The following is a 60948-nucleotide window of genomic DNA, read 5'->3' on the forward strand; positions in this document are numbered from 1 at the left end:
CTGTGGTTTAATGTAGGCCATGAAGTTCCCTCAACTGGGAAGATGTCCAAAAGTTCGTTCTGATTTTTGCATAACATCTTATGAAAAAACCCGAATGAACTTCTGGCCAACCCAATACCTTGGCTGATGAGCAAAGTACAGAGGTTGCAGGTGGAAAAAAAAAAAAGGCTATGAATATTGAGAGGAAAGGGAAGAAGAGGAAGGAAAGTCCTTCCTTGAAGACAGAAACCTCACAGGAATTCCTGAAGGAGGCAGTTCTAGACCCCATCCGTGCATCCTGGGCCCCCACCAAGTGACCGAGGAACTGTAACTGATGGAAGGGAACCTCCCCCTCCATCCTGGCTTTTCCCCTTCCTTCCTGAGCTTTTGCTAAAGTGTCTGCTCCAGCTCAATGCTCAGAAGAAGCCAGGCCAGGTCCCATGCTCAAAGGGCTTGGAGTCCAGCATGGAAGACAAAGCAAGAGGAAGAGGGGCCCTGCAGGCAGTTCACGTGTTATCATCAGACCTCAAGTGGCTGGATGGGCGTTCCCTCCCTGGGATGGCCTGGTGGTTTTCTGGAATGGGGAGCTTTGGGTTTAGCAATTACCTTTACTTGGCTCGGTCGGGAGGAGCTGAGAGAAGGCAGAGCAGCGAGTACCCAGTGGCTGTGCAGGGTAGGCTGAGGAGTGGGGTGTCTGTGGGCAGAGAGAGGAAGTCCCGGGGAGGGAGGGAGTGGGAGGGGAGGGAAGGAGGAAAGGGGAGGAAGGTGAGCAGGAAGGGAGCCGAGGGGAGGCAGTGCTGAGGGAACGGGGGACAGGAACAGATACGGTCTGGCAAGATGAAAATACAAGCTGTCACCAGACTGGGGCATGTCTGTCATTAGGTGAAGGCACATGGCGCAGATTGCTGCTGGCTCTTCCTCCCCTACCAGGATCCTGGGGACGCTGTGTCAGCCCCGCCCGAGGGCGGCTTCTGATTGGTCCAGGTCACCACTCGATCTCCACCTCCAGGATGGCGATTGGCTGAGAAATGAGACTTGAAGCTTCAAACAAGGAGGGTTACTTTTCAGGGTTCATGTGAGAGGTGCTGACGGGAGTGGCCCCTGTTGTTGTTCAGTTGATCAGTTGTGTCTCTTTGTGACCCCATGGACTGCAGCACACCAGGCTTTCCTGATCTTCACTGCCTCCCAGAGTTTGCTCAAACTCAAGTCCATTGTGTCAGTGATGCCATCGAACCATCTCAACCTCTGTCGTCCCCTTCTCCCAATCTGTCTTTCCCAGCATCAGGGTCTTTTCCAATGAGTTGGGTCTTTTCCAATGAGTCGGCTCTTTGCATCAGGTGGCCAAAGTATTGGAGCTTTAGCTTCAGCATCAGTCCTTCCAATGAATAATCAGGGTTGATTTCCTTTAGGATTGGTTTAATTTCCTTGCTGTCCAAGGGACTGTCAAGAGTCTTCTCCAGCATCAGTCTGAAAACATCAATTCTTTGGCACTCAGCCTTCTTTTTGGCCCCTGAGAGATTAGCTAAGAAAGCAAGGGTGGGTTTGTGGCCAACAGGTCAGGGTCTTAGAGTATGCCCAGCCCCATGGTCTACAAGTATAATCAGGCCTGACGCCCTCCTAAGGTCATACTCTGACCACAGGATGGTGGTGTCTGCTGGCTTATGGGGCGCCTTGTATCCAACTACAGTGAAACCTTCAGTGACTCAGAGGATGTCTCTGGAGCAGCCTTGTGTACGTGTGTGCCGCGTGCTCAGTCATGTCTGATTCTTTGCGACCCCAAGCACTGTAGCCCACCAGGCTTCTCTGTCCATGGGATTTCACAAGCAAGAATACTCGAGTGGGTTGCCATTTCCTTCCCCAGGGGATCCTCCTGACCCAGGGATCCAACCCACCTCTCCTGCTTTGGCAGGTGGATTCTTTACCACTGCGCCACCTGAATATTGCTGTCATCATTCAGTCGCTAAGTTGCATCCAACTTTTTGCAACCCCATAGACTGCAGCACACCAGGCTTCCCTGTCCTTCACTGTCTCCCAGAGTTTGCTCAGATTCATGTCCATTGAGTTGGTGATGCTATCCAAAGATGATCTGATTCTTGCTGCCCTTTTCTCCTGTGCCTTCAATCTTTCCCAGCATCAGGGTCTTTTTCTGAACATTACGGTACACAAACTCACAGTACAAGATCTAGAGGGAAAATCCATCATTTTCAAAAATAGATCCATTCTCCGAGTATGTAGGAGGCACCCTTAGGGAGTTAAACGTGCACAGGAGCCAGGGTCCCCTGCTGGACCCTGAGAGCTACCTGTCCACCTACCTGTCCATGTACAGGTAAAAGGGAACTTGGAAAATGGCCATGGAGATTCCCTCAGGGCCCAGTGATCCCCTGGACTTTAGGGCCTGGGGTCCCCAAAGGGCCAAGGGCCAGGCTGCCAGGAGGGGTTGGGGAGAGATCCTGGGGTTCTAGGGTCTCCCATGATGTCTAAGTTCTCACAATAAGCCCATGTGTGAATATTCCATCACTCAGGCATGTCTACCTCTTTGTGAGCCCATGGACTGTAGCCCACTAGGCTCCTCTATCCATGGAATCCTCCAGGTAAGAATACTGGTGTGGGTTGCCATTTCCTTCTCCAGGGGATCTTCCTGACCAGCCACGGATTGAACCAGCATCTCCTATATCTCCTGCACTGGCAGGAAAATTCTTTACCACTGTGCCACCTGGGAAGCCCCACAGTAAGCCAGTAGATAGTGTCAAAGAAACAGAGGTTTGCATGTGGTCTATAGAGCTGTTGCTGTGAAGAGAAGGGTGAGTAATCATTAATCAGCAGTGCCGTCCCCTTTTGTCACAGTCAGGATCCCCCTTGTCATAGTCACAGCTATGTAAGAATCAGTCTCTGCTCCTGGAATCAACCCACCAGCAAAGCATTGCTCACGGAGAGAGGACCGAGTACAGATGTTGTCACTTGGACATCATTGTAAAGCAGAGGATGGACAGAAGGGAACTTAGAAAGACAAGGGATGCCACTGAAACTCAGTGCAACAAGGTAAATAAAAATAAAAACATATCCACACCGACACAGAAGAATCTCAGCTCTCTAGGAGGGAGAGAAGGGGGCAGAGGATTGTGGGAGGACGCCCCCCCCCCCAAAAACAGCATCAGTTCTGAGATCTCTAGACACAGTCAGAATGACCTTGGTTAGAAAATAGGCCTGCTTCCCTCCAAAGTCGCAGCCCCTCCGAGGCAGCAAGCAATGAGTACCCATGACCCTAGCCTCTCTACAGACATTGGTTTCTTTCATGCAAAACACCATTTTGGAATCAGTCAGCAAATCTCTGCCCAGAAAAGCCAAGGTATTGCCCAACTTCAGCTCCAAGTCACGGCCAGAGGAACATGGAAGGAACTTAACAGGCAGCACTAAGTGCCCTACTCAAGGTAAGAATGCCTGACCTGGCTTCCGAGGTGCCCTTCCCAGCCATCCTTCACTCCCTGCAGTGACCCAGGGGCTCAGGAGGAAGCCAAGGAGGGGTGCCCAGTGCTGTCTGTCCCACACAGGCTCTTCCTTTCCTGGGCCACATCACCCGACTCTGTCTTTAGCAGGCTCCCACTCCCACCCCCACCCACGTGGTTCTGCTGGGTGACCCAGCCCAGTGGCATGTCAAGAAAAGGCAACAGCAGTGGCCAGATGGGCCAGTGAGGGTGGCCTGGACCAGGCCAGAAGCCAAGAAGAGCCCCTCTCTTCCAGCCTGGCTGCTGAGCAGTGGGACATGCACCCAAAGCTCCGAAGGCCACAAGGCGGCCAGAGTTCATTTGGACATGGGGCAAGCAGAGCCACGGACTCCTGCCAGCATCACCCCGGCCCCTGCCTTTCAGCCTCCGCACCCGAAACCAAGGTAAGCTGTGTTTTCCTGTCTCTGCAACTGAAACTAAAGTGAAATAAAAGCAAACTAATTGAGGTGCTCTTGGGTAAGAACCACAAGTTGGGTTGAAACCCAAGTCACAGTGGCCTGGACCATAAAGGGGACTTCCTGCTTCATGGAGCTGGGGATGAGGACACAGTGCAGGATTCAGCGCACATGGACTCTGCGGCTTATCATGTTATCAGAATGTGGAGTCTCCACTTTGCCTCTCTGAGTCATTTCCTCCTAGGGCTGGCTTCCCTGTTGGTGACAAAATGGCTGCACGCCTGTCAGCCTCACATTCAGACTCCACTCTATCTAAAATGAGAAGGTCTGCCCATCCAACAGAGCTCCCAAATAAGCAAGGAAGCATCTTTTCCTGGACCCCTCAGAAACCTCCCTTCCTATTTCACTGGCTGAAATCATATCATGTGACTCTTCCTGAACCAACTTGAGGAGTAACACTGTGGCAAATAAGGAAGGGCTTCCCTGGTGGCTCAGACCGTAAAGAATCTGCCTGCAACGCGGGAGACCCCGATCCCTGGGTTGGGAAGATCCCCTGGAGGAGGGCATGGCAACTGACTCCAGTAGTCTTGCCTGGAGAATTCCATGGACAGAGGAGCCCAGTGGGCTACAGTCCTCGGGGTCTCAAAGAGTCTGACACAGCTGGGCAAGTAATACAAATGAAGAAGCAAAAAACGACTTCTGCACAATCTTCTCTAAGGAAATTTCTCTCGTTAAATTAGTATATGGAATTTATTGACTGTAATTCAAATCCTGCAGATCCCACCTCTACACTATCTCTCTTCTCTCCTCTCCTCTCTAAAGAAAAGGAAGCTAGGACTATGCCCTTTTTGTTTAAGGATTTTTTTTTTAATATGATCCATTTTAAAGTCTTTATTGAATTTGTCACAATATTGCTTCTGTTTTATGTTTTGGTTTTTTGGCCACAAGACATGTGGGATCTTGGCTCCCTGACCAGGGATCAAACCTGCACCCCCTGCATTGGGAGGCAAGGTCCTAACCCCTGGACCACCGGGGAGTCCCCATCTCTGCCCTTTATAGGGTTCCCTGCTGGCTCAGACAGTAAAGAATCCGCCTGCAATGCAGGAGACCTGGGTTCAGTCTCTGGGGCGGGGAGATCCCCTGGGGGAGGGCACAGCAACGCACTCCACAGAGGAGCCTGGCGGGCTACAGTCCATGGGGTCACAAAGAGTCGGGCACGACTGAGTGACCAAGCACACTAGCATGCCCTTTCTAAACTTCATTATTGTCACCTTCGAGAGTCAGATGCGCAATCAAATACGAAAAGCATGTCACCAACTGCCCACTCCTTGAGGAGAGCCTGGTGAGGGGAAGCGGACCCACTGAGCCGCCTGGCCTCTTCCGGTGCGAGCTGTAGTACCTTTCTCTAGATCTCTCTCTCAGTCTCTCCCGGTCACTGCCTGTCTTTCTTTCTGCCAGGATCCTGAGGACGCACTCTTGGTTATTAATAGTTCATGTTTTTCCCTTCCAACTGTTGGTCCAACCAGAAAACAATTCTGCCTTTTACAACCATAATTGGGAGGCAACACAGTCTGAATCATTATCTTACAACTGCGATAAACACCTTCATCCAGTCAGAGAAGCAGCCAGTAACCCAAAACCACGCCCATGTGCCCCCCTCCCTGCCCCCACCCTCACCGCTCATCTCTCAGCCCTCCCTGCCAACCCTTTTAAACCTTGGCTTAGCAGTCCTTTACTTTCATTCTATAGAGTTTCTCACATATCCAGGTATGTCTAAAGAGTGTGTGCTCAGTTGCTAAGCTGTGTCTGACTCTTTGTGACCCCGTGGACTGCAGCCCGCCAGGGCCCCGGGCCCATGGGATTTTCCGGGCAAGAACACTGGAGTAGGTTTTTGTTTCCTCCTCCAGGGGTCTAAAGAGTATACTGTTAGCACAATTTATGCTAACTTTATAAAAAAAAAGGGGGGGTGGGAATCAGCACCCCAACGTTCATAGTAGCACTATTCACAGTAGTCTGGACACCAAAGCAACCAAAGTGTCCATCAGCAGATGAATGGACAGAGAAGATACGGTCCATATACACACATGGATATATATGGATGGCCTCAGAAATTATCACACTAAGGGAAGCAAGTCAGAAAGAGAAAGGCAAATATCATGTGATATCACCTACTAAACAAAGACAGGCTCACAGATACAGAAAAGAAATTTATGGTTGCCAAAGAAGAAAAGGGATAGGAAAAGGATAAATTAGAAGTTTGGGATTGGCAGATACAAACTACTATATATAAAATGCATAAACAACAAGGCCCGACGATATAGCACAGAGAACTATATTCAATCTCTTGTAATAAACCATTATGAAAAAGAGTATATATTAACTTTGCTGCACACCAGTAACTAACACAACACGGTAAATCAACTCTACTTCAATAAGAAAAAAAACCCTAGTCTTTAGCAAGTTTGACATTCATAACACAGTATCACTGTCCCTACTCGCTATACTGTGCCATCTGTCGGCCACAAATGTGTTCCTTTAAACAACATCCCTCTTATTCCTCCTACAACCGGTCCCTGCTAACCACAATTCTATTCTGTTTTTACGAGTTCACAGCTTTTTAAAATTTCATACAGAAGAGGAGCTCAGTTTTCTAATCAGCCTAAAGTCACATATGGAGGAGACCAGTTCACCAACCATCCTTTCAGGCACCTGGGCTTATCACCTGTCCTTCATCCTCTATACACCCATCCTCAGGGACTAACCCTGACCAAAACAAAACACTAATGCTAACCTGCCCTGGAAAGGAAGGTTCTCTCTGATCAAGAAAGTCTTGATCAGGGGCCAAGAACCCTGCTTGTTTATAAGCCAGTATTTATTCATATTACTCACTTCACTCCTATTTCGAACAAACACCCAAGGTTGACCAGACATTTAACAAGAGCCTCAAACACGAAAAACAGAGGTCAAAAGTACAAAGGGGGAAGAACACGAAAAACAGAGGTCAAAATTACAAAGGGGGAAGAAAGGAACTCAAGAAACAGAGACAAGGCAGAAAATAGAAAGAAACATCTCAGAACTTACCATCAAGTATTCCCAAGAAATAAGACGTTTGGCAACCAGAAAGCAAGAACAGATGCTCCAGAAAAGGAAGAAGGGACTTAGAGGAACTTTGAAAATTATGACAGTAGTTATTTTAAATGACTCAAGAGAAGTTGGAAGATAAAGTTGAGAAAATCTGCCAGGAAAAAAAAATGAAAAGGTAAAGAGATGAAAAACAAGAAAGAAAAGATTAGGAAACTAGAAGACAAGCCCCAGAGGTTTGACATCTGAATCAGAGTTCAGACAAGATAGCAGTGCAAATAGTTGAAGAACAGTAGTTTCCAGATTAAAAGAGCCCCTGGCATGCCCCCAACGATGAAAGAGAAAGAGACCATCATCAAGTCACAACACAGTAAAATGCCACAAAGCCAGTGCTAAAAACAAAGTCTCAGAAACTTCCAGGCAGGAGGAAGAAAAACAAGTCATATCTTTACATACTAAAATGCCAAGGTGCAGGAGGCGTCAAGTTCCTTAATAACAATGTTGGATATCTAAAGGCATGATGCCTTTAAAATTCTGGGGGAGATTTTATTCCCAGTCTAGAATTCTACACTGACACAAATATTCAGCCAATTTTGAGAGTAAATATTTTCAGACATGAAGAGATCTCAAAAAGTTAATTCTCTGGTATCCTTTCTCAAGAACCTATTGCATGAGAGACTGTCCTGGTTCTCGATGGCTATGGTAATAATGTACCCCAAAACTTAGTGGCTTCAAACAACAACCCACCGTCACTCCACCTCCTACTCTGTCAGGAACTTGGGCACACAGGACCAAGTATTAATAGAGATGGCCTGTGTGCTCCTCACAGGTCTGGGGTCCCAGCTGAGATGGCGTGAACAGCTGGGGGCCGGAGCAGTCAGGAATGGCCAGCATCTCTCTATGGGGTGTCTCTTCAAGGACCAGCTTGGGCTTCCTCACAGCATGGCAGCCACAGGCTGGTGCAGAACTTTCCACACAGAAGCCAGGGCCTCAGGAGACAGAGCAGAAGGTGCCGGTCACAGTCACTCAGACCTGAGCCTAGACACTGGCGCCCTGTCACTCCAACCACACCCATGGGCCAGAGCAGTCCCCAAGCCACCCAGACTCAGGGGAGGGGACACAGAAGCACCCCTCTCAACGAGAATGACACTAAAGAGCCTGTGGCCGCCTCTAATCCTCCACAAAGAGCGACCAGGAAAGAGAAGGCCTGGGAAAACAGAGGCTTGACTTGAAAGGAGATGCACAGGAAACTCCCCAGGTGACCGGGAAGACGATGGTAAAGCCAGTCCAGGCCGACGCCCCAGAGGGAGAGCTCCTGGATGGATCTGTCCACGGGGAGCGAAGGGAATGGCAGATACATGACAGGGGTGACCAAACCACTGTTTTGTTGTTGTTTAGCTGCTAAGTCCTGTCCAACTCTTTGCAACCCCACAGACTGTAGCTCACCAGGCTCCTTTGTCAATGGGACTCTCCAGGCAAGAATACTGGAGTGGGTTGCCATTTCTTTCTCCAAGGGGATCTTCCTGACCCAGGGATCGAACCTGCATCTCCTGCAAGTCTCCTGCCCTGCAGGCAGGCTCTTTACCACTCAGCCACCAGGGAAGCCCTTGACCAAACTGAGAGGACTGGAACTCTTCTGTCTAGGAGTGCACAGGCCAGTGAGCGACAATTTTATGTAAAACTAAGCACATGAATTAAGGCAGAAATTGTTACCCCAAGAGAACACCAAAAGTTGTCAAAGAGGAGAAATGAAATACGTTATACTATGGGGCATGGCAGGGAATAACACATGTAGTCACAGCAGCGTGAACGCTGGATACCAATTTCAGTAAAAATGGGGATGCACTGATTTGCGGGAATAAGGAAAGAAAGTGGGCAGTCATGGGAGTCTTCATTTTCTATACTGCTAAGTCACTATACGGGCTTCCCCAAGGCTCAGACAGTAAAGAATCTGCCTGCAGCACAGGAGACCGGGTTTAATGTCAGGTAGATCCCCTGGAGAAGAGACTGGCTCCCCACTCCAGTATTTTTGCCTGGGAGATCCCATAGACAGAGGAGTCTGATGGGCTACAGTCCATGGGCTTCCGAGAGTCAGACACGACTGAGTGACTAACACACACACACAAATCACTACATAATCAAGAAGGAGCTCTGTTCATGAATGTTTTAAAGGAAAATAGAGGTAAATGACATAAGAATCCCCTGAAAGACGTGAAAGTGTTTGCCAGTGAGAAAAGGGAATGAAGGGTGAAGGGGGTGGAATAGGGGCAGATTTTTCACTCCAAATCTCATAGTGCCTCTTTTGTATTAAGTGGGTTCATACATTGTATTATGAAAATAAAAATACATTTTAAAAGAGAAAGCTGTAGAACACACAGTATGATTCTGTTTATCCAAGAAAATGTTCACATGTATATGTGAACTCATAGAAAAATAGGAAAAGTAGGGAAAAAAACAAACTACAACACTAAAGTATTCAAAGTGGCTGGAGGACCAAACGCCCATCAACATATGAATGGACAAACAAAATGTGATATATCCATCTAATAAAGTATTGCTGTTGTTCAGTTGCTCAGTCGTGTCCAGCTCTGTGACCCCACGGACTGCAGCACGCCAGGCTTCCCTGTCCCTCACTATATCCCTGAGTTTGCTCAAATGCATGTCCATCCAGTCAGTAATGCCGTCTAACCATCTCACCTCTGTAGTCCCCTTCTCTTGTTGCCCTCAGTCTTTCCCAGTGTAAAGAAATAGAGGACAACAACAGAATGGGAATGACTAGAGAGCTCCTCAAAAAAAAAAACTGGAGACGCCAAGGGAACATTTCATGCAAAGATGGGCACAGTAAAGGATGATGGAGTATTATCCAACCTTAAGAAGGAGATTCTGTCACCTGTTGCAACGTGAAGGACATTCTGCTAAGTGAAAAAAGCCAGACACAAAAGGAAAATGATTGTATGATTCCACTTATATAACTAGAGTAGTTCAAATTAATAGAGACAGAAAGTAGAGCTGTGGTGGCCCGTGGCTGTGGGGAGGAAGGAAGAGGGAAGTAATGTTTAACGGGTACAGAGTTTCAGACTGCGAGGATGCCAGAGTGCTGAGATGGATGCCGGCGATGGTTGCACAGTACCGTGGATGTACTTCGCGCCACTGTGTACTCAGTTCTAGTGAGCTGGGCGAGCCTGGAGCCTGTGACACAAAGGGAAGTCAGAAAGAGAAGAACAAATGTTGTCTATTAACACAGACATGTGGAATCTAGAAAAATGGTACTGATGAACCTATTTGCAGGCAGGGCAGGAATAGAGACACAGATACAGAGAAGAAACGCTGGACACAGTAGGGGGAAGGAGAGGGTGGAACAAATTCAGAGAGTAGCAGATATATACACTACCATGTGTAAACAGATAGCTAGTGGGAAGCTGCTGTACAGCACGGGGAGCTCGGCTGGGTGCCCCGTGATTACCGTGGGGGTGGGGGTGGGGTTCAGGAGTAGGGGGACATATGTGTACTTATGGCTGATTCGCATTGTTGTATGGCAGGAGCCAGAGGAATACTGTAGAGCAATCATCTTCCGATTAAAAATAAATTTTTAAAATTTAAAAGTTCATGGCAATTAGAGAAAGCCCACATGCAGCAAGGAAGACCCAGCACAGCCAAAAATCAATTCAGTTCAGTCTCTCAGTCGTCTCTGACTCTTTGTGACCACCACGGACTGCAGCACGCCAGGCCTCCCTGTCCATCACCAACTCCCAGAGTCCACCCAAACCCATGTCCATTGAGTCAGTGATGCTATCCAGCCAACTCATCCTCTGAAGTCCCCTTCTCCTCCTGCTCTTAATATTTCCCAGCATCAGGGTCTTTTCAAATGAGGCAGCTCTTCAAATCAGGTGGCCAAAGTATTGGCGTTTCAGCTTTAGCATCAGCCCTTCCAATGAACACCCAGGACTGATCTCCTTTAGGATGGACTGGTTGGATCTCCTTGCAGTCCAAGGGACTCTCAAGAGTCTTCTCCAACACCACAGTTCAAAAGCATCAATTCTTCAGTGCTCAGCTTTCTTTATAGTCCAACTCTTACATCCATACATGACCACTGGAAAAACCATAGCCTTGACTAGATGGAACTTTGTTGACAAAGTAACGTCTCTGCTTTTTAATATGTTGTCTAGTTTGTCATAACTTTCCTTCCAAGGAGTAAGCGTCTTTTAATTTCATGGCTGCAATCACCATCTGCAGTGATTTTGGAGCTCAGAAAAATAAATAAAATAATAATCAATAAATAATAATTTAAAAAAATAAGCAGTTGGGGGAGGGGACAGTTTGGGAAACTTTCAGGTTTTCAATATTATCTGACTCTTTGCAATGAGAAGGTCTTCACCATATGCTTGAGTGCATAAATAAGGCTGTGGGGGAAAACCAAATCTCTGCAAAGGTTAGGAAGAGAAATGTGCGTTGCTCCAGGGAAGGAAAGAAAAGGCAGTGAAGAGAAAGAAGGGGGGCAGGGAAGCACTCGGCTCAGCACAGCCAGGCCAGGGAGGGGAGCCCTGAGGACGGATAGTGCGGAGGTCCCGTCAGTCTAGAAACTTCTAGTGAGGCTTGTGAGCCTTACAGGGCTTCCCAGGTGGCGCTAGTGGTAAAGAACTCACCTGTCAGTGCAGGAGGCAGAAGAGAGGAGGGTTCGACAGCTGGGTTGGGAAGATCTGGAGGAGGGCATGGCCACCCACTCCAGTACTCTTGCCTCAAGAATCCCATGGACAGAGGAGCCTGGCGGGCTACAGTCTACGGTGTCGAAGAGTCGGACACGGCTGAAGCAACTGAGCACAGAAGCCTTACCTGTGCACACCCACTCACCAGCCTGGCGCCCAGGAGAGAGCCCCGCTTTGCCAAGAAACAAACTCAAAAATGTGTGAAAAGCTTATCACGTTTCAGATGTTGCGCTTTTTTTTTTTGATGGGGACCATTTTAAAAGTCTTTATGAAATGGCAAAGTCTTAACCACTGCACCACCAGGGAAGTCCCCAGAGGTTGTTTTTAAATATTCTCTGCAACCTCAGGAAGGAGCCTCAAGTGGCCCAGAATCCGCTGCTGCCCCAGCCAAGGGCATGCTGTCCTACAGACCTCGGGGCAGGTGGGACCCTTAGACATGGGGACATTCCCAGACCTGGGGGACCCACCATCAGAGTGAAGACAAGGAGGACTCAGCCTGGCAGGCTGGTCTTGGGGAGGGACGGGGGAAGCTGGGCTGCACCCGCACCACATCTGGTGCAGTATCCCGGAGGATGAATCCCTGAACAGAGGAGGGCAGTGGTGATGTGCTCAGAAAACTGCAAAACCAGGATTTGGGTTTTAGGGGGGAAGCAAACTGTTTCCTGGGTTCTATGTCCTGGGAGTGCCTGACACTGTACAAACTTCCCACTATACACACAGCACTCACACTCATGAACCTCGCCCCCTCCAACACCTACTTGAATTTCAAGGGCCTGGGGGTAGGGGACTGGCTACAAGGAGGCCTCATATTGTATCTGTGAATCCATGTCTGGTGTTAGTCAGTCACGTCTGACTCTTCATCACCCCATGGACTGTATTCCGCCAGGCTCCTCTGTCCATGGGATTCTCCAGGCAAGGATACTGGAGAGGGTTGCCATGCCCTCATCCAGGGGATCTTCCCAACCCAGGGATCGAACCTGGGTCTCCTGAATCGCAGGCAGATTCTTTACCATCTGAGCCACCAGAGAGTTTTATTTCTGGCCTCTCACGGAGCAGAAGGTTAAAAACATCAAGAAGTCAGGTCACTGTCTTCGAACACAGGATAAGATCAAATCTGATAGTACAAGGTGAACTTTCAAGCAGATACTAAGATCTTTAATCACTGGGGACAAAAAAAAAAAAAAAACCAGTATGACATTTAAGCTATTACAACTCTGAAATTATGAAGTCAATAAACAAAAACTGGAGAGAATGGAAAAGTGGTTGTTAGAGTAATGGGGCTTGTATCTCTTTCCTCCCACTTTTTTTTTTAGGTGTCATACCACAGCCAGCATTAATGAAAAGCCACTCAACAGTTTCTCATTTAAACCAGCAGCACAGATGTTATCTCTTCCTGCAGATGGAAGCTCAGGAAGGTAACATCTCACCTGATAACAGTCACACAGGTAATGTGCTGCTGGCTGCTGGTTGGCTCTCCAACTCCGGCCTGCCTTTCCCTCTGTCCCAAGGCAGACTGCACAGTTCACAGCAAAGAATCTTCTACTTGGCCCAAATCAGTGGTTTACATGTTATCATTCTTTTCCATCATTTAAACTGCAGTTATCTAAATAAGAAAAGACAAAGAGATGACAGGCCAGGAACTAAACTGAAAAGACACAGGAAGACAGGAAAAGGGGCGTGTATAAGGGCAGTGGTCCCCAAGCTTTTGGGCAGCAGGCACCGATTTCATGGAAGGTGATTTTTCCATACACCGAGGAGGGGGATGGTTTTCAGATGATTCAAGGGCATTACGTCTCTTGTGCACTTTACTACATCAGCTCCGCCTCAGATCATCAGGTATTAGATCCCGGAGGTTGGGCACCCCTGTATAAAGGGTTGTGACAGAACCTAGTATCACTTAAAGCAGCAGGACCTCCTTGCCCTCTTAAAAATTCTTGAGGCCTCCACACAAAAACCTGTACATGGATGTTTATAGTAGCTTTACACATAACTTCCAAAACGTGCAAGCATCCAAGATGGACTTCAGTAGGTGCCTGGACAAATCAACTGGTTCATCCAGACAATGCAGCAGCATTCAGCACGAAAAGAGAGATGAGCTCTCGGGCCGTGAAAAGACACGGAGAAAGCCTAAACACATATTACTAAGTGAAACAAGGCAATCTGAAAAGGCTACATACTGTATGATCGCAACTATAGGATTCTAAGAAGGCAAAACTATGGAAACAGTGAAAAGATCAGTGGTTGCCAGGGGTGGGTGGTGAGAGAAACACAGCTGACAATGTTTCGGGCGGTGAAAACACTCTGGGTGGCACCATGATGATGGGAGCGGCACCGCGCTCAGTCGCGCTGACTCTTTTGCAGCCCCGTGCACTGTAACCCGCCGGGCTCCTCTGTCCATGCAATTTTCCAGTCAAGAATTCTGGACTGGGTTGCCATTTCCTCCTGCAGGGGATCTTCCCAATCCAGGGACTGAACCCACATCTCCTGCCTTCGCAGTGGATTCTTTACTACTGAGCCACCTGGGAAGCCTCTATAATGATGGACACGTGTCATTAAACATCTGTCCAGACCCACAGAATGTACACCCCCAAGAGTGAACTCTAACGTAAACTGTGGTCTCTGAGTGACTATGATGTACCCACGTAGATTCATCTTTGGCTAAAAAAAAAAAAAAAAGAAAAGTCCATTCTGGTGAGTGATGATAATGGAAGAGGTTATGCCTGTGTGGAGACAGGAGGCATTAATATATGGGAAATTTCTGTACCTTCCTCTCAATTTTGTTCTAAACCTAACACTGATCTTTAAAATTGTCTTTTAAAAAATTGTTAGGGTCTGCAAATATCTATGGGTATTTATGGCATTTATCATATTAGAAATTATAAAAGAAAAAATGTTTAAATATTTATATCATTTGAATGTAACAATAATAAACTCATTAAATGTCTACAAAAAGAACTACATTTTTTAATTAGAAAAGTGGCATTGTTCTGCATCTTTACAAGTCTGGTTAACGTCTGCCTTGAAATAACTGGATGCTGCTCTCTGCTTCTGCAGATATGTTGTGAAATTATACATCCTATAGTTTCTGGGAACTACCACTGTACCTTCGTGAGAAAATGAGGATGAAAGAGTCAGTAACTGCTTCATGTTATCACTAAAATAATTTCTAACTTGTGAAGCTCCTGAAAAAGTCTTGGGTACCCCCCAGGAGTCCCTGGACCATGCTTTGAGAAAGATAAAGAAGATGGTGTGAGAGAGAAGGGGAAAGGACAAGTTGGGGAGACAAGGGCCCACCCACCATCTCACCTGCCACCTCCTCTAACCCCTGCTCCCCCCACCAGTTACCTCCAGTGCAGAAACCACAGCTTCCTCCCCAAGGATGACCTGCTTTTATTCCGAGCATCTCCTCCTTCAGCCCAGCTCATCCTTGAGACAGAAACATGTGCTAACTGGTTAATCTTCCTTCAGAACATACTGGTGTTTTTTAACTGGGGCTTTCTTAAATTAAAACTCTGAAGCCTGATTCTAAAAATGGGCTTATCAGACGACCTGAGATGGGGTGAGACACCCAGCAGAGCGCAGGAGAAAGTCCTCAACGAGACACAAGGGCTGGTCCTTGGGTTATTTTCTCCGTCTGCAAACTTAGGCTGCACCAAGCCCTCTGTCCACTTTTCTGGGCTGTGCTGCCAGCAAATGACTTCTGGGCCTGAATCCACCTTGCAACCCAAGCACCCCAGCCGCTGTTCACCCACCCCCGCGCACACCTGGACTCCGCGAGGCCCCTGGGAGTCCGCAGCATGGCAGCAACCAGATACGACCCCGGGCAGAGCCAGTCCATCCCTGTGCCAGGAAAATGCCCTCACTTCTCTGCAGGCACGACCCGGGATAACGCTGTTCTGCGCCGCTTTCCGCGCTTCTGTTCCGGACCAGGCGACACGGTGGCCCTGGGGGCGCTCCACGCCCGCTCCAACCAGATTTTCTGCCCCCTCTCCCGGCAAGGGGTGACACCCAAAGGCGGGGACTCAAGAAACAGGTTAGGAAACAGGTTTAGAAGCTACCGCTCTGGGCCGAGCATCCCGTCCGCCGCTGCGGGGCGCGCCCGCTCGTCCCTGCTCTCCGTGTAGGAGGGAGCGCGGTGGGCAGAGGACGCCTCCTGAGGGCCACGAAGTCGCCGGCTCTGCGGGCAGCCTATCTTCCGTCAGGTCGGGAGGGACCTGTTTTCCGGCGCAGCACACACACCCCAGCTCGCCCTGCCCGGGGTGCAACGCGGGGTGCCCTCGGGGACGCGTACCTGGGCCGGAAGAGGGGACAGCCGCCCAGGAGCCCGCGCAGCTCGTTTTTGAGGCTCCAGAACTCGCCGTCCAGGTAACGGTGCAAGGATGAGTCCCCGAGCCCCAGGTCCGCCGGCTCCATCGTGCTGTCGGGCCTCTGGCACGTCTCTGGGGCCGCTGCCCCGCGCGCCTCCTCCCGCAAGTGGCCCGGAGCGCACGCCCTCTCCTCTCCACGCCGCTGGCCCGTCTCCTCCCTCCTCCGCCGCTTGCCCCGCCCTCCCGCGCGCTGACCCTACCCCGACGCTGGTGCCTGGGCACCCAGTGAAGAAAGAAAGGTCCCAGGAGTCTGGGCTCTTACAATGGTCTCCCTCCCGGCCTTGCCCCGGGGCTTGAGTTCCTGCTGCCTGTGCCCTCGGCTCAGGTGTCCCTCCAGTTGGTGGCCCACAAGAACCCTGGTATTAGAACTCTAGAGAGGAGGTTGGTCTGTAGACACCGGGGCCTGGCTGCTCAGAGCTGAGGCATCTCACAGAGCAGACCTCTTGTATCAGCAGCCTCTCTGTGCCCAAGATCCAAGATGGCCTGGCCCATGCTCTGGCCCCAGGTCAGCTGCAGCTTGGCATTCCAGCGAACTTTAATATTACTGTAATCTGGGGAGAGTGGCCTGGGGCTACAGGGTAGCTGGGAGATGCAGACAGAACAGACAATGAACAAACATGAACTCATCTCCCAGAATCCTCCTTCTGTTGTTCTAACAAGTGACAAACATTCATTCCTTTCCTCTAAGTCCCATTTACTTTACTGATTCTCCATCTAAGTAGAAAGGGAATGTTCGTTGTTTCCTTTCAAAGACCACTGTGCTGGGGAGATGTCGGGGAGTGTGCTGTAGTTGGCCCTTGGGTCTCTGTCTGCTGTAGTTAGGTTAATGAATATCATCTATATTAGTTTCCTTCTTGTTGCTCAGTCCTAAGCCTTGTCCCACTCTTTCCAACCCCATTGACTGCAGCACGCCAGGCTTCCCTGTCCTTCACTATCTCCCAGAGTTTGCTCCAACTCATGTCCATTGAGTCAGTGATGCTATCCAACTGTCTCATCCTCTGTCACCCCCTTCTCCTCCTGCCCTTAATCTTTCCCAGCATCGGGGTCTTTTCCAAGGAGTCAGCTCTTCACATCAGGTGGCCAAAGTATTGGAGCTTCAGCTTCAGCATAAGTCCTTCCAGTGAATATTCAGGGTTGATTTCCTTTAGGATGGACTGGCTTGATCTCCTTGCTGTCCAGGAGGTTTTTAGCTCTGTATTTTCAGGGTGCTGTGTGAGCCAAGGACTGTTCTGAGGCATAGAGCCCCCGTGCCACTCTTCTCCTAAGGATTCTGGAGCCTGGGCAATCCCTGGGGCCTGCCTGGAGCCACAGCTCTGCTTTAGCTGATGGTCTCCCCTTTCTGGGGGACCGGAGCCTATGTTCGTTGTGAGGGTTGGTTTGTTGTGAGGGTGTTGTCAGGAGGGGCACCCCCAGTTGCACACGAGCCCTTGGTGTGAACCTGCTTCTGCCCAAAGGTCTGCCCTAGAGCCTGACCTGCCCCAAATTTGTCTGTGACTGATCTTGTGACTTTAGATAAGAATCTTCATCTCTCTTAGTTTCAATTTCTTCATCTGAAACTTGTGGCTAATATGATCTACATTTTTTTAAAGACTATAATTATGTATACATAATATTTGCCTCATATTAGGTGCTCTGTGATGGTCAGTGGGATGTTCTGTAGGATTATTTAAATTGTGGACATATGCCACAATGACTGCAGGAAATCTGAATAGAATATTCATTGTAGATTTCTCAAAAAGAAAAACAACCTCGCTCTCCTTATAAGGATACCAATCAATGGGTCGGGCCCCATCCTACTCCACTCTGACCTCATCTTAACCTGATTACATCTCCCAAAACCCAGTTTTCCAATAAGGTCACATGAACTTTCAATCCAGTATGTGCAAGTGTGCTAAGTCACTTCAACCATGTCCGACTCTTTGAGACCCTTTGGACTGTAGCCCACCAGGCTCCTCTGGCCATGGGATTCTCCAGGCAAGAATACAGGCGTGAGTAGCCATTCCCTTCTCTGGGGGAATCTTCCCAATCCAGGGATCAAACCCGGCTCTCCTGCTCACAGGACAGCTTCTTTACTGCCTGAGCCACCTGGAAAGCCACCTGGAGAAGTCAAAGACCACAGGCTAGATGTGCCAGCTACAGCATCAGAAAACCTTCCCCAACAAGATGCCTGCTAGAGGAGTTAGGTATGTCCCGGAGAAAAAAGCTGGGCTCAGAACCAGAGTGCCCACAGCAGGACCTCATAAGGGAAATGCAGGAATCCAGCAGCCCAGGCCTCTGAGAAGGGTGTCCAGTGGCCCACAGTGGACCAGGCATGGCATCTGGGTTTGTGCTCAAGGGCCATCCTGCAGCCCTGGGCTCTCCCTGGGCTGTGATGGCTGCTGGCTTCATTTCGCACTGCCCCAGCCCCTCGGTCCTTGTAGGAGAGGCAGGCCCTTGGCTTGGACCTTGAGAGAGCATTCTCCTGCGTGGATGGTGGCAGGCAAGAATCCTTTAAGCTCCTTCCATAGATGAGTGACCAGGAACGTTAATGACTTGCCCAAGGGCTCCTGGCTCTCCCAAGGCAGAGGACTCAGGCCCCAGAGGACCCACACCACATCACACTCCCCTACAGGACTGGCCTGGGGGCCTCGGTGAACTTTCTGGAGGCAGCTTTCATGAGGGCCTGGGGCACGAACACTATAGCCCAGGGCTTAGGGTTCCATGGTGAGGCACAGACTGTTCTCAGGGAACTTTGGTGTGTTTGTAGAAAGCAGAGAACCAGAAAATAGAGCAGGGAGAACCCTGGAGTATTTTCAGTCAGTCTTTTCTTTCCAGATGAGAGCTCTGCAGGGCACGGCCTCTAATGGCTCCATCTGACCACTGCACTGGGTTGCAGGAGGCAAATGGGGCAACTTAGGAAACTATAGTGTTCCTTGTGTATGGATGTGAGAGTTGAACCGTAAAGAAGGCTGAGTGCTGAAAAACTGTTACTTTCAAACTGGGGTGCTGGAGAAGACTCTTGAGAGTCCCTTGGACAGCAAGGAGATCAAACCAGTCAATCCTAAAGGATTATCAGCCCTGAACATTCATTGGAAGGACTGATGCTGAAGCTGAAGCTCCAATACTTTGGTCACCTCATGTGAAGAGTTGACTTATTGGAAAAGATCCTGATGCTGGGAAAGATTGATGGCAGGAGGCGAAGGGGGCAACTGAGGGAGAGATGGTTGGATGGCATCGCTGACTCAACAGACATGAGTTTGAGCAAATTCTGGGAGATGGTGAAGGACAGGGAAGCCTGGTGTGCTGCAGCTTATGGGGTTGCAGAGCTGGACACAACTGAGAGACTGAAAGCAGCAATGCTTCCCAGACCCCCCGGTACTTTGAGAATCCCAGCAATGATACTAGCTCAGGTTTACCTAGCCCTTGCCTTGTAACATTGTTATAAGGTAGAGAGGCTATAAATGCTAGAGAAATTTTGAACTAATACTCAGAGATGCAGGTATAATTTTGTAAAAAGAAATTTGTCTGGGTACCTCCCTCGTAGTCCAGTGGTTAAGACTCTACACACCCAGCGCAGGGTGCATGGATCGGATCTCTGGTTGGAGAACTAAGATCCTCCATGACAGTGGGCATGGCCAAAATAAATTTCAAAAAAAGAAAAGAAATTTAGTTGGTTTTTGACTGAGTTCCTGACACAGAGCCTTCAAAAACTCTGAGCATTTCTTAAGGGATCGGTGTCTTTGTTGTGCTATTGAATAATGCCTGCAGTGATTTTGGAGCCCAAGATAATAAAATCTGTCACTGCTTCCACTTTGTCCCCTTCTGTTTGCCATGATGTGATGGGACTGGATGCTATCTTAGTTTTGTATGTTTCACTGTCCTCTTTCACCTTCATCAAGAGGCTCTTTAGTTCCTCTTCACTTTCTGCCATTAGAGTAGGTACCATCTGCGTATCTGAGGTTGTTGATATTTCTCTTGACAATCTTGATTCCAGCCATTCGTACCAGTGCAGCCATTTATCAGGATGCAAAAATGAGCTCATAAGATTAGATGCCTCTAATAAGGGAAGAATAGAAAAGATAAAGGAATAGGGTCTCTGGTCTCTAGAAGCAGGCTAACATGTAAATAACATCTGGGCATCACTTGTGTCCATTATACAAATACCAGGATAGCACATAGGACTGAACATTCCATGAGAGATTCTTGGGGAGACTGATGGCGGCAGAGAGCTGGGGTTCCCATCCTTCCTTCCAGGCTGCAGTGATATGAAAGTCCATCCTGGGTTTTGACCACACAAGGGATCTTCAGAAGTAACAAGACACCCTCAGATGAAAAACATTTCTAGAATAGGGCTTTATATTTTTTTGTTTCTTCATATCAACTTTATTCTTAACGTTCTGTAGCCCCTGAAATCACTTGTCAGCTTTCTGTCACCACTTTAATTATAAATCTCTAATCTTATATGATGTTTCAGCAACATGGCTAATACTGCTACTATAAATTACTTTAAATTTCCCAGTGGAAGGAAGATATATGTGTGTTTGTGACAGTCTGCATGTGTCAACAACTGAGCGATTCACTTTCAATTTTCACTTTCCACTTTCATGCATTGGAGAAGGAAATGGCAACCCACTCCAGTGTTCTTGCCTGGAGAATTCCAGGGACAGCAGAGCCTGGTGGGCTGCCATCTATAGGGTCGCACAGAATCGGACACGACTGAAGTGATTTAGTAGCAGTAGCAGCAGCAGCATGTGTCAAACAGGCAGAACCTAGAGAAGAAGAATTGTTTTCTTTCCCTTTTCTTTTTAATTTTGGCTGCGCTGGGTCTTCGCTGCAGTACATGGGCTCTTGGCCACAACAGGCTTCTCTAGTTATGCTGCACACAGCCTTCTCTCATTGAGATGCATAAACTCTGCAGCGTTCAGGCTCACTAGTTGTGGCACCTGGGCTTAGTTGCTGCAAGGCTCATGAAACCTTAGTTCCCCTACCAGAGACGGAACCTGGGTCTCCTACATTGGGAGGCAGATTCTTTACCACTGGAGCACCAGGAAAGTCCCCATTTTCCTTTTCTTAACACAGCACTGACTGGTATCATGGGACAACCCAAAAAATTGAGTGGAGGCTATAGGAGAGTGGAAGTCAGAGAAACATTATGAAGAGATGGAGATAGTTTTCATTTTACAGATCAGGAAACTTACACCCAGATTCAGGGTTTAAGTCCCATTATCTGCTTCTTTGGCTTCCCAGGTGGCTAACTGGGTAAAGAATCTGCCTGCAATGCAGGAGATGAGACTCAGAAGACACAGGTTCGATCCCTGGGTTGGGAAGATCCGCTGGAGGAGGGCATGGCAACCTACTCCAGTATTCTTGCCAGGGTAATCCCATGGACAGAGGAGCCTGGTGGGTTACAGTCCATGGGGTTGCATAGAGTCAGACACCACTTAGTGGCTCAGCACAGCACAGCACACCTGCTTCTTGGGAAAGTCAAGTCTGGAGCTCATGTTCCCTGATGCAGTCTGGTTTTCCATCTCCAATAAGTTTGGAAATTACTATTTTGGAATAACAAGTCACTGAAAGCCCAAATATGAACAAAAATGCTTTACCAATTTAGGGAATCTATTAGTCATTTTACATAGATGGGCATTTAATATTGAAATTAGCAGATAAACTAATTTAAAGTTTTAGAGGAAGAGAGAGTTGTAACTGCACATTTCTGCCTCAAATGTAGGAAATGCAGGCCTTGACATGTGTGGACCCACTACTCCCACTCAGATCAGAACAAGCCTCCCCACTCACATCCTGAGTTGGGTCTGGGGAGATAAGGTAACAGACCCACCAAGGAAACAGCAATGCCAAAAATTAAAGGGATGGCTAATCAGTGAAGCAATGATTATTATTTAACAAACTTTCAGATATGCCATGGCAATCGCTAGCTACACTCTCAACACAAACCTGAGGAGAAAAGGGCAGAGGGAGAAGATGAAAGAAGTAAGAGTTGGAGCAGATGGAATTTGAAGTGTTGTCAGTGGCATGAACTTCCAATTAGTGAATTTTTTTAAAAATGAACAACATATTTGCCAGCTTTTCCGGATTTTCTGCTTATATTGATTTATGTAAATTGCCAGCATTTGGGGGTTTATAGATCTTCATCAAAGTAGCAAGCTGTTTCTTCATCACACTCTTTGGAAGCTCTTCCTTTACTCCTGAGTGTAGACATAATGTGAAGCTCTTAGAAAAATAGTCATTCTAGACTTAGGAAACAGCATATGAGACTTACCTCAACAAGCTCCTGAAGGCTTTGAACCAGGCCAGTCTCTGCTTTCCTTCCGTGGTGCTTAGTCCTGTTACATAGGAAGGTCAAACATCTGGTAAACCCTCCAACTCAACACATCTCTACACAAGTAGCAGCCTTCCCCAGCTTCAGTGGCCTGTTTCTGTAAATTCTTCTAGGCCATCAAATTATCTTTCTCTTCTTTTCCTTACATATTAAAGACATCTTTGTGTTCTAAGAACACTCCCTCCTTGAGATCGGATTCCCTGTCTTACCTTCTTCTGCCTCCAACGCCAGCTTAGAGTCTGCAGATTACTGATCTTGGCCTCTCCACCCCGCCTCTCCCTCCGTCTCCCTAAAATCCTGATTTATTGGGAACTGGGCTGATTAACCTAATAGGGACACTATGATGAACACAGTGTGTGGGAGGATCGTTATATTGGGTTGGCCAAAAAGTTTATTCAGGTTTTTCCATGTTATAGAAAATCCTGAATTTTGGCCAATCCAACAATTTTCCTACAGAATAAGAATCATAGCAGAGAGGGATGTCCATAATTAAGGAAAAAGAGAAGGCATTGAGTAAGCCAGGAAATTATTTCCAGAAACACGTAAGATTCTAATAATTGCTGATAACTGTAATACTTATTACTGCTACCTCTAGCTATACCCCAGTGTCTGGCATCGGTGGGTCAGCGTGCCTTTTTTAAGAGGCAGTGTGGGAAGAGGCATTCACAATACTTTACTCCACAAACAAGCCTGGTGGGAGAGAAGCTCCTAGTGGTAGAAACGAAGGAGGGCAGACAAGCTCTGTGGCCTCTAGAAAACAGGGTCGAGCTAAGTATACCTACCATGAGGTCCTATGAGCACAATGCTGCTCATTCCCCAAAGGCCCAGTTTATTGTCAAGATCAAGTACAAACGCAGTAATCTAGCATGTAAGATCAGACATCAAACTATCAAATTCGTCTTTCATACTTTCCGCTGCTCATTAACAGAAGTCCTCAAGGGTTATTTCCTTCAGTGATCTTTATTTACGCCAGGGATGACGTCCCCAGACTCCCCCCAGCCCAGATCCACCCCACCATGTTCAAGGCCCAAGTCAAGCCCTCCCTTCCCCAGGAAGCTTTCTCTGACAGACAGGCCCCATGTCCCCTCCCTCCTCTAGACCCCCCTAGCAGAAATCATATGTGTATTAATTTAGCACTTAATCCTGCATTGGCAGCCAGATTCTTTACTAGTTGAGCCACTAAGGAAGTCCCAAACATTCATTTAGCACTTCATATTATTTATGTCTATACAGGCTTCCCGGTGGCTCAGTGGTAAAGAATCTGCCTGCCAGTGTAGGAGACACAGGTCCAGTCTTTGGGTTGGGAAGAGCCCCTGGTGAAGGAAATGGCAACCCACTCCAGGATTCTTGCCTTGAAAATCCCTTGGACAGAGGAGCCTGGCAGACTACAGTCCACGGGGTCACAAAGAGTTGGACACAACTTCGTGACTAAACAACAACAATTTTTTATGTCTGTATCTCCATCTCCCAGATAATACCACTAGTTTCTTAAGGACAAGATCTGTCTGAGTCAGATAAGGTTACAATTAAATCCAATAGCACCTAGTATATGAGAGATGCCTGATCAACATTTCCAGATTGGTGACTGAGGTGGAATCAGACATGGGCTGAAAACTTGAGTTAGTGAGAAAAAAACTGTGTTAATTCCTGTGATAATCAGCAGAACCTAAACTTGTCTAAAGACTCCAGAGTGAGCACCCTCTGAGTTAACAACCCCACAAATTGGATACTTGTGTAATCCAAATCAATCATTTCCCTGAAAGAAATTCTGAACTCTGAGAGCATCAGGATTTCCAGGAGCTGCTAATTATTTAACTTAAGGGCCCCAAGACAGCAAAACATGCACACCGCTTCTCTAAAAGGAAGGTAATCACATGAATAGCTCTTTATATTTGACTTGCACTGTTAAGTGGCTCTTGAAAGAACCTCGAGAAGTAGAATGGGAAGTTATTAAAAGATCAAGGGGTTAGGTAAGGTTAGGCTGACTCTTCCAATTCAGTCTCAGGTAGGAAGCATCAGAGTATTATATAATTCTTCTTAGACTTCTGGGCTCCTTTGCAAAAGGATCTCATTTTTGGTTTTCTAATTCCTAAATCCACGGTCTCCACAGCTCTTGAGTTCCACAGAAGATGGTGAAAGTTTTCCTGCCGTCATTCTGTACTCTATCCAAACTTCTGTTCTTTTAATTACCAGTTGGATGTAGGAACTGCCCAGTCCCTTGAGCTCTCATTCGCTATAGAGCACACACAGAGCATTTCATATCAGTTAAATCAAGCCTGGAGGTCTCCAAGGTTATCAACCTACCGGTTTATTTGCCGTATGTAACTTACGTAACTAACCCCTAAGCGCCTACAGACGTGATGCCCTCGGGTTGTAACCACTAAGCTAAAACCCACTTAGGTTTTTCCCTGGGCTTTTGATGAATCACCCTCTAACTCTCTGCCACAGCTTCTTTGGATCTGGAACCAAAATTTAACGGACTTCAACATCTAGGTTCTTTACTTACAGAGACGCGGAACAAAAAACTGCGGGAAATGGAGAGGCGTGCCACTCGGCAGGATTCCGTTTTTCACCCCATCGGCCTCTCCTAAGCCAGAGGCAGGCATTCCCCCCGGACTCTGCGACCTTAAACAAGTCTGAACGGTTTATTTTTCTTCTTTCCATAAACCAGGAATAACGACTCTGGTTTATATAAGGAAGCAAAGCGTCGAAGTGGCACAATTTTTTCAACCTCGTGAAACTGTTTTTCTCCCAGGATGCCTTCCTCAGGGTGATGCCTTAATCATGGAATTTTGTAAGCCAGCCGCAGCTTGGACGGCTAAGGAAAAAATTCATTCCCTACTCCTGAGCCAAACTAGGCGGTCCACGTCACGCCGTACCCTGAAACCTAGCCCGCTCGCCCCTCAGCTTGCGCTTTGATTCAACGGGGTTGCCGGAAGTGGGAGGAGCTGCCGGCGCACCAGAGGGAGGCGGACCTTGGTCTCCAGGCAACGGCCCAGGCGATTGGCCAGCTCGTTTGCAACCGAGGCCAATGGCCATGCGCCTTGAAAACGGTCGTTGCGGCGACTGAGGCTGCGCGGGAGATTCGACTTGGCGGCGGCTCCTACCCAACAGCGCAGTTGGGACTGCTGCTGGCCTGGATCCTCTCGCCATGGATAACCCGGAAAATGTTTTTCAGTAGGTGTGGGTCTGGTGGGAGGGAGAGGGGTGGGCGGGGGCGTGATCTCCGGTTGCAGGCCTCCGGGGGCTGGGGTACCTGAGTTCGGGCCTAGTGGGCTGCAGGTCCCTGGCCCGCCCCAGACCTGCCTCCCTTGGCCTTCCCGCCCCTTTTCTTGGCCCTGGAGTTTGTCCCCTCGCAGCCTCACTACCCCCATCCCTCCCCGGCTGCGCTGCGGGCCACTCGGGAGTCGTGGAAAGGGAGCCCAGTGTAGCCGGGACTCCGCTGAGACCCCGGGCCTTTGACCGAGCTGCCGCTAGAGTGGCAGTTTGACTGGAGTGGGGAGGGGTTTGGATGAAATTGAGGCCCCCAGAGCTCCTTGATTGTCTGTAAGGAATTCTCCTCTGGGCAGATCGCCTCGATGGAATTAAAATGTCTGACCCCAAACAAACTAACACTTGCCTGTAGGTTTCATGAGAAATTTTCGAAACCACTTATTTTAAAATTCTAGAAAGGGAAAGAACTTAAAATTGCACGATCCCCTAATCCCACAATTATTAAAAATCGTTGAGTAATGTGCACTTTAAGGGGAAAAATGTTCCACTGTTTGTCATTTGTGTCCACCTGCTAACATTTTAAAAAATTCCCATGTCTTTGCTTTTCATGACTTAGGTGATTTATCCAGACTGTTAAATGCATTTAAAGCAGTTAAATCTTGTGCTACGGAAAGTAAAACTGGTTAGTTTTACTAGCACCGGTGTAATATTAACTGTCTGGGATCAAAAGACTCAGATCCTTAACTCTGCCTTCAGACTTTTTCTGTAGCCCAGACTGCAAAGGATTTCAATTTTACAGACTCCTCTTCCCCCATTTTAAAATAGAAACCAGATATTTCTGACCTTATTTTGACATTCCAAAGGCTAATTTGCACTAATGAGCTGAGTGTTTTAGTATTGCTTTACAGTGTATTTAGACCATATTACTAGGAAAGTGTGGTTGGTATCAGATGAGCATCTTACTTTGGGCTGCCTATTACATATGTTTCAGGAGAAAGTTGTTTCATAACTTAAATTAGGAACTTTTAAACTGCTTATAAATTGTGGGAACTTATCTGCTATGATACACAAGAGGCAGTTTCAAGATGTAGGAATATTTTTTAACTTTTAAAAATAAGTACTATGTTTATGTGGTTAAAAAAGATTTAGTTAAATCTTGCTCACTGAGATCTTTATCTGACGGCTCTCCCAATGCCTTGTATGTAACCATTTTTCTAGTTTATTTTTCAAGAATGTAAATATTTATAATAACACAAACATATGTATGTACATATGTACAAATGTGTACAATTCCTGCCTTTATTAAACATAAAAAGTAGCAGAGCAGATGCACTTTTTTTTTCTTTTAATGCTATCCTTGGAGATTTCAGTCTGTCATTCCATAGATTCTTTTTTCTTTCTTTTTTACAACTGCATGATATTTTTTGTGCCATAATTGACCTAAAAAAGTACCCCGTTGTTGGACACTTGGAATGTGGACCTTCTTTGCTATGACAAATAGTGCCATGGTGAAAAATCTTGTACCCATGGTGCTTTTCATGTATCTGTCCTCTAGATTACTAGGAGTGGGTTTGCTAGATCAAAAGAAAATCCATCGGTCATTCTGGTGATATTATTACCAGTTTCCTTGGCAGGGATTGAGCACACTCCCACCTCCAAGCAAGTTGTAAGTGCGTCTTTTTCCATTACTTCCCCTCTACGTTGTTGTCATATTTTTGGAGTCTGGTAGATGAGAAGTTATCTCAGTGAGGCAAATTTCTCTCCTGAGACAGGTTGAGTATTTTTCTGTGAAATGCCTTTTGTTCATTTCTTAAATTGGATTGGATTTGTTTTTGCCCCCCAATTTCTAGAAGCTCTTTCGTCATCCCGTTTAGCATTTCTCTCTTAACTCTGCTTGGTGTTTTGTTTATTTGACATAGAGAAGCTTTTTATTTATAAGTAGTCCACTTACCTAGCTTTTTCTTTTGTGGCTTCTGGATTTTGAGTCATAAGAAACTTTGATTTTATTTGTATTGTGAGGTGACAGCTAGAAGAAAATATTACTTTCAAATTTTTTTTTTCCCCTCGAAAAAATCATTGAACTTCTTTGATAGAAACCTGAAAGTCTTCCTTACTTTGGCTCTCTCTCTTACCCAGTGTTCAGTCCCATCCACAAGTCTCATTGTCTCTTTCTCCAAAACACCCCAGTTCCACATTTGAACAGTTCCCATACTGGTTGAGGCTCTGCAATAGCTCTGTAACTGTTCTCATCCCCCACCCGCTTCGTCACTTAGAGACAGTTTTAAAATACACGTTAGATCTTGTCACCCCTCACCTTTCCCCTAACTTAGCTGCTTGGTTCTGGCCCTGGCAGACGTTACCCTCCCAGAGAGGCAGGCTTTCCCTGACCACCCTGCCTGAAAATAGCAAGTCCTGTCGCACTCTTACCCCTTCTGTCCTTTGGGTTTGTTTGCTTGTTTTCCCCGTCTGTGTTCTTTCTTTTTGCTGGTTTCTTCATCCTGCTAGCACCTGGGGCCTCTTGGAGAACTTTCTTGGCTCGGCTGGTTTGTTTTTAAGCTGTGGCTGAGTGTGCAGAAGTAGGGCAAATTCTCAGGGAGCTGCAGCTACTGACTTCCGAGCACTGTCATCTGGCGTATGTTCTGGAAGTCCCGATCTGCTGGACCCTGGGCTGTCTTGCGCTTCCCTGGTGACGCAGACGGTAAAAAATCTGCTTGCGATACAGGAGACCCAGGTTTGATCCATAGGTTGGGATGATCCCCTGGAGAAGGGAATGGCAACCCACTCCAGTATTCTTGCCTGGAGAACCCCATGGACAAAGAAGGCTGGAAGGCTACAGTCTGTGGGGTTACAAAGAGTCGGACATAACTGGGTGAATAACCATGGGCTGTCATGTACCTTTCAAGAGCTCTCTTCAAATCTCCAGCCAGATTCCTAAGCAGCAAGGCGAGGGGTCCTGGTCAATGCCACAGCTGGGTCCCAACATCAGGAGGAGGAGCAGCAAGGCTCTAGTGCCCCTCGTGGTGGCAGTGACATTGGAAGCGGAGACCTTTTATTAATAGCTGCTTCCTGTAGGGCTACCTCAGGGGCCTTGCGCTTTGCTTTCTTCTGAAAAAACACTGCTTTTGAGTTTCTGAGTGAATACTGTTTTCATTTTTATTATAGCATTTGAATTGATGTCTTAAGTTTTCTATTTTAAGGTATATTCATGATAAATATGAAATATAACTTTTGCTTTTAGGAAGTATTCCTAATAATCCCATGTACCTATTTTTCTCTGTTCTAGAATGTTTGAAGCCCATATGCAGAGCTACAAGGGTGATGACCCACTTGGTGAATGGGAAAGGTTAGCATTTCATTTACTTATTTTTTCTATAAACAAACTGTATGCTGCCCTGAAAAATTAATACTATCCATATTTTTTCTAGTTACATGCGATGGGTAGAAGAGAATTTTCCTGAGAATAAAGACTACTTAACAACTTTATTAGAGCATCTAATGAAGGAATTTTTAGATAAGAAGAGATATCACAATGACCCAAGGTTCATCAATTACTGTCTACAATTTGTAAGTATACTTTCAGAGGTATAATCACATCCCTATCATGTTGTACTTTTGCTTTTTACCCCAGATTTTAGGATCATTTTTTGGGTGTTTTTTATTTGATTCCTTATGTTTCTAAGTCATCACTTTTTTTTTTTTTTTTTTTTACGTTGTGTGGCCAGAGACTTGTATTTTATAATCTTCTGGCTTCTGTCTTGTGGAATCAGGGATTGAATTTTAAAACCCTCCTCCTCTATAAAGTCTGAAATGTGACAACAGAAGCTAGAAACCAGGCTTCCCTGGCGGCGCGGGTGGTCTAGAATCCGCCTGCAATGCAGGAGACCTGCGTCGACCCCTGAGTCACGAAGATCCCCTGGAGGAGATGGCAGGCCACTCCAGTGTTCTTGCCTGGGGAATCCCATGCACAGGGGAGCCTAACGGGCCACGGTCCATGGGGTCACAAAGAGTTGGACCCAAGTGAGCGACTGACACTTTCACTTTTCAAGGTAGAAACCTTGAAAAGGTTTGTTGGCTGAGAAGTGTGTTCAGGGAAGAGTAGATAAACAGGCACTCCCTGGTGCTAAAGAGGGTTCCTTGAGTAAATTAAATTCATTGTGAATAATGAAGAAAATATTAACTCTCAGAAATGAAATTTAGTGCTAAAAGGAGAAAGCTGCCTCAGGTTAGTCTTTCAAAGGTTGGATCTGTTCAGTCTTGAACTGAAGGCTTGGGGCACGAGTTGTGGTCAAAAAATCATGAATGGAATAGATAAAGTAAACAGGAATTTGCTATCTATCTTTACTAAGCTTCAAAATGTGAGGATTAGACACACCCTGTGGAATTTGAATGAGTACAACTTTATATATTAATATTATGGCACAGAACCTACTGTCTTGGGAAATAGTGGGGGATGCTGAATGTCAAGGAAGGGGATGAGCTGACTTTGAGGCTTGCCATCAGAGGACCACACCGGCCTTCCCCTCCCAAGTATGTCGTGCTGCCTCCTTGGAGACGAACACTGTGTTGTTTGGACTGGGAGCCACACCGTGCCTGGCAAGTGCCCTTCCTTCATGTCTGTCTGCTTTGGATTTCTGCAGGCCAAGTGCAACAGTGACCTTCACCAGTTTTTTGAGTTTCTGTACAACCACGGTATCGGAACCCAGGCAGCTCCTCTGTACGTAGCCTGGGCCGGGCATCTGGAAGGCCAGGGGGAGTGGCAGCACGCCAATGCCGTTTTTCGGAGAGGAATTCAGAACCAGGCCGAACCTAGAGAGCTGCTGCAACAACAGTACAGGTAGTTTGACAGTGAGACTCCACACAGTGATTCCTACCTTGAAAGGTGGTGGTTTACTCTTTAAAGATTTTTATTGTTATATTTGTACAGGGTATATACTTGTCATTGGGGAAAATGTGGAATTAGTATAAAGAAAAACTGTCCAGAAATATTACCATTAATATTTTTGAGCACTTCCTTCCAGTGTCTTTTCTGATGCCTGCGTGTGTGCTTAGACTCTCTGTTTTACAGTAGTAAATTGTACTGTATGTCTGATTGTATATGCTGAGCTTTATACTGCTCTTAAGAAATTATGGACTTTTATACCACTTAGAAAGTGGTTGTGAAGTCTGTCCCAGAGCAGTGTCATAATTTCATTGTTCTAGAATGGAACATTTGTTTCCAACATTTTGTTTTTCTTCACAAAGATCAGCACATGCTGCGTGCTAAGTCACTTCAGTCATGTCCAGCTCTTTGTGACCCCATGGACTGTAGCCCACCGGGCTTCTCTGTCCAAGGGATTTTCCAGGCAAGAATACTGGAGTGGGTTGCCATTTCCTTCTTCAAGGGATCTTCTCGACCCGGGATCGAACCCGAGCCTGCTGCATTGCAGATGGGTTCTTTGCTGCTGAGCCACCAGCGAAAGCCTACAATAAGTGCATGTTGTAACATGTGCATATTGATCCCCACAGAGGAGGGTACATTTGTTATGTGAATTTATAAAATACTGACATAAATGAGGCAAAAGGAGGAATTTTTCTAATTAAGTGCATTGGGTGTGAAAATAAGCCCAGGTTTTTTTTTCTTAATTTTGAAGCAAATCTAAAATTCAACTTTGCAATCTGTCTTAACCTCAGTCTTTATTAGATCATAGTAAGCTGTCTATCCTGTTTAGTTTTCACTCTTAACATAAATGCATATTAAACTGTGAATTGTAATCTATATTGATGCCTTTACTGTTGTCTTTCAGGATGTTTCAGACACGCCTCACTGAAACCCATTTATCTACTCAAGGTAAAATAACACTTTCTAAAATATCCAGAGTATCAGTAACTTAGTCTCTGATTTGCACTGCCTTTTTCCCCTTAAAAAACAAATCCATCCAGTATTTATTGATTATATTATCTTAGTAACGGGGAAGACCCTCTGATAATAATAATGCCTACTTCATAGCCCTGCATAGCAGGGACTCTGTCTTAGCACTTTAAAAGAAAAACTCTCCAAAAAAAAAAACAAAAAAGCTTGGTAATTTCATTGTAGTTTTAGGATTTTCAAAAAGTAAAAATTACCCCAAATTGAGTGACAATACTCATTCTGGAGTACATCTGTTCTGAATTAAATTAAATGTATTTAATGCAACTTTTAAAGAAATGGATTTTTTCTTTTTTTTTTTTTTTTTTAAGAAATAAAGATTACATTTCAGCATTAAGCACCGACTACTTATCCTGTTGTTTAAAATAGCTAGAGTTTACATTTCTTTCAGGGACTTCCTTGGGCATTTTGAATTGATTAGAAAATTGTTTCTACAACATTACTTTTATTTATAAGGTGTTTTAATTATGTTTTTGAGATAGTGTGAGTGAGTTCATTCTTCAGTGCTACTTATTGAAAGATTAGGGAAATGTATTTGTATTATATTCATTTAATATGGTTTTACCCTTATTTCTTTTTATTTTATGCATTCCGTGTCATAGTGAGAACCTCAGAACCTCTGCATGATGCTCAGATTTTAAATCAAATGGTAACATCAAACTCAAATCCAGGAAGTAACTCAGCCTGCATTTCTAAGAATCAGGTAATAATGACAGTTGTAGTTGCGGAAACTGGGAAGGGTGTTGAATGGTCAGCCCACCTGCCATTCATGTCACTCGGGCACCTCGTTTCTTTTGACCTTGTCTCCCAGGACTTACCTCCACGTCAGCCACCTGTGCTGTGGCGCCTTTCTGGGCCTGTCATCACCCAGCACTGCCCACTTCCAGTATTAAATGGAAAATCATTCACTCTCTGACCGTAACTTCTGCACTTGTCTGACCTGGTGACACCCTGGCATGCCTCCTGTCTTCGCCTGCTCCCCGCAGCAGCCTCTGTCCTTTGCTCTGCGGGGCTCCCCTCCCTGGCCCAGGATTCTCTAGCTTAGGTCACACCCATCTGCAGACACCTGAGCGTGCTTCAGATGCTCTGATCCTGGAACCGTCACCTCAGCCAGAGCTTTTCTATTTCCTGGCAGTTATGCTTCCAGTTTCCCCGTTCACACTTTATGTTTTCCATATTCCTATGTTTCCTTTTCTACTCACTAATGCCAAATGATAACTTTTAACTTCTTTTTACTCTCCTCAAACCTGGGGCCTGACTATGTCTAACCTCTTTGTCAGGAACTGGCAAACTTACTATATCAGTGAGACAGCAGAAGTCCTCAGATGACAGCTCCATGTCTGCCACCAACCAATAAATAACTGGGCCCTTGCTGCCATGGCAGGGGCCGGGCTGACTCTCCTGCCCTAGCGACTCATCTGCATGTACACGTTCTCTCCTTTCTCCCAGCTTCTTTCCTCCTCAGGGTACCAGTGCTCTTTCAGAGTTTGCTATGGACCTGCTTTCAGCTAAATCCTATGGAAATGCCTCTGTTCCAGGGACACATGTATTAAGTTTCATTAATGTAACACATTCTTAGAAGGAGACTATGAATTCCAACTTTGACAGATACTCTATCCCAATTTACATCCTACTCATGCATGCCAATGGCACCCCACTCCAGTGCTCTTGCCTGGAGAATCCCATGGATGGAGGAGCCTGGTGGGCTGCCGTCCATGGGGTCGCTAAGAGTCGGACACGACTGAGCGACTTCACTTTCACTTTTCACTTTCATACACTGGAGAAGGAAATGGCAACACACTCCAGTGTTCTTGCCTAGAGAATCCCAGGGATGGGGGAGCCTGGTGGGCTGCCGTCTGTGGGGTCGCAGAGTCGGACACTACTGAAGTGACGCAGCAGCAGCAGCAGCAGCAGCATGCATGCCATCTTGTTTGTCTCCCGTTGCCCCAGCTCCAGGTGTCTGGGCAGCAGAGATGGATCTTTTTCACAGTCACTGCTCAGGACCTGACACGACACAGATGAGAGATCCAGTAAATACTTGTCTAGTGACTGAATGCTAGCACTGTGGACTCCTGAGCAGAGAACAGTACCAGAGGAAAATGTGAAGAATTTTTTTTCTAATGTAGCTATTTGGAATATTAATCTCATTACACTTAGGCCCTGTGGCTCAGCCCCTAGACTGTGGTCTTTCTTATTGGAAGAAGACCCACAGGTCCAAACACTTTCTTATTGGACTCTAGTTGTAAAACCTGTCGTAAAAGTGATCATGCAAGCCAAGGCTTCAGCTATTGATGGCAACTTGAAAGAGCACATATAAATCTACTTGATGATTCAGAGACCCCTCAAGTGTTTCCATGTTGTTTTCTGCAGTCGTCTGGATGATGGATTCTTGTCAGATAAGTGATTATTTGTGTTTCTTTTCTGTCTCCTTAGGGTCCACAACTTTCTGGAGCAACACCTGCAGCTGGTGATAAAGGGTCAGACATGCAAGTACAATCGGTGCCTTCATCTGTGACTGATTTTCCTTCCAGAGCCGTTGCGGTACACTGTCATAAATGATGTATTTTTCCCCATTTTAGGGAACAAAGGGTGATCACGATTTCTAAATCAGAATATTCTTCACACCCATCTGTGGCAGACAAAGCTGATGTTCAGCAGGTTGTCATGTATTGCAAAGAGAAGCTTATTCGCGGAGATTCGGAGTTTTCCTTTGAAGAGCTGAGAGCCCAGAGATACAATCTACGGAGAAAGCATGAACAGTGGGGTACTTGCAGTCTTAAATTTGAGATAACCTAGGTCACTTAACATGATTCTCATCTCTGAGTAATTACATTTGTAGTAGATAACTCACTGTACTGAAAGAATCTCAAAAAAAACTCTCTAGCTCATTCCATCAGAAGCCTAAAACCTTTGTTAAATCCTAGTGTAGCAGCCACGCTTGTCCAAAGCCTAAATTGATGTCTTGACAGCAAAGCTTAGAGCTGAAACAGCACTAAAGGAGATGTCCGTGCCAATGCAGTAGATCCTTTTAAGCTTTCAAATAACATCTGTATGGATTTGAGCTCCTGTATCTAGCGATTGTAAACCCCTAGGTCAGTTGTTTATACTGTGAAGAATTAATTAAGAACTAGAGTTGAGCAGAGATTTTTCAAAGTCTGCAGCTGTTTATAAATAAGACATTCAGGAGTCCTCTGACCAAAGTGCTGTGCTATTCGTGGCTGTGCTGTACCGTGGATCCTGATTCTGCGGCAAAGACTGAATGTTAACAGCAACGTTGGCACTTCAGTGCTACAGCACGTGTTTGCTGTAACAACATGGACCTCAGAGGAAAATGAACCTCTGTTCCTCTCAAGACTTCGATAGCATCTGACTATTGATGCTGTGCACCCTATGTTGGCCAATTTTTGTTTGTTCGTTATTTCTCGTTTGGTTAACAACCGAGAGGACAGTCAGGTGACACTCGGGGAGGACCCTTTGCTGCCTTGCACAGATGTTAAATCTGAGCCGGACAGTTTGATTGGTATGTCATGTGGTTATGTTAGCCAGTTGCTGAAAATGGGACCAACAGCAGTGTCATTGACATGCTGACCTTTCCGTGCACTTTACTCTTACTCCTTAGGAAGCAGCGAGAAACTTCTATCTTTTAAAAACACTTCCATTTTCAAATGATTTGCACAGTTGTGATTGTTAAAAGTGCTTAGTATCATACCATGCTATTACCAAATATTTTTGTTGCTCATCATGTACATTTTTTATAACGTATGCACCCTGAACTTAAAAGTAACTGTACTGAGGACAGGTGAAAATTATAATTGAAAAGTAGATAGTATTTCAGTTTTAAAAATCTAATACTCTTGGGAAAAGACTAGTAAAAAATAGTTGCCATCTTAAAGATAACCTTTTGCTGATTTTGCACAGATTCCTCCGTTGACCTGAGTTTAAATCTCACCTGCAAACTATACTTTGTCTTTCCTAAAGTAAATGAAGAGAGGCATTATATGAGAAGGAAAGAAGCAAATGCTTTGGAAGAACAGCTCTTAAAACAGAAAATGGATGAGCTTCATAAGAAGTTGCACCAGGTGGTGGAGATGTCGCAGGAGAACCTGCCCTCTTCCCGGGGCGCGTCTGAGGTGTGTGGGCTCCTCCCCGTCGCCTCCCACGCCCACTGCAGTGCTTTCTGTTTCTGTTCGTCCCTTCCATGCTCTATTTGTAGAGTGAATTCTGACGTCAGTTTAGCTACTAGCTTTCCGAATTATTCCCCCCTCCCCCCACCGAGAACTGGGGGGAAAGACAATCCGACACACTCCCAGCAAGGATGGAAGTCCCATTTAAAGAGGCAGGAGGCAGAGGGACACTGGGCTTCTCGGTACCAGCCCAGAAGGACATTCACGATGCGAGATGGGAAAGGGGGTCACAGAACAGGGTGTGTAGTGTATGTGTCTGTACATGAGTGTATATAGTCCTTTATCTGGTTTTCTTTTTGTAGGGGAGGTACAATGACTGTTACAGAATGAAAATTCAAATATAATGATTAATTTGTATTGAGAAGCCGGCAGCACCTGCAGGAATGGGTCTCAGAGCTTGCTTTCTCTATAGACCTACTGTGGCCACATTCCTGTTTTCAGCTCCACCTTCACTTCTGACACGTTGAAGTTTCTGTGCTTCTCTGGAGATCACCTCCTCTGACTGCTGTTTGAGGTGTTAGGATTCCTTTACTGTCATTTTAGTGAGGTTTTGGGAGGATGTGGATGATAAAACACATGTTTAAGCCACTGTCTTTAACCAGAAGCCTCTCTTAATGAACTTATTTCTGTGTATGAGTGGTCTGAGGATGTATTTTCCAAACTGATCTCCAGTTGTCCCTGAGTCATTTATTTACCAGTTCAGCTTTTCCCTATTGGTTTAAAATATCTTTGTGCATGCTCAGTCACTTCCATTGTGTCCAACTGTTTGCAACCCTATGGACTGTAGCCCACCAGACTCCTCTATCCATGGGATTTCCCAGGCAAGAGTACTGGAATGGGTAGCCTTTCCCTTCTCTGAATGGAGATCTTCCCCACCCAGGGATCAGCCTGCATCTCCTGAACTGCAGGTAGATTGTTTACCACTGAGCCACCGGGGACGCCCGTAAGAGATCTTTATCATAGACTGAATTTTTAGTATATGAAAGACCCACTTCTGAAATAACCGTCTCTGCTGTGGTCAGTAGGCTTCTTTTTTTTTTTTTTTTTTTTTTATAGTTCTTTTTTTTGTCAGTAGGCTTCTTAAGCCTCTCTTCTTAAGCCTTCCATGAGGCCGTGGTGCTTCTTACAGTGAACACCATGTTGTGTGTTTACTATACCTTTGTCGTGTGTTTTGATATCTGTGGAGAAAGTCTGATTATTGCTTTTTAACATGTTTCTTCAGAAATGAATATTATGATTATTTTTTATCTTTACTAATTCAGTAGATAAAGAAAATTTAAATTATCTCTTTTTTGATGACTATTGAGAATAAACTTTATATTTTGTCCATTTGTTTGTGAAATAACTATTCTTATCCTAGCTATTCAGTGTTTCCTTAACAATTTGTGAGAATGCTTTTACATGCTGAGGATTTAATTCTTTGTCTTTTAATTTGGTAATATAAGAGTGTACATGTGCAGTCTAAGTACATATGAGTAGAAAAGCAGAGATTTTAATTAAGTTAAAGGCCTGTGTCCATATCCTTCCCATGATGAGCCATGCTTTTGTGGCAGTTAGTACAGTTAATATTCATGTTTCCTATTCACTGAAGAGAAAATGGTCACCAAGGGTCTTTTAATGGGAAGAACACCATTATGAGCATTTGGTGACATTGATTTGTTAGTATTTTCCTAATGCACGGTCGTGGCTGGTATTTAGTGGTTAGAAATATGAAGCACCAGTTGAATCTGTGGTTAAGCTACAGAAGCATCCAGCATGCGGTGTGCCCTTGTTGTTGTTGACTGTTCATTTCAGAATACCTAGGGAGGTAAGAGGCTACCTCGAGAGGCAAGGCATCTTCTGAAGACGAAGCTGTAAGACCTAATTGGTAGCCTCATGGCTTTTTGTCTGTTTGCTTACTGTGAAAGGTCAGTCCAGCATGTTTGGAGCCACACACAGACTCCCAGCAGGAACTAAGAGCTCCGGGTCTGCCAGCCGTCCCTCAGCAGACCTCGAAGAATGTGGACGAGAAGCCCAGAGAGGCATCTTCTGCTCTTACAGCAAGTGCTGTCGCCACTGCTTTGGTGTCCCCAGCTCCTTTGGCAGGCCCGCCCGTGATGGACGCCGTGTTTTCAGGGGGCAGCAGAGATGCCAGGTGAGCCAGAGGTGGCCCTAGAGACGGTGGCAGTGGTGCCCGGTGAATTCTTTGTGTGACCTGCAGTAGTGAGGGCAGTGTGTAATTGATGGGCGAGGCTTGTTTTTCAAATTAATGTTCAGATGGGCATGTAGTAGAAAAACCACATTGCCAAAACATTAGCCCCAGATCGTTCAGCCGCACTCTGTTTCTTTTAAGAATCTTAGTTCTACTTCATACTTCTCTCTTGAATTAAAAATTTTGATACCCTGAAACTTAACAATCTTTCTGTAACTGAAGAATATACCGGAGAAGGCAGTGGCACCCCACTCCAGTACTTTTGCCTGGAAAATCCCATGGACAGAGGAACCTGGAGGGCTGCAGTCCATGGAGTTGCTGAGGGTTGGACACGACTGAGCAACTTCACTTTCACTTTTCACTTTCCTGAATTGGAGAAGGAAATGGCAACCCACTCCAGTATTCTTGCCTGGAGAATCCCAGGGACGGGGGAGCCTGGTGGGCTGCCGCCTATGGGGCCGCACAGAGTCGGGCACGACTGAAGCGACTTAGCAGCAGTAGTAGTACCAGCTCTGACGGAACATAACGTAGGGGTTATTACAGTCCAGATAGTTACTTGACTGTTACTTGAATACTTGATAGTGTGTTCCCATGTTCCTTCTGTCTTCCCCTGGGGCAGTTTGGGATTAATATCCATAATGCAGTTTACCAAAATCTGTCTCATACACTGCTGTGGAGGTTTCTCTCCCCAGTTCTGGGCAGTTTCCTAGATGGCGGAGATTATAATTTTTGTCGTATCACTTGTTCTGTTTATATTTTTATCTTCAGTCACTTTGGTGCTCTGTCTCTTTTTTGTAACATATGAAAAATTTTCTTGCTCTTTCAGGAAAAATGAAAGTGAGGCTCCCATCTTTCCCTTGGGCTAAAACCCTTAGCACAGTTTATGGTTCTTAAGGACTGGTTCTCCTCGATGACTGAGGTTAACTTCACCAATGATTTCCCTTGGAAATAAGATTTTTAAATGATCCTGCTTTTATAGTCACCTTAGGATACTAATTCAGACCTGTGTCCTGTATTGAACCATGTATGTACAAAGTAAACTGCTGGGACCTCCCTGGCAGTCCAATGGTTAGGGCTGCCCTTCCAGTGCGGGGGGTGTGGGTTCTATCCCTGGTCTGGGAACTAAGATCCTGCAAGCCATGTGGTGTGGCCAAGAAAAATTTTTTAAGAAGAGAACTGCTGTGTGTGGGCTGTGACTTCATTAGCTCTTCATAGTTAATTCTCGTGATCATAAGATAGTCACAACAGCAGTGACAGACCCTGTAGACATGCTGCGTGCCCAGCCACCCCTTACAAAAGGGTGAGGCTCTTTAACCTAAGGAGCATGCGGATCCCAGAAGCACTGCGGTCTGACCGTGACCCTGGCCCAGGCAGGGACCGAGGGGACCCCTCACACTCTCAGTGGCCTGGACAGCTGACTGGCAGAGAAGAGGCACCTTCCCTGGCACTGCATATACAACTCAGGTTTTTATGGCAGTTAATGGGGACTTGTGGAACTGAGGGTGCCTTGCACTTTTTACTTTGCATCCTCACAGGGTTCATTAAGGGAAGCAGTGTCAAACAGATGAAGTCCACTATCCCCACTGGACTTAAACCAGACTGTGATGTAAGTGCCTCTGTAGCATTTTTTCCATTCTTGATAACTGAAGTCTAGAGGACAAGGCACTACGGCTGCACAGCAAAGGCACCAGCGCTTTCCCGCATCGCAACTCAGAAGAGCCACGCTGGGCACCCAGACCCAGAACTGCCGGTCAGCCCCTTGGCCTGTGTAACAAACGGGATCGTTTGAATCAGGGAGACCCTAACCTCCCTTCCACGTGTGCAAATGATTATCAGGTGTTCACGTCTATAATCACTATGTCAAGCAAACATGAATACCTGGCCTTTCTCTGTAAGAATTATTGTCCTCAAAAGGACATGAAAGAAAAAATGGTCACTGACACTGTAGACCTAGGCAGTCCCATCTGCTTCTTTTTCTTGGCCATGCCACGTGCCCTGCAGGATGTTCTCCAACCAGGGATCAAACCTGTGCCAACCGCATCGGGAGTGTGGATTCTTACCCTCTGGACTACCAGAGAAGTCCCCCATCTTTATTTTAAAAACAGGCTGGTAATCACCAACATTTTTTTTTTTACTGTTCTTGAGAGTTAGTGTGTCTCAAGAGTTTTCTCTTTCAGGTGTGTGAACAAAAGTACTCATGAATTCAGGCCACAGAGCGGAGCAGAGATAAAAGAAGGTAATGTTTAATTGTAACACACTTGTGTCTGACCTCTGCCCAGACTCGTTCAAGTTACCCAGGGGTCTGTTAGCTGGCCACAATTTATGGGGGCTCTAGGCCTTACTGAACCTGGTTGTCAGCTCTGCTGCTCTCAGAATGCAGGGGTTAGAGAAGCCCTGGGCCGTTTCCAGTAAAGGGGAAATCTACTTGATAGGCACAAATGATTAGTTAGAGCCCTTTGGAAACTTGGTTTGTGAAAACTTTCCTCTTAAATTCCCCAGTAGATTACTCTAAAACAAGAGTCGTCTTTAATATGTTGTGAGGAAGCAGTGGTAGTTATTTAGGAGTGATGTATAATATTTCTGTTTTATACTGCTTCGTTAGAGGTACTTACATAAAAGTAAGTTTTATAGATAAACTAGGACATGGATAGGGCATTCACTTCCCACCCCCATGTACCGTGACATTCGTTCCAGTGACCGTTTAGTGGAAGCAGAGCTACTTGAAACAGCAGGTGACACCTGCATTTAACCAGGACCAGACTGAGCACGCGTGGATGCCGAGTGCTGTCCTGAGTGACTGCAGGTGCAGCCACAGACAGAAAGGACAGAGAGCCCCCCCGGCTCGGGGGGCAAGGAAGCATGGCTGTTAGGGAGGGGCCCAATACTTCAGAGGGGCCAGGAAAGATGCTCACGACGACAGTGCTATTTGGGTAAAGACAGAGCCAGCCTGCAAAGCCCGTTTCAAGCAGAGCTACCAGCAGGGCAGAGTCCTTGAGTCCCTGATGTGTTCTGAGCACAGCAGAGCAGCCAGCGGCCTCCGGAGGTGGGCATGGTAAGGAAGATGAGGTCGGAGGTAGGAGGGCTCAGGCTGTGCAGGGCCGTACCTGGACTCCAGCTGAGTGAGATGGAAAACCGGTCCTAAGATTTACAGCGTAGCTACTATTTCTTGGGATACAGTGGAGCAAAGGGTGCTATTGATGACGAGGCTGCTCATTTGATATGGTTTTAGACCAAGCTGCTTAATTAACTCTTTTGAGCTTTTATTTCCTTTTCTGTTAACAGATAATTCTTAACCCACCTTGTGGGACTATTATAAAGATCAAAATAAAAGACGTGATAGTACTAGAATAATGGAAATTCCTAGTGAGAATTGGCTTCCCAGGTGGCTCCGTGGTAAAGTATCCACCTGCCAATGCAGGAGACTCGGGTTCAAGCCCTGGGTTGGAAAGATCCCCTGGAGAGAGAAATGGCAACCCACTCCAGTATTCTTGCCTGGGAAATCCCATGGACAGAGGAGCCTGGCCAGCTATAGTCCATGGGGTCAGTGGACGCGATCTAGTGACTAAACAACAACAAGTGAGAATTATCAACAATAATAAAATGTCTAATAAGTTTCTTAAATTGTGTGTCTTCTGAATTATTCTGATTACTGACATGGCCGTTTGTCCCCATTTCTTTAAAAGGGTGTGAAACACAGAAGGTTGTTAACACAAGTTCCTTTCACACAACTCCAAACACATCTCTGGGACTGGTTCAGGCAACACCATCCAAAGTGCAGCCATCACCCACTGTGCACACCAAGGAAGCCCTCGGTATGTAAAGCCTGCGGTGTGACTATGCAGCGTCTCACTGTGCCTTGGTGAAAGCTCTTTTGCAGTCATGTTCACGGCTGTTCTTCTGTTCTTTTAAGGTTTCATCATGAATGTGTTTCAAGCTCCTACGCTTCCTGACATTTCCGATGACAAAGAGGAATGGCCGTCTCTAGGCCAAAATGAGTTTGAAGCCCAGTTTCAAAGTAATCACAAGTTATTTAATAGCTACTGAATGGATGACATAGCAGGTTGTTGCCCATGGAAAAAGCAAGGATTATGCAAGAAGTAGGCCTGCCCTTGGTTAGCGTGTCAGATGAGTGCATGTTGTGAAGTAAAACATATAAGCATTTTGCCAGGTACTCAGTGTGTGTCATAGACTTGATTTGTTTCTTAAAAAATAGTAAGTGCTAAACAAGGGCAAAATAGGCCTTGGTAGGAGTGGCCAGGAAGGACTGAGTGGTTGAGGGGAACTTGAGCCTTGCCGGGCAGAGGGGTGAGCTGGGCAGAGTGTTGGGGACCAGGGCTCGCCCCACCCCCCACCTCCTGTTTGTCTCGAGTCAGAGGAGTTCTGCTGGAAGCCAGAGAGAGATCACAGTGAAGACATAGGTTAAGAGCTTAATCGTAGAAAAAGGCGTGGAGAGCTGTGTTCGGTGTCAGGGCCCGTAGCTGCGTGTTAGGAGCGTCGAGATTGCTGCGTTAGACGTGGCAGGGGCTCGAGGCTTGGAAGCTGGGGTGCTAGCGCCTGTGACAGTCAGTCCCTTCCTGTCAGCGCAGAGGGACCACCACATGGCCTAGAGTTCCAAGGCTGACATCAGTTATTTACTCCATTTTCTTATTTGTAGTTAGTTTCAACTAAAGGGTAGTGTTTTTGTCCTGTTAAAATAATTAACTACAGTTTTCGTACTCTTGTAGAAAATGCACCATCTTCTGGGGCTTGGGGAGTCAATAAGATCATCTCTTCTTTGTCATCTGCTTTTCCTGTATTTGAAGATGGAAACAAAGAAAATTATGGGTAAAGACGTCTGTGGTTAAGATAACTCTGAGTGAAAAGCATGTTGCCAGGTAACGGGTGGTGTAGGGTTCAGGTGGGGCTGTTGAGAGAAGACCACCTGCCAGTCAGACGGGCTGGGTTCAGCCCCAGCTCTGCCAGGGATGAGCCTTGTAACCACAGGACTAGGAGACTGTGGCTGAAGTTCTTTTCCACATTTTCAGCGTTACAAGAAAGCAGTCCTCCCATGACAAAAGCATGTATCATGAAAGGAAACAGCATGGTTGCAAAGCATCAGAGAGCCGAGGTATCCTGTAGATTTGAAATTGTGTTAGCTGTAAATGAATTCATCAATAGAGGTATCCATACATGTTCTGTATGTATTTGCAGGATTGATGAAGTAGAAAGCGAAGTGGCTTACACTGGCTCACACGGCAGAGAACGTTTGTTTTAAGGCTGAGCTGCATTACGATAGAGTAGGGTAGCACCAGGAAGTTTCACTGTTAGTAATTTAAATCATGGAAGAGAGGTGTGAACTCAAGTGTCATGGTGTGGAAGAGGTCTGTATTCCGTAGCTAGACCACGCACTAGAGAAAGGAAACACACACGGCACCCACGCCGTCCTGTTGGTCACAGCCCTCACTCTTGTCCTTAAAACTCAGTGCAACAGAAAGTTCCCTATTTTCTACCCTCACATAAAGTGACTGTAGATCTTCTTGTATATACCTACTCAAGTTAATTCAACTTGCACTCAGATTTGCTATAAAGGTAAGAAATATGTATATAAATATTAACTAGTTTAAAATAAGTGGAGAATGTTTTTAACACTGTGACTTAAGTGGTAGAATTTATTTCCTTAGGGTATTTTACTGTTTATAATTCTGTCAATTTTTCCTTAGATTACCACAGCTGAAAAATAAACCTGCAGGAGCCAGGACCTTTGGAGAACGTTCCGTGAGCAGGTTTCCTGCAAAACCAAATGTGAGTCTCTGCTTCACCCATGAAATGGTTGTGCAACCCTTTTCGCTTTCTTTTACCAAACAGCTGTGCCAGTCAAATGAGATGGTGTATTTAAAAAGCAGTTCTGGAAAAACAGAATATTATGTGAAGATCATGTTTTTAAAATATTATCCTATAATTATTTGCAGTATGCACAACACATACTGACAGATGTGGAAATTGAAAAATGAGGTTGATGTGATCCTTGCTCTCTGAGAGTCTTCCCTGTAGACAAGAGGAACCACTGGGGGCATATATATTTTTCCCAGACCTAAGAACCTTGATAAAGGCTAAATGGGAACTCCATAATATCTTTGTTATTCCTCTGTAAATCCAGATTTATCTATTTTTTTTTTAATCGGTAAATAAACTGCGACTCTTGCATGTGATACAATTCCATTGGCGTGTGTTAAAGATGAAGTGTACCAGTTCTGGGGAGAAGAACCAGACCCTTGATGTCCTTGGCTGCATGTAAGCCAGGGGTTACATCCATTCCTTTGAAAAAATCAAAATTCCTGGTTTTTTTTTTAATCTAAAAAAAGTATTGCCATGTTAAATTTCATCTGCAAAACAGGGAACCTCCTGCCCTGTTTCCAGTTCATCTTTCGTTGTAGGAAGTGCCTCACACTGACGAGCTTCTGGACGATTCAACCGTGTGGGGCGTCCGCTGCAACAAAAGCCTGGCACCCAGCCCCAAGAGCCCAGGAGACTTCAGGTCCGCCGCGCAGCTAGCGTCGACACCCTTCCACAGGCTTCCCGTGGACTCCGTGCACCCACTGGAGGATAAAGGTGTGCATTGTACTCTCTGTCCCATCTTCTGCCAACTTCACTTCTACTACCATAGTCATCTTCTTGAAAATTCTAATTGGGACACTGAAAAGTCATAAAGAGGAAACTTAAAATCCATTCATTGTAGTATTACATAAGTATAATGTCCTCATAAAGTTTCTGTGCCTTTTCAAATTCAATAGTGTTAGATTATAAGTAGAATGGAAGAAAAGACTGCAAAAGTATTTAAGGGCAAATGACCCACCCATTTGCATAGGACAGAGGTTTATTTCCTGATTTACAGTAAATAAAATAGCCAGGACAGACAGATTAAATTGCTTGAATGCTGAAATAGTAAACATTTTCAAATTTGATAAGAATAACTAATAGCAAGTTTTAATCCTTGATATGTATCTACAAATTTTATTACTTTAGAGATGTAGCAAACACTATACTCAGAAAATCATATTTAAAACTTTTTTTAGTGGTGTGATAAAACTCACAGATAGTCCTATTTTCCCCAAACATAACACTCTCATATCAAAGATCTTTATACACCTGAAATGAAGCTTAATAAATGACATAGTGATTGAATACAGATAATTATTACCTATTAAATATCAAACCTGCAAAATAATATAGGCATTCCTCATTTTTGGCACAGTGGTAAAGAATCCACCTGCCAATGCAGGAGACTCAGGAAGATGCAGGTTCAATCTCTGGGTGGGGAAGACCCCCTGGAGAAGGACATGGCAACCCACTCCAGTATTCTTGCCAGGAGAATCCCATGGACAGAGGAGCCTGGCGGGCTACACTCCACGGGGTCACAAAGAGTCAGAGACGACCGAGCAACTAAGCACTGTACCTCGCTGTATGGCACTTCACTTTGCATTGTGTAGATACTGGGTATTTTTAAAAATTGAAGATTTTTGGCAACCGCGTGTCAAGCAAGCTTACTGGCGCAATTTTTCCAGCAGCATTTACTCACTTCATGTCTGACATTTGGTCATTCTTGCAGTATTTCCACCTTTTCCATTATTGTTACATTTGTTATGGTGACCTGTTGGAGAAGGCAACGGCAGCCCACTCCAGTGCTCTTGCCTGGAGAATCCCATGGACGGAGGAGCCTGATAGGCTGCAGTCCATGGGGTCGCCAAGAGTCGGACACGACTGAGTGATTTCACTTTCACTTTTCACTTTCATACACTGGAGAAGGAAATGGCAGCCCACTCCTGTGTTCTTGCTTGGAGAATCCCAGGGACGGGGGAGCCTGGTGGGCTGCCGTCTATGGGGTCGCACAGAGTTGGACACGACTGAAGTGACTTAGCAGCAGTAGCAGTATGGTGACCTGTGATGGGTAATCTTTGGTGTTACTATTGTAACTGTCTGTGGGTGCCACAGACCTCGCCCATCGGAGGTAGTAAACTTAATGGATATTATGTGTATTCTCACTGCTCCAACTGGTTGTTCCCTGTCTTTCTCACTTTCCTCCGGCCTCTCTCTTCCTGAAAAAGGAGAATATTGAAATTAGGCCAATTACTAACCTACAGTGGCCTCTAAGTGTTAAAGCGAAGAGAAGAATGTCATGTCTCTCACTTCAAATCAAAAGCTAGAAATGATTAAGCTTAGTGAGGAAGGCACGTCAAAGCCCAGTTAGGCTGAAAGCCAGGCTTCTTAGCCAGTTAGCCAAGTTATGGATGCAAAGGAAAAGTTTTTGAAGGAAATTAAAAGGGCTCCTCCAATGAACACATAAATGATAAGAAAGCCAAACAGCCTTATCGCCAGTAATGGAGAACATTTGAGTGGTCTGGAGAGAAGATCAAACCAGCCATAATACCGCCTTAAGCCAAAGCTGAACCCAAAGCAAGGCCCTAACTCAGTTCTATGAAGTTAGGCTCTTCTGACATCATAAAAGTTCTATGAAGGTTGAGGTGAGGACACTGCAGATGAAAAGTCTGAAGCGAAAAGAGGTTGGTTCCTGGGCTTGAGGGAAGAAGGCATCTCTGTATCAGAGGTGCAGAGGGAAGCAGCAAGTGCTGATGTGGAAGATGCAGCAAGTTACACAGATGCAGTTAGGCCACTAATGAAAGGGGTTACTCTAAATAACAGATGTTCCGTGTAGACGAAACAGCCACCATCTAGGACTTTGCCAGCCAGAGAAGGAGAGGTCCGGTCTTTAGGCTTCAAAGGCCAGACAGACTCTTATTAGGGGCTAATGCAGCTGATGACTTTAAGCTGAAGTCAGTGTTTATTTGCCATTCCAAAAGTCCTAAAGTTTTTAACAATTATGGTTAGTCGGCTCTGGCTGTGCTCTATAAAAGCTGGATTACAGCAAATCTGTTTACAACATGGTTTACTGAGTATTTGAAGCCCACTATTGAGAACAACTGCTCAGAAAAATAGATTCCTTCCAAAATAGTACTGCTCACTGACAGGGTACCTGGTCACCCAAGAGCTCTGATGGAGACATATACAATGAAATTATTTTCGTGGCTGCTAACACAGCATCCATTCTGCAGCCCATGGACCAAGGAGTCCTTTCAAGTTATTGTTGAAGAGCCACATTTCATCAGGCCATAGCTGCCATGGATCAGTGGTTCCTCTGAGGGATCTGGGCTGAGTCAACTGGAAACCTTCTGGAAAGGATTCACCCTTGTAGATGCCATTAAAACCATTTGTGATTCATGAGAAGAGGTCAAAAGATATATCAGTACTAACAGGAGTTTGGAAGAAGCTGATCCCAACCTTCATGGATGACTTTGAGGGGTTCTAGACTTGAGTGGCGAAGGCAATGGCACCCCTCTCCAGTACTCTTGCCTGGAAAATCCCATGGATGGAGGAGCCTGGTGGGCTGTAGTCCATGGCGTCATGAAGAGTCAGACATGACTGAGCAACTTCATTTTCACTTTTCACTTTCATGTATTGGAGAAGGAAATGGCAACCCACTCCAGTGTTCTTGCCTAGAGAATCCCAGGGACGGGGGAGCCTGGTGGGCTGCCATCTATGGGGTCGCACAGAGTCGGAGACGACTGAAGTGACTTAGCAGCAGCAGACTTGAGTGGAGGAAATAACTAGATGTGGGACCAGCAAGGGAACTAGAAGTGGAGCCTGGAGGTGTGACTGACTTGCTGCCATCTCGTAGTAAAACTTTCATGGGTAAGGAGCCTTTTCTCATGGATGAGCAAAGAAAGCGGTTTCCTAAGACAGAACCTACTCCTGGTGCAGATGCTATAAAGATTAAGTGATAAGAACAAATTTGAAATATCCCATAAACTTAGTAGATAAAGCAGCAGCAGAGGATTGACCTTGAGTTTGAAAGAAATTCTGTGGGTAAAACGCTATCAGACAGCATTGCCTGCTGCAGAGAGATTATTCATGAAAGGAAGTCAATTGATATGGCAAAGTTCATGGTTGTCTTATTTTAAGATCATTCATGAAAGGAAGTCAATTGACATGGCAAAGTTCATGGTTGTCTTATTTAAGAAATGGCCGCAGCCAACCCAGCCTGCAGCAACCACCACCTTAGTCATTCAGCAGCCACCAACATCGAGGCAAACCCTCTACAAGCCAAAAGATTGACTCACTGAAGGCTCAAGTGATGGTTTGCATTTTTTAGCAATTAAGCCTTTTTTAATTAAGGTGTACACATTGCTTTTTAGACATAATGGTGTTGCACACTTAAGACTCCAGTACAGTGTGAACATAACTCGTGCATGCACTGGGAAACCAAAAAATTTGTGTAATTGCTTTATTGCAGTGGAATGGATCCATATCCACAGAGTCTCAGAGGCACACTTGTGCTGTAAGATCTGGGACCACTAGCCAAATAATCACTGCTGGCACTTTTTCTGTTTTTTAAGTAGCAGTTGTTCACCAAAGCAGATGCCAAAGAATTCCATTCCCCTGGATGAAAGGATGAAAACTTATTTTAACATGAAGTCTGAGCTTATAGGCCTAAACATTTTTAACTAAGCAGTAAAAATCTTTTCTTACTGTACTAACCAAATATATTTCTTACCTGAATTTTAAAAGATTTAGTTGAAACTTGGACAATTGCCAAATGCTATCACAGACTTGATACTTTTTTTTTTAATTTAAAACTTGTTTCAATTTGGAGACCTTAATCTGTTTTAACTCAAGCGTCTTTCATAAAGTCAGTATTGCCTTTTCTTAGTGTATTTGCCACTTCGGTCATATGAAGGGAAGCTAATGTTCTAGTACTAAAGAGTAGTATTAGCACCTGCTCAGCGAGGCAGTAGCTCGTCAACTTTCACCTGGCTCTATACTGTGTTAGCGTCACTTGGTGGAAGTAGTCTCCGTATTTCTACCCTATCTCGTTTACCTCTCTGTAGATTTTTTTTTAATAACTTTATATGTTTGTTTGGTTGTTTGGGGCTGTGAGCTCTTCATTGCCATGAGGGCTTCTCTCTGGCTGCCGTGTGTGGGCTCCTCACGGGAGTGGCTTCCCTTGCTTGCAAGCACAGGCTCTGGGTGCGCGGGCCTCTGCCGTTGGGGCTCCTGGGCTCTAGAACACAGGCCCAGGAGCTGTGGTGCACAGGTTTAGTCTGCCCTTCGGCATATGGAATCTTCCCAGATCAGGGATCGGATCCATGTCTCCCGCACTGGCAGGTAGATTCTTCACCACTGAGCCACCAGGGAAGTCCCGTCTGGACTGTTTTCTCTTAAAGGATTGTATGGATTAGATGTATAAGGTAGAAAATACAATACAATAACAGAAGTTTTCCTGTTTTCCCTCTCATTTTAAAAAATACACTGCTTTTTACCATGGAAGATTATTTTGAAACTGTAATGAAAGTCAGTGCAAAAAAGGAGTCCCGGACTTCATACCATTTAAAGTCATACGTGTGTGTACAGTGTCCATCTCTATTTTCTTGTGTGTTTCAGAAAATATGGTGGCAAACCAGCACACGCATGTGGCTGTAGATCCTTGTGCAAGAAACAAGGTGGAACCCTTGAAAGAGAGAAAGTTCAGGTATTGTGGGGGGGGGGTGTGGTTCTGTCGGTCTCCATTTTCATTGTGGCATTGCTTTTTATCTGTAAAGGAATACTTCATTCCTGTCTTTAAGGGCTGCCAGAGTTTTTATTAACTGAGAGCTTTAAGTCAGAAGGTACTCTGTAGATGTAAGTACAGTGATTAGGGACTTCCCTAACCACTGCCAGTGGTTAAGACCTCACCTTCCAGTGCAGAGGATGAAGGTTCGATCCCTGGTTGGAGAACTAAGATCCCACATGCCTTGCAGCCAAAAAAACCAGAACATAAAACAACAGAAGCAATAATGTAACAAATTCAATAAATACTTTGAAAGGATTAAAAAAAAATTAAATACAATGATTAACCGGAACACTTGGTTTTAATACATCAGGGAGTGAGAGAAGCGGCTGGGGTAGCAGAGAATCCCTGACTTCTGCCGACTGGGGGAGTAGAACTGCTTGGTGAAATCATGGGAGGAGAGGAGAAGGGCATGGCTTCCCATACCAGGACAGTCTTAATTATGATAAAAACGGAGAGGTCCAAATCCAGGGACAGACTACGAAATAGCTGGACTGATTAAGGTCTTAGGGAACCAGGAAAGACCTAGAAACTCACAGGAGAAGAGAGTAAGGAAGGTGACAACTAAATGCAACCCAGTGTCCACAAATGGATCCTGGAGCAAACATGGTATCTTGTGGAAAACCTGGCAAGATCCAAACGAGGTCTGGAAGTTTGTCAGTGGTAGTATGACAGAGGTTGGTTTACTGCTTTTGACAAGAGAGCCACCTTAATGTGAGTTGGTAGCATTAGAGGAAATTGATGAGGAGCTTATGGGAATTCTCTGTTATCTTTGCAACAGATGATTAAACCTAAAATTACTCCAGAATTAGTATCTGCATCTAGGTGAATTCACAAATATGGACTCCGTGAGTGATGAGATGAGTCAGCTGTGTCCATGTGTGCGTGTCCCCAGTGTGTGTGTGTCTAAATGTCCCCGTGTGTGTGTGTGTGTGTGTGTGTGTGTCTAAATGTACTGCTGTTAGGTTATCGAATTAGGGCTGACATTTTCTGTTTGTTTCAGTGTCATAAAAGAAACCATTTTTGTAATAAAGTTAAATATTTAACCTCATTCACAGTAGTGATGCTTAGAGGACAACTCAGGGAAATAAACTTCCCAGCATATCCTGCTAAAGAATATCCAATGTCTCACCTCACCTATTTATCTAATATATTACCATGTTTTTTATTTCTGTTCATACTGTATGAACCATGTATTCACATATATTTGTACAAAGAAAGTGCTTTAATCAACTATTTGTGAAGCAGATTTGAAATGTCCTTCATAGAATGAAAAGGAAACTGTTCTGTGGGACTTTGATGCGATCAAACCCAGTAAGCTTGTAATCACGTGTTTTGCTTCCTCTGTCCCTTTATCACATCCAGTCCAGTTGAAGAGACAAGCCCAGACCCAGTGTGCCCTGCAGATGGCCCTTCGGTGTCCTTGCTCTGTCTGGGCCAGCCTGCTGCAGCCGTGCTGACGAGCGAGGCAGAGCAGGGTCTCAAGGCCTGTAAAGTCCCAGACCCCGACTTCGCCACTGCAGAGGATCCAGCAGAAGCCAGCACTGGGCTCCAGGCTGAACTGATGCAGGCTGGCCCGCTTGGGAATGTCGACGCTCCAAGTATGAACAGATGCTTAATCTTAACTGTTCCCTGAATAAGGACACTAGCCTGGTAAAAGCTGTTTCACGAAAGAAACTCAAAAGAGTAGGAACTTGAATGACGTTGAGTAGAACACAAACTTGCAGGTTATCTCACTGTGCATACAACAGTAACCTCCTTGAAGGAATAATTTTGTTTTAATTTTAAAATATCAAAATAACTACTGTTGGAAGAAGCAAGTGGAATTGAGGGGCCCACTAGTGCCAGGCATTTAATCTGACACTGTTAGCTCCATTTTACAGAAAAGTAAACAGGCTCAGGATTGAAGGACCCCCATCCTTACCCCAAGGCTACACAGAAATAGTCTTGAATAATGGTTAAGAGCACAGACTCTGAAGATAGACTAGCTAGATTTTTTTAACACAGATTTACTACTTTACTTATTTAGCTGCGCTGGATCTTAGTTATGGCACGTGGGATCTTCAATCTTTAGTTGCAGCATGAGGGATCTAGTTCCCTCACCAGGGATCAAACTTGGGCCCCCTGCATTGGGAGCTTGGAGTCTAACAACTGGACCACCAGGGACGTCCCCAGACTAGCTAGATTCTAATCCTAGCCACCCCTCTCAGGCTGTCGTTTGATCTTGGCCAAGATCATTTCAATTCTCTGTGGCCCTCTTTCTGTAAAGTGGAGGGGGTGGTAGCACCTCCGTTAGCGTCTTACTGTAAGGGCCATGTGAGTTACTATCCATGGAGGGCTCAGAACACTGTCCTGCATCTGCTTAGCACTAGTGAGTGTCAGTCATGTTGGATGAGACTGATAACTGCCACTAATAGAATTTTTTAGAGCATTCTAAATTGGGCAGAAACTTTTTTCTTCCCTTTAGAAATGGTTTCTCTTTGTAGATCTAAAGTGTATCTCATACAGATAAATTGCACATAGTACAGTCCACGGGGTCACAAAGGGTCGGACATAACTTAGCAACTGAACAACAAGCAAGAGTGTGAGTATTAAAAGGCAGCATGTTTTCTAGATAGAAGTGGAAAAGCGGTCTATAGAGTACATAGCTGAGCATGTCAGTAAGGAGTCTCCAAGTCTGCCTTTAGGATGTATACCCCCAGTTCTATTAAAGGCAGAATCACGAACAGATGCTCCTGAGTTTGGTTTCCTTTGTCACAACTGAACACACAGACTTGCGGATCGGAAGATGACAGACGATGAACTGCAGAACTACCAGCTTCGACTTTTGAAATGATGATTTATTATTTGAATCAGAGATAAGACTTAAAAGGTTATTTAACAAAGGTCTCCACTGGCTTTGTCTTATGATTTATTTGCTAAGTCTTGCCAACTGAATTCATTTCCTTTTTTTGTTCCCATTCCTTCAAGACTTCACTGTTGAGAACCCCTGGGATGAGGAGTTGATTCTCAAACTTTTATCCGGGCTTTCTAAACCAGTGAGTTCCTATCCAAATACTTATGAATGGGAATGTAAGCTTCCAGCCATCAAGCCCAAGACTGAATTCCAGTTAGGTAAGCACCATATGGGTGATAAAACTTTAAACTCTCCTTTCTCTACGGAAGTTGATGCTGACTAGTGTGTGTGTGTTGTCACCTCCCTGCCCCGCCCACCAATAACAGGTTTCATCTGTAGTTTCACCTGTAGTATTAAGATGAGAACATCTTGTTAAGGCATAACTATAGGATTTGATGGCTGCTGTGACTGTGACTATAAAGGGCAATTGGGCAGGTATCTATCAAAATTAAAAACACATATACGTTTAGACCCAGACACCCACTTTTAAGAATTTCTGCAGATAGCACTTGCATACCTTCAAAGTGATGTGTGTGTGTAAAGCAGCAGATCGGAAGCAAGATAGACAGCTGTACGGACTGCTTAAAGAAATGATGGAACGTGCACGTGTGCTCAGTTGAGTCTGACTCTTTGTGACCCCATGGACTGCAGCCCACCTGGCTCCTCTGTCCATGGGATTTCCCAGGCAAGCATACTGGAGTAGGTTACCATTTCCTTCTCCAGGGGATCTCCCCAACCCAGGAATCAAATCTGCATTGGCAGGTGGATTCTTTACCACTGAGCCACCGGGGAAGCTATATTATCCTTTTAATGTCCACAGGATCCATAGTGATGCCCCGTCTTTCATTTCCACAATTAGTGATATGTGTACTCCTTATTTTTTCTTGGCCTGGCAGAGGCTTATCCGTTTTATTGATATTTTCAAAGAACCAACTTTTTTTTTTTCCCACAGAATCAACTTTTGTTTTCACTAATTTTTATATTGATTTTTACTTTTAAATTTCATTGATTTCTACTCTAATTCTTATTATTTCTTTTCTCTGCCTTCTTTGGATTTAATGTGCTCTTTTTCTAGATTTCTAAGGTAGAAACTAAGATTATTGATTTTAGTTCTTCTTTTCTAACATATACATTCAGTGCAATAAATTTCTCTCTAAGCATGCATTTCATGCATCTCACAATTTCAATAAAGGATGTTTTCAGAATATGTTATTTTAGCCCCAAGTGTTTGAGGGCTCTCCAGCTCTCCTTCTGTTACTGATTACTAGTTTAATTCCATGAGTGTATGATTTCTTTTTTTTAATTGTATTTTATGACCCAGAACGTGATCTTTATTGGTGACTATTCCATGTAAGCTTGAAAAGAATGTGTATTTTGCTGTTGTTAAATTATTTCATAAATGTCTATTAGATCCAGTTGATTGGTGGTGCTCTTCGTGTCAGCCATGCCCTTTCTGATTTTCTGCCTGTTGGCTCTGTCAGTTGCTGACAGAGGGATGTAGAAATCTCCAGTTGTGATAGTGAAGTAATCTGTTCTCCTTGGAAGTCTGTCAGTTTTTTTCGTCACTATTTTGATGCTCTGTTCTTTGGCTCGTACACTGATGCCTTCCAAACTCCTTATAGGCCAGCTAGAAACCAGAAAGCAACTTCTTTATATTTGATTTTAAACATGTGATTTTTTTTTTTTAATAATCTATTACAACTTGACCTCTGTGGTCTTTCTCCCAAAATGAATAACTCCAATGTCACTAAACAATATCAAAACAAATCCAGGTGAGAGGCATTCTACAGGCTCATCAGACAAGTGCTTCATGGAGCTGCCACGGCTGTCAGAAACAGAAAGTTAGGAACTGTCACAGCCTAGCCGAGGCCAAGGAGACGTGAATACGCCCTAGAACATTAGGGGAGGACTGGTGAAGTCTGAGTAAAGTGTGGAGTTAGGTAACAGTAACCTACCAGTCTTGGCTCTTGTTTGTTACCAGTGTACCTTGGTTATATAAAAGTTAACAGAAGGGAAACTGGATGGAGAACAAACAGAAACTCTACTATCTTGACAACGTTTCTATCAATCAAAAACTGTAAACAGAAGGTTTACGGCAATAAAAATTTTAAATTACCTGTTAGAAATATCGGTACAATTATACTGTCCCTTTTATTCTGATGTTAAAACACTTGCGTTTTTCATAGGCATGTTAGACCTTTGTTTAGCACTTTGTGGATGATGTTTACGTGTTCTTTGATATCACAACAGTCTTGCCAACTAGGCAGCACAGGTATTTCTCCTTTAGACATGAGAGCATGGGTGACAAGGATGGCTGCCCGAGGCTGCCTGCCTGGGGACGGGCTTGGTCTCCAGCCATGCTGCCCTGGCTCCCCCGTCACTCCATGGAAGACTGGCCAAACACTTCCTAAGGGACCTGTACCCACGTTTATTTATTAAAGCAACTCAAGCACCAAGAAGAATTTACAGATACTTCATTTTGATAGCCTTTAGTGTTTTGAGCTTCTTTTTTGTTCTTTCATTTTGACTTCTCTCTCTCTTCAGGTTCTTTGCTGGTCTATGTTGATCACTTTATTGGAGAAGGGGCTTTTGCCCAAGTCTATGAAGTTACCCATGGAGATGTGAACAACAGCAAAAATAAGGAGAAATTTGCTTTGAAGGTAAATGATCTGAACAATTTTAGAACTGAATTTTAGAATTTTAGAACTTGAGATTGCCGGTCTTTTTTTTTTTTAAGATAGTGGTGGTTTCAGGGACTTCCCTGATGGTCCAGAGGCTAAAATTTCCGACTCCCAGCACAGTTCAAATTCCAGTTCAGTCACTCAGTCGTGTCCAACTCTTTGCAACCCCATGGAGTGCAGCACACCAGGCTTCCCTGTCCATCACCAACTCCTGAAGCTTACTCAAACTCAAGTCCATCGAGTCGGTGATGCCATCCAACCATCTCATCCTCCCTTGTCCCCTTCTCCCGCCTTCAGTCTTTCCCAGCATCAGGTCTCTTCCAGTGAGTCAGCTCCACATATCAGGTGGCCAAATTACTGGAGTTCAGCTTCAGCATCAGTCCTTTCAGTGAATACTGCAGGACTGATCTCCTTTAGGATGGACTGGTTGGGTCCAAGGGACTCTCAAGAGTCTTCTCTAACACCACCGTTCAAAAGCATCAGTGCTTTGGTGCTCAGCATTCTTCATGGTCAAACACTCACATCCATACATGACTACTGGAAAAACCATAGCCTTGACTAGACGGACCTTTGTCAGTAAAGTAATGTCTCTGCTTATTAATATGCTGTCTACATTGGTCATAGTTATTTTTCCAAGGAGCAAGTGTCTTTTAATTTCATGGCTGCAGTCACCATCTGCAGTGATTTTGAGGCCCAAGAAAATAAAGTCTGTCACTGTTTCCATTGTTTCCCCATCTATTTGCCACAAAGTGATGGGACCAGATGCCATGATCTTAGTTTTTTGAATTTTGAGTTTTAAGCCAGCTTTTCCACTCTCTTTCACTTTCATTGAGAGGCTCTTTAGTTCGTCTTCACTTTCTGCCATAAGAGTGGTGTCATCTGCATATCTGAGGTTATTGATATTTCTCCCAGCAATCTTGATTCCAGCTTCTGTTTCATCCAATCTGGCATTTCACATGATGTACTCTGCATGTAAGTTAAATAAAGCAAGGTAACAATATACAGCCTTGACGTACTCCTTTCCCGATTTGGAACCAGTCTGTTGTGCCATATCCGGTTCTAATTGTTGCTTCTTGACCTGCATACAGATTTCTCAGGAGGCAGGTCAGGTCGTCTGGTATTCCCATCTCTTGAAGAATTTTCCAGTTTATTGTGATCCACACAGTCAAAGGCTTTGGTGTAGTCAATAAAGCAGAAGTAGATGTTTTTCTGGAACTCTCTTGCTTTTTCGATGACCCAACGGATTTTGGCAATTTGATCTCTGGTTCCTCTGCCTTTTCTAAATCCAGCTTGAACATCTGGAAATTCTCGGTTCACATCCTGTTGAAGCCTCGCTTGGAGAATTTTGAGCATTACTTTGCTAGCATGTGAGATGAGTGCAATTGTGGGGTAGCTTGAACATTTTTGGCATTGCCTTTCTTTGGGATTGGAATGAAAACTGACCTTTTCCAGTCCTGTGGCCACTGCTGAGTGTTCCAAATGTGCTGGCATATTGAGTGCAGCACTTTCACAGCATCATCTTTCAGGATTTAAAATAGCTCAGCTGGAATTCCATCCCCTCCACTAGCTTTGTTTGTCCTGATACTTCTTAAGGCTCACTTGACATTGCACTCCAGGGTGTCTGGTTCTAGGTGAGTGATGACACCATCATGGTTATCTGGGTCGTGAAGATCTTTTTTGTGTAGTTCTTCTGTGTATTCTCGCCACCTCTTCTTAATGTCTTCTGCACCCCACTCCAGTACTCTTGCCTGGAAAATCCCATGGATGGAGGAGCCTGGTAGGCTGCAGTCCATGGGGTTGCGAAGAGTCGGACAATACTGAGCGACTTCACTTTCACTTTTCAGTTTCATGCATTGGAGAAGGAAATGGCAACCCACTCCAGTGTTCTTGCCTGGAGAATCCCAGAGACGGGGGAGCCTCGTGGGCTGCCGTCTATGGGGTCGCACAGAGTCGGACATGACTGAAGCGACTTAGCAGCAGCAGCAGCTTCTGTTAGGTCCACACCATTTCTATCGTTTATTGTGCCTGTCTGCATGAAATGTTCCCTTGGTATTTCTAATTTTCTTGAAGCGATTTCTAGTCTTACCCATTCTGTTGTTTTCCTGTTTCTTTGCATTGATCCCTGAGGAGGGCTTTCTTATCTCTCCTTGCTGTTGTTTAAAACTCTGCATTCAAATGGATAAATCTTTCCTTTTTTGAAATCAAATCGCAACACAGCGTGCCTGCATTCAAGCCCTGGTCAAGGAACTGGATTCCACGTGCCACAACTAAGACTTTGCATGCTGAATCTAAGACCCAGCATAGCCAAATAAATATTAAAATAAATAGTCTTTTTTTAAAAAAGATAGTAATGGTTTCGTTTAGATCTGTTGTCAGCACTTAGGAAACAAAACTATCCCACAGGGATTCAGAACTGCCTTGCCTCTAAAATTATCTTGCAGCAATCCCCATACTGCAGCAGCAATTCATAGCTTGTCGTCACTTTTCTGTCCATGCCCCCTTTTTTTTGGATGAAGTTGCTTTCTTGCAGTCATTTTCCAGAACATGAGCTTGATGTGAATGTCACATTACCTGCTTTGCAGGTCCAGAAGCCTCCCAACCTCTGGGAATTCTACATTGGGACCCAGCTGATGAAAAGACTGAAACCAAGTATGCAACACATGTTCATCAGATTTTATTCAGCCCACCTGTTCCAGAATGGCAGCGTGTTAGTAGGAGACCTCTACAGTTACGGCACGTTATTAGTAAGTGTGATGCTTTGATGACACAAGCATGAAGGGATTTGCTTTGCACATCCCTTTTTGTACTTGAAGCTTTTATTGGAATGGTGCATGGGGCAAAGCTCTTGGTTTGAAATATTCATTAATCATGGGCAGCCAACTCAGGACATTCCACTGTCCATTGTTTCTAGAATGCCATTAATCTCTATAAAAATACCCCTGAAAAAGTGATGCCTCAAGCACTAGTCCTCGCTTTTGCCATCAGAATGCTCTGCATGATCCAGCAAGTCCATGACTGTGAAATCATCCACGGAGACATCAAGCCAGACAATTTCATACTCGGAAACAGGCAAGTGTTGCACTTTGAACGGGTACTTCTCTGACCATCTCCCCCAGCAGCCTTTTATTTTCTGTGCTTACACAGCCTGGCACTTGTTTGTGTTTAACACAGATTTTTGGAACAAGACAACAAAGATGATGACTTATCTGCTGGCTTGGTCCTGATTGACCTGGGTCAGAGTATAGACATGAAACTTTTTCCAAAAGGAACTGCATTTACAGGAAAGTGTGAAACTTCTGGTTTCCAGTGTATTGAGATGCTCAGTAACAAGCCATGGAACTACCAGGTAGAGAACTAGAGAGATCTGAAAACGTTTCCTGTATTACATTCATTGCAGTCTCAACGTGAATTTGGGCATCCAGATAGTTTGAGCTGGTGTAGACCTCTTCTCGGAGAAGGCGATGGCACCCCACTCCAGTACTCTTGCCTGGAAAATCCCATGGGTGGAGGAGCCTGGTAGGCTGCAGTCCATGGGGTCGCTAAGAGTCGGACATGACTGAGCAACTTCACTTTCACTTTTCACTTTCATGCATTGGAGAAGGAAATGGGAACCCACTCCAGTGTTCTTGCCTGGAGAATCCCAGGGACGGGGGAGCCTGGTGGGCTGCCGTCTATGGGGTCACACAGAGTCGGACACGACTGAACCGACTTAACAGCAGCAGCAGTCCTCTTCTAGCCCTGGAGATAGACCACACTGCAGAGCTGTTTTCAGTCGTAGGCATGCCACACTTTGCGAGGCTTGGGGTGCAGCTCAGAAACAGCAGCTAGCCCCTGGGGAGGAAGAGGGGACGTCCACGGGGTTAACACTGCCCTGGCTGTGCGACAGGGAACTAGACGGTGGCCTAAGAACGGAGCTTCCTGAGATGCTCCGGCGGGGGCGGGTGATCCGCCATCTGTGGAAGCCTCCAGCAAAGTGTAGACAGCCACTTGTAGGGCATGTCAGTGTGAGGGCTGGCGTGTGGCTTCCAAAATTCTTTACTGAAATCCTGTGACTGTTTGCTATAATTTATTGTATTTGCTGCATAACTTGGACAGACATGATAATTTACTCACATGTAAATTACTATTTTAATCATTGATACACACCCATATTTTCATTTTATTTTATTAAAAAACTTTATTTTGTACTGGAGTATAGCCAGTTAGTAACAAGGTGATAGTTTCAGGTGGATGGCGAAGAGACTCAGCCATACATACATGTGTGTCCTTTCTCCCCCAGACTCCCCTCCCATCAGGCTGCCCCATGACACTAGGCAGAGTTCCCTGTGTTGCACAGGAGGTCCCTGTTGATACCCGTATTTCTTTTATAGATTGATTACTTTGGAGTTGCTGCAACCATATACTGCATGCTTTTTGGCACTTACATGAAAGTGAAAAATGAAGGGGGCATCTGGAAGCCTGAAGGTCTTTTTAGAAGGTGGGTATTAACATGGGTGCTACAGTGGATGTTGCCTTCTGTCTGGTGGAAGATGGATCTTTGCCACGAACATCCATGCCCTGGGAAGCAGGGTGACATAGCACAGTCCTGGCCCTCCGCACTGAGAAAATTAAGCGGTTCTGTTTCTCCATTCGTAACTTTTGTTCAACAAGGTGTGTGTAGACATTTCACTGAATCTCTAATTTCTCTTAGTTATAATAGAGTCAGCATTCCCATTCTTGATGCATTAAGTTGGCTTTAGGTGAGAGTGAAGTCAGATGCAAGAGTGGGGTTGCCATGCGTGTTGAAGGCTACACTTCATCCTTCTTTTACGGCTTTGTCTCATCAGGCTTCCTCACCTGGACATGTGGAATGAATTTTTTCATGTAATGTTGAATATACCCGATTGTCATCATCTTCCATCTTTGGATTTGTTAAGGCAGAAGCTAAAGAAAATATTTCAAGAACACTACACCAGCAAGATCAAGACCCTGTGTAATAGGCTAATTGTACTGCTCTTAGAATATAAGCGTTCTCGGAAATAAAATATGGACACTCCCTGGAGATGACCTTGTAAATACTTGCCCGTTCACTCAGTACCTCGATGTCTACATTTACTGTTATTGTAACTGTTTCTTAAAAATAAAAGCCCACAAAGCATATCCATGTGACATAGTTGTTACAGATATTTCAATAAAATACACAACAGGATAAGGTCCCTGCCTAGCAGCTGATTACACTGCTTTTGGGGTGGATGCGAGCATTTATGAGGACAGTCTGCACAAGGACGTGCTCTGAAAGTGCTTAAAACACTGACCCGTTTACTTTAAGCCAGAAAAGAGCCACATCCGGTTTTTTCACCCAAATTTAAAGGTTTATATTTGCATAAAATAAGCAAAATTTCCCCAAATATATCCAGCGGACTTCATGTTTTTATGAATAAAATGTGCATGTCCTTTATATATATAACTGTGTGTGTATATATATATGCATAGCTTCCCAAGTGGTGCTAGTGGTAAAGAACCTGCCTGCCAGTGCAGGAGACGTAAGAGACGGCCTCAAACCCTGGGTCGGGAAGAGCCCCTGGAGGAGGGCATGGCAACCCACTCCAGGATTCTTGCCTGGAGAATCCCGTGGACAGAGGAGCCTGGCGGGCTGCAGTCCATGGGGTCACAGAACTGGACACGGCTGAAGTGGTCCGCACGCATACCTGCCCTTTGTCATACCTGCTCTTCATTACTATCCGTGGGAAGTAATGCAGGGATAACCCTTAAGCGTCTGCTTTTTAAAAGGACCATGAAAAAGACTATCCCAGATCTTGAAAATAGTCGTATAAACCCCATACATCACTAATGAGCTCTGAAATGACAGCAGCCAACATCATTCATTGACCGGCCCCTGCATTAGAAGGTGAAGTCT

General features: G+C 45.3%; 1 protein-coding gene across 1 annotated transcript; it reads left to right on the top strand.

Moving 5' to 3' along the window:
- The first annotated feature begins 25403 nt into the window (after nt 1–25403).
- BUB1 (BUB1 mitotic checkpoint serine/threonine kinase) lies at nt 25404–60191 on the top strand. The gene is made up of 25 exons (XM_040267544.1): nt 25404–25521; nt 28841–28900; nt 28983–29121; nt 30195–30391; nt 31341–31384; nt 32065–32165; nt 33896–33939; nt 34042–34226; nt 35441–35592; nt 37554–37780; nt 40015–40073; nt 41521–41649; nt 41748–41852; nt 42562–42661; nt 43537–43618; nt 44251–44425; nt 49310–49397; nt 50841–51076; nt 52446–52589; nt 54916–55031; nt 57635–57796; nt 57964–58121; nt 58224–58398; nt 59423–59529; nt 59879–60191. Exons 1-25 carry the CDS (start codon nt 25496–25498, stop codon nt 60072–60074), a joined length of 3207 nt encoding a protein of 1068 aa, XP_040123478.1. The 5' UTR covers nt 25404–25495; the 3' UTR covers nt 60075–60191.
- Nucleotides 60192–60948: the final 757 nt, after the last annotated feature.

This window comes from Oryx dammah, unplaced genomic scaffold (genome assembly GCF_014754425.2).
Source record: "Oryx dammah isolate SB20612 unplaced genomic scaffold, SCBI_Odam_1.1 HiC_scaffold_25, whole genome shotgun sequence".
Lineage (NCBI taxonomy): Eukaryota > Metazoa > Chordata > Mammalia > Artiodactyla > Bovidae > Oryx > Oryx dammah.

Coding starts and splice junctions, on each gene's coding strand:
- BUB1 (XM_040267544.1), top strand. CDS start 25,496: ATGGATAACCCGGAAAATGTTTTTCA. Junction 51,077..52,445: donor TGGGAATGTCGACGCTCCAA/GTATGAACAGAT, acceptor CATTCCTTCAAG/ACTTCACTGTTGAGAACCCC. Junction 57,797..57,963: donor ACAGTTACGGCACGTTATTA/GTAAGTGTGATG, acceptor CATTGTTTCTAG/AATGCCATTAATCTCTATAA.